Raw genomic sequence first — 72,089 nt, 5'->3', positions numbered from 1 at the left:
TTGCACTAGAGGATTGTGACACGGGCTGACTTTGTGATGCCAGAGTCTTCTGTGCCATCACAGCGCAACTGTATGACATCCCAGAGTGCTAGAGCAGCACTGGCTCTGTGACATCACAAGGGGGATTTGTGAGATCTCAGGGTGGGCTGTGACATCCCAGGAGGCAGTGTGACATCTCAGGGGCTCTGTGACCTTACTGGGGAGGTCACTTCAAGCCAGCTCCCACTCACAGTTCCTCCCAGAGAAGTCCAAAGCTGCTCGTGCCCGGTGGCATCCCGTGTCCCTCTGGGTCCCCCTGCCCCTGGCGCTGCAGCCTCCCCCTGAGGATGTTCGAGGAGATCAAGCCCAGAGCCTGACACGGGGACAGGGGCTCAGGGCCGTCACAGTTGGAACAGGGAGACAGGGACCCCCTAGCAGCATCCCTGTGCCCCCAGGGCCAGAGCTTGGCCAGGGCTCCTTCACCCTCTTATGAAGGAGGGCTTGAGAGCACTTTAAAAATCCCCAGCAGGGGAGTAGCATAAAACAGCTTTAATATTAAGTGACAGCACCACAGAGTTCCTTGGCAAGAGTCACTCTGCTCCTGACTGGACACTTCAGGCACACCAAGGAAACAAAGCAACAACAAAACCAAACAAAATCCAGGCAATCTAACCAAAAAGGAGTCAAGAACTGTCCCGGTGTCTGTGTGTCTCTGAGTGTTTGTGTGTGTGTGTGTGTGTGTGTGTGTGTTTGTGTGTGTGTGTGTGTGTGACGAAAGGACAGTGAGGGCAAGGATAAAAGGAATACAGCCTAAAAGCTAAACAGAGCTGTGGAATAACACTTAACAATATTCAACTTCGCTTATAACTTCTATTAAGCTTCACAAATTAGCAAAAGAACAACTCTTAGCAGCATTTAACTTTGCTTACATCTTGTGACTTTGTCGCTATAAGACACGTGAAAGCACGACGCGAGCCACCTGCTATTTGCAAGGTAAAGATAAAAGTTTATTCTCTGACTCCAACTATTATACTTTCCCAACGGTGACATTGGATTGGAGAGTGAATGGGCCACCTGTCCAAAGACATTGGACAAACCACTAGTACATCAAGTTTGTCCACCCCCATAAAAGATTGTAAACAATATGTTGTTGACAGAGATTGTGTGGGAAGGTTCTCCAACAGAATGGAAACTCAGAAGGCTTTAGAAAATCTTAAGAATCAGGGTGACATGACTTAACCTTACTTCCAGGCCTGACTGGCTCAGCTATCCAAGGCAATCAAAGCCCTCAGAGAGCAGCATTTCTGCCACATTTCCCTGAGCACAGGCACTCCTGTGTGCACACAGACACAAAGAGTCACTACAAGGCACCTGTGAGAAATTCCCCTGAGCAAAGGGAAATGCTCCCTGTGGAGGCTTTGGCATCTCCCCAGGGGATGAAGGGTTGAGCCTGGAGCAGACAGTGTCTGTGATGAGCTCCAGAGGAGCTGAGCCCAGGGGCTGCTGGCCAAGGCCCTGGCCCAGTGAGCATTTCTCAGCTGGCAGGGCGGCCTGAGAAGGGGAAAGGGGAATGCACCAGACCAGGAACCATGGAACCAAGGGACCATTGTTACACTGTGGGGCCATGTGAGAAGAAGTGACCATTGGGACACTGTGGGGCCTTGTGAGACCAAGGGACCATTGGGACACTGTGGGACCATGTGAGATCAAGGGACCATTGGGATACTGTGCGTCCTCATGGATTCATGGACACCACTGTGACATTGCTGGGCCTCATGGAAGCAAGGGGACCCTAGTGACGCCGTGTGCCTCAGTGGAATGTAGGCATCATTGTGACACTGTGAGGCCCCATCCAGCCAAGGCTCCATTGAGACACTGCGAGACCCCACGGAAACAAAGCTCCAGGGTAACACAGAGAGGCTGCCTGTAATCAGTGCTCCATTGTGACACTGTGGAGCCAAAGGAGAGCGTTGTGACACTGCAAAGCCCCATGGTCCATTGGTCCAAAGGTCCATTGTGACATTGCAGGACTCATGGAACAGAGGAGTCACATGACACTGCGGGGCCTGTGGAACCATGGAGAACATTGTGACACTGCAAGGCCTCATGGAATCATTAGGACTGTTATATGTCTATAGGATAATTCGTGCAAATAAAACTGTCATCTATTTTATAGTTATGTGCTGTTAAATTATACTCTTATAAGAAGGTTTTAAATCGCACAAGCCAGCAACAGCGATTGCAACACCATGTCAAAGCCACCTGGACGAGAGAGGGAGGACTTTATTTACAAGCAAATGAAAGTGGCCAGCCCGGAGAGGGACCATGCATCAAGGTTGTCCGAGAAACATCCGGACGATAAATACACGATAAATATCCGAGACCGAGATAGTCAGAGCCATCAGGGAGGTACATCTCAAATCCGAATTCCGGGACTGCAAACACAGGTGTTCATCACTCTCCGGACACGTATTGTTCAACTTGCCACAGAGAAAAGAACTCCACATGAATACATGCACTTTGAAAAGGAAGAAAGGGGACTCTGGCTCAGGCATGGAAAATGGTATAAAAATGGGTCAGACAGGACGGTCGGTGTGAAGCATAGAGGACCCTCTGCTGCAGCTGTCAAACCTGTGTCTCACCCGGTGGCAATCCCGGGCTCCACACTGACTTTTTTTAATAGTGGCTTTTTCTCATTTTTCTCAAAATTTATATTTGGTACACTTAATAACTTTTATTAAAATAATAGCTAATAACTTGGAGCCTTTCATTTATAACATGTTTATCACATTCGGTTTCTCATGATAAGCCTATCTACTTCTGCTAATTCTGAGATGGGGAAAATGAACTGTCATGATTCCCGCTTGCACTAGAGGATTGTGACACGGGCTGACTTTGTGATGCCAGAGTCTTCTGTGCCATCACAGCGCAACTGTATGACATCCCAGAGTGCTAGAGCAGCACTGGCTCTGTGACATCACAAGGGGGATTTGTGAGATCTCAGGGTGGGCTGTGACATCCCAGGAGGCAGTGTGACATCTCAGGGGCTCTGTGACCTTACTGGGGAGGTCACTTCAAGCCAGCTCCCACTCACAGTTCCTCCCAGAGAAGTCCAAAGCTTCTCGTGCCCGGTGGCATCCCGTGTCCCTCTGGGTCCCCCTGCCCCTGGCGCTGCAGCCTCCCGCTGAGGATGTTCGAGGAGATCAAGCCCAGAGCCTGACACGGGGACAGGGGCTCAGGGCCGTCACAGTTGGAACAGGGAGACAGGGACCCCCTAGCAGCATCCCTGTGCCCCCAGGGCCAGAGCTTGGCCAGGGCTCCTTCACCCTCTTATGAAGGAGGGCTTGAGAGCACTTTAAAAATCCCCAGCAGGGGAGTAGCATAAAACAGCTTTAAGATTAAGTGACAGCACCACAGAGTTCCTTGGCAAGAGTCACTCTGCTCCTGACTGGACACTTCAGGCACACCAAGGAAACAAAGCAACAACAAAACCAAACAAAATCCAGGCAATGAAACCAAAAAGGAGTCAAGAACTGTCCCGGTGTCTGTGTGTCTCTGTGTGTTTGTCTGTGTGTGTGTGTGTGTGTGTGTGTGTGTGTGTGTGTGACGAAAGGACAGTGAGGGCAAGGATAAAAGGAATACAGCCTAAAAGCTAAACAGAGCTGTGGAATAACACTTAACAATATTCAACTTTGCTTATAACTTCTATTAAGCTTCACAAATTAGCAAAAGAACAACTCTTAGCAGCATTTAACTTTGCTTACAGCTTGTGACTTTGTCGCTATAAGACACGTGAAAGCACGACGCGAGCCACCTGCTATTTTCAAGGTAAAGAGAAAAGTTTATTCTCTGACTCCAACTTTTATACTTTCTCAAAGGTGACATTGGATTGGAGAGTGAATGGGCCACCTGTCCAAAGACATTGGACAAAGCACTAGTACATCAAGTTTGTCCAGCCCCATAAAAGATTGTAAACAATATGTTGTTGACAGAAATTGTGTGGGAAGGTTCTCCAACAGAATGGAAACTCAGAAGGCTTTAGAAAATCTTAAGAATCAGGGTGACATGACTTAACCTTACTTCCAGGCCTGACTGGCTCAGCTATCCAAGGCAATCAAAGCCCTCAGAGAGCAGCATTTCTGCCACATTTCCCTGAGCACAGGCACTCCTGTGTGCACACAGACACAAAGAGTCACTACAAGGCACCTGTGAGAAATTCCCCTGAGCAAAGGGAAATGTTCCCTGTGGAGGCTTTGGCATCTCCCCAGGGGATGAAGGGTTGAGCCTGGAGCAGACAGTGTCTGTGATGAGCTCCAGAGGAGCTGAGCCCAGGGGCTGCTGGCCAAGGCCCTGGCCCAGTGAGCATTTCTCAGCTGGCAGGGCGGCCTGAGAAGGGGAGAGGGGAATGCACCAGACCAGGAACCATGGAACCAAGGGACCATTGTTACACTGTGGGGCCATGTGAGAAGAAGTGACCATTGGGACACTGTGGGGCCTTGTGAGACCAAGGGACCATTGGGACACTGTGGGACCATGTGAGATCAAGGGACCATTGGGATACTGTGAGTCCTCATGGATTCATGGACACCACTGTGACATTGCTGGGCCTCATGGAAGCAAGGGGACCCTAGTGACGCCGTGTGCCTCAGTGGAATGTAGGCATCATTGTGACACTGTGAGGCCCCATCCAGCCAAGGCTCCATTGGGACACTGCGAGACCCCACGGAAACAAAGCTCCAGGGTAACACAGAGAGGCTGCCTGTAATCAGTGCTCCATTGTGACCCTGTGGAGCCAAAGGAGACCATTGTGACACTGCAAAGCCCCATGGTCCATTGGTCCAAAGGTCCATTGTGACATTGCAGGACTCATGGAACAGAGGAGTCACATGACACTATGGGGCCTGTGGAACCATGGAGAACATTGTGACACTGCAAGGCCTCAAGGAATCATTAGGACTGTTATATGTCTATAGGATAATTCGTGCAAATAAAATTGTCGTCTATTTTATAGTTATGTGCTGTTAAATTATACTCTTATAAGAAGTTTTTAAATCGCACAAGCCAGCAACAGCGACTGCAACACCATGTCAAAGCCACCTGGACGAGAGAGGGAGGACTTTATTTACAAGCGAACGAAAGTGGCCAGCCCAGAGAGGGATCATGCATCAAGGTTGTCCGAGAAACACCCGGACGATAAATACACGATAAATATCCGAGACCGAGATAGTCAGAGCCATCAGGGAGGTACATCTCAAATCCGAATTCCGGGACTGCAAACACAGGTGTTCATCACTCTCCGGACACGTATTGTTCAACTTGCCACAGAGAAAAGAACTCCACATGAATACATGCACTTTGAAAAGGAAGAAAGGGGACTCTGGCTCAGGCAAGGAAAATCGTATAAAAATGGGTCAGACAGGACGGTCGGTGTGAAGCATAGAGGACCCTCTGCTGCAGCTGTCCAACCTGTGTCTCACCCGGTGGCAATCCCGGGCTCCACATTGACCTTTTTTTATAGAGGCTTTTTTTCATTTTTCTCAAAGTTTATATTTGGTACACTTAATAACTTTTATTAAATTAAAAATTAATAACTTGGAGCCTTGCATTTCTAAGATGTTTATCACATTCGGTTTCTCATGATAAGCCTATCTACTTCTGCTAATTCTGAGATGGGGAAAATGAACTGTCATGATTCCCGCTTGCACTAAAGGATTGTGACACGGGCTGACTTTGTGATGCCAGAGTCTTCTGTGCCATCACAGCGCAACTGTATGACATCCCAGAGTGCTAGAGCAGCACTGGCTCTGTGACATCACAAGGGGGATTTGTGAGATCTCAGGGTGGGCTGTGACATCCCAGGAGGCAGTGTGACATCTCAGGGGCTCTGTGACCTTACTGGGGAGGTCACTTCAAGCCAGCTCCCACTCACAGTTCCTCCCAGAGAAGTCCAAAGCTGCTCGTGCCCGGTGGCATCCCGTGTCCCTCTGGGTCCCCCTGCCCCTGGCGCTGCAGCCTCCCCCTGAGGATGTTTGAGGAGATCAAGCCCAGAGCCTGACACGGGGACAGGGGCTCAGGGCCGTCACAGTTGGAACAGGGAGACAGGGACCCCCTAGCAGCATCCCTGTGCCCCCAGGGCCAGAGCTTGGCCAGGGCTCCTTCACCCTCTTATGAAGGAGGGCTTGAGAGCACTTTAAAAATCCCCAGCAGGGGAGTAGCATAAAACAGCTTTAAGATTAAGTGACAGCACCACAGAGTTCCTTGGCAAGAGTCACTCTGCTCCTGACTGGACACTTCAGGCACACCAAGGAAACAAAGCAACAACAAAACCAAACAAAATCCAGGCAATCAAACCAAAAAGGAGTCAAGAACTGTCCCGGTGTCTGTGTGTCTCTGTGTGTTTGTCTGTGTGTGTGTGTGTGTGTGTGTGTGTGTGTGTGTGTGTGTGTGTGACGAAAGGACAGTGAGGGCAAGGATAAAAGGAATACAGCCTAAAAGCTAAACAGAGCTGTGGAATAACACTTAACAATATTCAACTTTGCTTATAACTTCTATTAAGCTTCACAAATTAGCAAAAGAGCAACTCTTAGCAGCATTTAACTTTGCTTACATCTTGTGACTTTGTCGCTATAAGACACGTGAAAGCACGACGCGAGCCACCTGCTATTTTCAAGGTAAAGAGAAAAGTTTATTCTCTGACTCCAACTTTTATACTTTCTCAAAGGTGACATTGGATTGGAGAGTGAATGGGCCACCTGTCCAAAGACATTGGACAAAGCACTAGTACATCAAGTTTGTCCAGCCCCATAAAAGATTGTAAACAATATGTTGTTGACAGAAATTGTGTGGGAAGGTTCTCCAACAGAATGGAAACTCAGAAGGCTTTAGAAAATCTTAAGAATCAGGGTGACATGACTTAACCTTACTTCCAGGCCTGACTGGCTCAGCTATCCAAGGCAATCAAAGCCCTCAGAGAGCAGCATTTCTGCCACATTTCCCTGAGCACAGGCACTCCTGTGTGCACACAGACACAAAGAGTCACTACAAGGCACCTGTGAGAAATTCCCCTGAGCAAAGGGAAATGTTCCCTGTGGAGGCTTTGGCATCTCCCCAGGGGATGAAGGGTTGAGCCTGGAGCAGACAGTGTCTGTGATGAGCTCCAGAGGAGCTGAGCCCAGGGGCTGCTGGCCAAGGCCCTGGCCCAGTGAGCATTTCTCAGCTGGCAGGGCGGCCTGAGAAGGGGAAAGGGGAATGCACCAGACCAGGAACCATGGAACCAAGGGACCATTGTTACACTGTGGGGCCATGTGAGAAGAAGTGACCATTGGGACACTGTGGGGCCTTGTGAGACCAAGGGACCATTGGGACACTGTGGGACCATGTGAGATCAAGAGACCATTGGGACACTGTGCGTCCTCATGGATTCATGGACACCACTGTGACATTGCTGGGCCTCATGGAAGCAAGGGGACCCTAGTGACGCCGTGTGCCTCAGTGGAATGTAGGCATCATTGTGACACTGTGAGGCCCCATCCAGCCAAGGCTCCATTGAGACACTGCGAGACCCCACGGAAACAAAGCTCCAGGGTAACACAGAGAGGCTGCCTGTAATCAGTGCTCCATTGTGACCCTGTGGAGCCAAAGGAGAGTGTTGTGACACTGCAAAGCCCCATGGTCCATTGTTCCAAAGGTCCATTGTGACATTGCAGGACTCATGGAACAGAGGAGTCACATGACACTGTGGGGCCTGTGGAACCATGGAGAACATTGTGACACTGCAAGGCCTCAAGGAATCATTAGGACTGTTATATGTCTATAGGATAATTCGTGCAAATAAAATTGTCGTCTCTTTTATAGTTATGTGCTGTTAAATTATACTCTTATAAGAAGTTTTTAAATCGCACAAGCCAGCAACAGCGACTGCAACACCATGTCAAAGCCACCTGGACGAGAGAGGGAGGACTATATTTACAAGCGAACGAAAGTGGCCAGCCCAGAGAGGGATCATGCATCAAGGTTGTCCGAGAAACACCCGGACGATAAATACACGATAAATATCCGAGACCGAGATAGTCAGAGCCATCAGGGAGGTACATCTCAAATCCGAATTCCGGGACTGCAAACACAGGTGTTCATCACTCTCCGGACACGTATTGTTCAACTTGCCACAGGGAAAAGAACTCCACATGAATACATGCACTTTGAAAAGGAAGAAAGGGGACTCTGGCTCAGGCAAGGAAAATCGTATAAAAATGGGTCAGACAGGACGTTCGGTGTGAAGCATAGAGGACCCTCTGCTGCAGCTGTCCAACCTGTGTCTCACCCGGTGGCAATCCCGGGCTCCACATTGACCTTTTTTTATAGAGGCTTTTTTTCATTTTTCTCAAAGTTTATATTTGGTACACTTAATAACTTTTATTAAATTAAAAATTGATAACTTGGAGCCTTGCATTTCTAAGATGTTTATCACATTCGGTTTCTCATGATAAGCCTATCTACTTCTGCTAATTCTGAGATGGGGAAAATGAACTGTCATGATTCCCGCTTGCACTAAAGGATTGTGACACGGGCTGACTTTGTGATGCCAGAGTCTTCTGTGCCATCACAGCGCAACTGTATGACATCCCAGAGTGCTAGAGCAGCACTGGCTCTGTGACATCACAAGGGGGATTTGTGAGATCTCAGGGTGGGCTGTGACATCCCAGGAGGCAGTGTGACATCTCAGGGGCTCTGTGACCTTACTGGGGAGGTCACTTCAAGCCAGCTCCCACTCACAGTTCCTCCCAGAGAAGTCCAAAGCTGCTCGTGCCCGGTGGCATCCCGTGTCCCTCTGGGTCCCCCTGCCCCTGGCGCTGCAGCCTCCCCCTGAGGATGTTCGAGGAGATCAAGCCCAGAGCCTGACACGGGGACAGGGGCTCAGGGCCGTCACAGTTGGAACAGGGAGACAGGGACCCCCTAGCAGCATCCCTGTGCCCCCAGGGCCAGAGCTTGGCCAGGGCTCCTTCACCCTCTTATGAAGGAGGGCTTGAGAGCACTTTAAAAATCCCCAGCAGGGGAGTAGCATAAAACAGCTTTAAGATTAAGTGACAGCACCACAGAGTTCCTTGGCAAGAGTCACTCTGCTCCTGACTGGACACTTCAGGCACACCAAGGAAACAAAGCAACAACAAAACCAAACAAAATCCAGGCAATCAAACCAAAAAGGAGTCAAGAACTGTCCCGGTGTCTGTGTGTCTCTGTGTGTTTGTGTGTGTGTGTGTGTCTTGGTGTGTGTGTGTGTGTGTGTGTGTGTGTGTGACGAAAGGACAGTGAGGGCAAGGATAAAAGGAATACAGCCTAAAAGCTAAACAGAGCTGTGGAATAACACTTAACAATATTCAACTTCGCTTATAACTTCTATTAAGCTTCACAAATTAGCAAAAGAACAACTCTTAGCAGCATTTAACTTTGCTTACAGCTTGTGACTTTGTCGCTATAAGACACGTGAAAGCACGACGCGAGCCACCTGCTATTTTCAAGGTAAAGAGAAAAGTTTATTCTCTGACTCCAACTTTTATACTTTCCCAAAGGTGACATTGGATTGGAGAGTGAATGGACCACCTGTCCAAAGACATTGGACAAAGCACTAGTACATCAAGTTTGTCCACCCCCATAAAAGATTGTAAACAATATGTTGTTGACAGAGATTGTGTGGGAAGCTTCTCCAACAGAATGGAAACTCAGAAGGCTTTAGAAAATCTTAAGAATCAGGGTGACATGACTTAACCTTACTTCCAGGCCTGACTGGCTCAGCTATCCAAGGCAATCAAAGCCCTCAGAGAGCAGCATTTCTGCCACATTTCCCTGAGCACAGGCACTCCTGTGTGCACACAGACACAAAGAGTCACTACAAGGCACCTGTGAGAAATTCCCCTGAGCAAAGGGAAATGCTCCCTGTGGAGGCTTTGGCATCTCCCCAGGGGATGAAGGGTTGAGCCTGGAGCAGACAGTGTCTGTGATGAGCTCCAGAGGAGCTGAGCCCAGGGGCTGCTGGCCAAGGCCCTGGCCCAGTGAGCATTTCTCAGCTGGCAGGGCGGCCTGAGAAGGGGAAAGGGGAATGCACCAGACCAGGAACCATGGAACCAAGGGACCATTGTTACACTGTGGGGCCATGTGAGAAGAAGTGACCATTGGGACACTGTGGGGCCTTGTGAGACCAAGGGACCATTGGGACACTGTGGGACCATGTGAGATCAAGAGACCATTGGGATACTGTGAGTCCTCATGGATTCATGGACACCACTGTGACATTGCTGGGCCTCATGGAAGCAAGGGGACCCTAGTGACGCCGTGTGCCTCAGTGGAATGTAGGCATCATTGTGACACTGTGAGGCCCCATCCAACCAAGGCTCCATTGGGACACTGCGAGACCCCACGGAAACAAAGCTCCAGGGTAACACAGAGAGGCTGCCTGTAATCAGTGCTCCATTGTGACCCTGTGGAGCCAAAGGAGAGCGTTGTGACACTGCAAAGCCCCATGGTCCATTGGTCCAAAGGTCCATTGTGACATTGCAGGACTCATGGAACAGAGGAGTCACATGACACTGTGGGGCCTGTGGAACCATGGAGAACATTGTGACACTGCAAGGCCTCAAGGAATCATTAGGACTGTTATATGTCTATAGGATAATTCGTGCAAATAAAATTGTCGTCTCTTTTATAGTTATGTGCTGTTAAATTATACTCTTATAGGAAGTTTTTAAATCGCACAAGCCAGCAACAGCGATTGCAACACCATGTCAAAGCCACCTGGACGAGAGAGGGAGGACTTTATTTACAAGCGAACGAAAGTGGCCAGCCCAGAGAGGGATCATGCATCAAGGTTGTCCGAGAAACACCCGGACGATAAATACACGATAAATATCCGAGACCGAGATAGTCAGAGCCATCAGGGAGGTACATCTCAAATACGAATTCCGGGACTGCAAACACAGGTGTTCATCACTCTCCGGACACGTATTGTTCAACTTGCCACAGAGAAAAGAACTCCACATGAATACATGCACTTTGAAAAGGAAGAAAGGGGACTCTGGCTCAGGCAAGGAAAATCGTATAAAAATGGGTCAGACAGGACGGTCGGTGTGAAGCATAGAGGACCCTCTGCTGCAGCTGTCCAACCTGTGTCTCACCCGGTGGCAATCCCGGGCTCCACATTGACTTTTTTTTATAGTGGCTTTTTTTCATTTTTCTCAAAGTTTATATTTGGTACACTTAATAACTTTTATTAAATTAAAAATTAATAACTTGGAGCCTTGCATTTCTAACATGTTCATCACATTCAGTTTCTCATGATAAGCCTATCTACTTCTGCTAATTCTGAGATGGGGAAAATGAACTGTCATGATTCCCACTTGCACTAGAGGATTGTGACACGGGCTGACTTTGTGATGCCAGAGTCTTCTGTGCCATCACAGCGCAACTGTATGACATCCCAGAGTGCTAGAGCAGCACTGGCTCTGTGACATCACAAGGGGGATTTGTGAGATCTCAGGGTGGGCTGTGACATCCCAGGAGGCAGTGTGACATCTCAGGGGCTCTGTGACCTTACTGGGGAGGTCACTTCAAGCCAGCTCCCACTCACAGTTCCTCCCAGAGAAGTCCAAAGCTGCTCGTGCCCGGTGGCATCCCGTGTCCCTCTGGGTCCCCCTGCCCCTGGCGCTGCAGCCTCCCCCTGAGGATGTTCGAGGAGATCAAGCCCAGAGCCTGACACGGGGACAGGGGCTCAGGGCCGTCACAGTTGGAACAGGGAGACAGGGACCCCCTAGCAGCATCCCTGTGCCCCCAGGGCCAGAGCTTGGCCAGGGCTCCTTCACCCTCTTATGAAGGAGGGCTTGAGAGCACTTTAAAAATCCCCAGCAGGGGAGTAGCATAAAACAGCTTTAAGATTAAGTGACAGCACCACAGAGTTCCTTGGCAAGAGTCACTCTGCTCCTGACTGGACACTTCAGGCACACCAAGGAAACAAAGCAACAACAAAACCAAACAAAATCCAGGCAATCAAACCAAAAAGGAGTCAAGAACTGTCCCGGTGTCTGTGTGTCTCTGAGTGTTTGTGTGTGTGTGTGTGTGTGTGTGTGTCTGTGTGTGTGTGTGTGTGTGACGAAAGGACAGTGAGGGCAAGGATAAAAGGAATACAGCCTAAAAGCTAAACAGAGCTGTGGAATAACACTTAACAATATTCAACTTCGCTTATAACTTCTATTAAGCTTCACAAATTAGCAAAAGAACAACTCTTAGCAGCATTTAACTTTGCTTACATCTTGTGACTTTGTCGCTATAAGACACGTGAAAGCACGACGCGAGCCACCTGCTATTTTCAAGGTAAAGAGAAAAGTTTATTCTCTGACTCCAACTATTATACTTTCCCAACGGTGACATTGGATTGGAGAGTGAATGGGCCACCTGTCCAAAGACATTGGACAAACCACTAGTACATCAAGTTTGTCCACCCCCATAAAAGATTGTAAACAATATGTTGTTGACAGAGATTGTGTGGGAAGCTTCTCCAACAGAATGGAAACTCAGAAGGCTTTAGAAAATCTTAAGAATCAGGGTGACATGACTTAACCTTACTTCCAGGCCTGACTGGCTCAGCTATCCAAGGCAATCAAAGCCCTCAGAGAGCAGCATTTCTGCCACATTTCCCTGAGCACAGGCACTCCTGTGTGCACACAGACACAAAGAGTCACTACAAGGCACCTGTGAGAAATTCCCCTGAGCAAAGGGAAATGCTCCCTGTGGAGGCTTTGGCATCTCCCCAGGGGATGAAGGGTTGAGCCTGGAGCAGACAGTGTCTGTGATGAGCTCCAGAGGACCTGAGCCCAGGGGCTGCTGGCCAAGGCCCTGGCCCAGTGAGCATTTCTCAGCTGGCAGGGCGGCCTGAGAAGGGGAGAGGGGAATGCACCAGACCAGGAACCATGGAACCAAGGGACCATTGTTACACTGTGGGGCCATGTGAGAAGAAGTGACCATTGGGACACTGTGGGGCCTTGTGAGACCAAGGGACCATTGGGACACTGTGGGACCATGTGAGATCAAGGGACCATTGGGACACTGTGCGTCCTCATGGATTCATGGACACCACTGTGACATTGCTGGGCCTCATGGAAGCAAGGGGACCCTAGTGACGCCGTGTGCCTCAGTGGAATGTAGGCATCATTGTGACACTGTGAGGCCCCATCCAGCCAAGGCTCCATTGAGACACTGCGAGACCCCACGGAAACAAAGCTCCAGGGTAACACAGAGAGGCTGCCTGTAATCAGTGCTCCATTGTGACACTGTGGAGCCAAAGGAGAGCGTTGTGACACTGCAAAGCCCCATGGTCCATTGGTCCAAAGGTCCATTGTGACATTGCAGGACTCATGGAACAGAGGAGTCACATGACACTGCGGGGCCTGTGGAACCATGGAGAACATTGTGACACTGCAAGGCCTCATGGAATCATTAGGACTGTTATATGTCTATAGGATAATTCGTGCAAATAAAACTGTCATCTATTTTATAGTTATGTGCTGTTAAATTATACTCTTATAAGAAGGTTTTAAATCGCACAAGCCAGCAACAGCGACTGCAACACCATGTCAAAGCCACCTGGACGAGAGAGGGAGGACTTTATTTACAAGCAAATGAAAGTGGCCAGCCCGGAGAGGGACCATGCATCAAGGTTGTCCGAGAAACATCCGGACGATAAATACACGATAAATATCCGAGACCGAGATAGTCAGAGCCATCAGGGAGGTACATCTCAAATCCGAATTCCGGGACTGCAAACACAGGTGTTCATCACTCTCCGGACACGTATTGTTCAACTTGCCACAGAGAAAAGAACTCCACATGAATACATGCACTCCAAAAAGGAAGAAAAGCGACTCTGGCTCAGGCATGGAAAATGGTATAAAAATGGGTCAGACAGGACGGTTGGTGTGAAGCATAGAGGACCCTCTGCTGCAGCTGTCAAACCTGTGTCTCACCCGGTGGCAATCCCGGGCTCCACACTGACTTTTTTTAATAGTGGCTTTTTCTCATTTTTCTCAAAATTTATATTTGGTACACTTATATAACTTTTATTAAAATAATAGCTAATAACTTGGAGCCTTTCATTTATAACATGTTTATCACATTCGGTTTCTCATGATAAGCCTATCTACTTCTGCTAATTCTGAGATGGGGAAAATGAACTGTCATGATTCCCACTTGCACTAGAGGATTGTGACACGGGCTGACTTTGTGATGCCAGAGTCTTCTGTGCCATCACAGCGCAACTGTATGACATCCCAGAGTGCTAGAGCAGCACTGGCTCTGTGACATCACAAGGGGGATTTGTGAGATCTCAGGGTGGGCTGTGACATCCCAGGAGGCAGTGTGACATCTCAGGGGCTCTGTGACCTTACTGGGGAGGTCACTTCAAGCCAGCTCCCACTCACAGTTCCTCCCAGAGAAGTCCAAAGCTTCTCGTGCCCGGTGGCATCCCGTGTCCCTCTGGGTTCCCCTGCCCCTGGCGCTGCAGCCTCCCGCTGAGGATGTTCGAGGAGATCAAGCCCAGAGCCTGACACGGGGACAGGGGCTCAGGGCCGTCACAGTTGGAACAGGGAGACAGGGACCCCCTAGCAGCATCCCTGTGCCCCCAGGGCCAGAGCTTGGCCAGGGCTCCTTCACCCTCTTATGAAGGAGGGCTTGAGAGCACTTTAAAAATCCCCAGCAGGGGAGTAGCATAAAACAGCTTTAAGATTAAGTGACAGCACCACAGAGTTCCTTGGCAAGAGTCACTCTGCTCCTGACTGGACACTTCAGGCACACCAAGGAAACAAAGCAACAACAAAACCAAACAAAATCCAGGCAATCAAACCAAAAAGGAGTCAAGAACTGTCCCGGTGTCTGTGTGTCTCTGTGTGTTTGTCTGTGTGTGTGTGTGTGTGTGTGTGTGTGTGTGTGTGTGTGTGTGACGAAAGGACAGTGAGGGCAAGGATAAAAGGAATACAGCCTAAAAGCTAAACAGAGCTGTGGAATAACACTTAACAATATTCAACTTTGCTTATAACTTCTATTAAGCTTCACAAATTAGCAAAAGAACAACTCTTAGCAGCATTTAACTTTGCTTACAGCTTGTGACTTTGTCGCTATAAGACACGTGAAAGCACGACGCGAGCCACCTGCTATTTTCAAGGTAAAGCTAAAAGTTTATTCTCCAACTTTTATACTTTCCCAAAGGTGACATTGGATTGGAGAGTGAATGGGCCACCTGTCCAAAGACATTGGACAAAGCACTAGTACATCAAGTTTGTCCAGCCCCATAAAAGATTGTAAACAATATGTTGTTGACAGAAATTGTGTGGGAAGGTTCTCCAACAGAATGGAAACTCAGAAGGCTTTAGAAAATCTTAAGAATCAGGGTGACATGACTTAACCTTACTTCCAGGCCTGACTGGCTCAGCTATCCAAGGCAATCAAAGCCCTCAGAGAGCAGCATTTCTGCCACATTTCCCTGAGCACAGGCACTCCTGTGTGCACACAGACACAAAGAGTCACTACAAGGCACCTGTGAGAAATTCCCCTGAGCAAAGGGAAATGTTCCCTGTGGAGGCTTTGGCATCTCCCCAGGGGATGAAGGGTTGAGCCTGGAGCAGACAGTGTCTGTGATGAGCTCCAGAGGAGCTGAGCCCAGGGGCTGCTGGCCAAGGCCCTGGCCCAGTGAGCATTTCTCAGCTGGCAGGGCGGCCTGAGAAGGGGAGAGGGGAATGCACCAGACCAGGAACCATGGAACCAAGGGACCATTGTTACACTGTGGGGCCATGTGAGAAGAAGTGACCATTGGGACACTGTGGGGCCTTGTGAGACCAAGGGACCATTGGGACACTGTGGGACCATGTGAGATCAAGGGACCATTGGGATACTGTGAGTCCTCATGGATTCATGGACACCACTGTGACATTGCTGGGCCTCATGGAAGCAAGGGGACCCTAGTGACGCCGTGTGCCTCAGTGGAATGTAGGCATCATTGTGACACTGTGAGGCCCCATCCAGCCAAGGCTCCATTGGGACACTGCGAGACCCCACGGAAACAAAGCTCCAGGGTAACACAGAGAGGCTGCCTGTAATCAGTGCTCCATTGTGACCCTGTGGAGCCAAAGGAGAGCGTTGTGACACTGCAAAGCCCCATGGTCCATTGGTCCAAAGGTCCACTCTGACATTGCAGGACTCATGGAACAGAGGAGTCACATGACACTGTGGGGCCTGTGGAACCATGGAGAACATTGTGACACTGCAAGGCCTCAAGGAATCATTAGGACTGTTATATGTCTATAGGATAATTCGTGCAAATAAAATTGTCGTCTATTTTATAGTTATGTGCTGTTAAATTATACTCTTATAAGAAGTTTTTAAATCGCACAAGCCAGCAACAGCGACTGCAACACCATGTCAAAGCCACCTGGACGAGAGAGGGAGGACTTTATTTACAAGCGAACGAAAGTGGCCAGCCCAGAGAGGGATCATGCATCAAGGTTGTCCGAGAAACACCCGGACGATAAATACACGATAAATATCCGAGACCGAGATAGTCAGAGCCATCAGGGAGGTACATCTCAAATCCGAATTCCGGGACTGCAAACACAGGTGTTCATCACTCTCCGGACACGTATTGTTCAACTTGCCACAGAGAAAAGAACTCCACATGAATACATGCACTTTGAAAAGGAAGAAAGGGGACTCTGGCTCAGGCAAGGAAAATCGTATAAAAATGGGTCAGACAGGACGTTCGGTGTGAAGCATAGAGGACCCTCTGCTGCAGCTGTCCAACCTGTGTCTCACCCGGTGGCAATCCCGGGCTCCACATTGACCTTTTTTTATAGAGGCTTTTTTTCATTTTTCTCAAAGTTTATATTTGGTACACTTAATAACTTTTATTAAATTAAAAATTAATAACTTGGAGCCTTGCATTTCTAAGATGTTTATCACATTCGGTTTCTCATGATAAGCCTATCTACTTCTGCTAATTCTGAGATGGGGAAAATGAACTGTCATGATTCCCGCTTGCACTAAAGGATTGTGACACGGGCTGACTTTGTGATGCCAGAGTCTTCTGTGCCATCACAGCGCAACTGTATGACATCCCAGAGTGCTAGAGCAGCACTGGCTCTGTGACATCATAAGGGGGATTTGTGAGATCTCAGGGTGGGCTGTGACATCCCAGGAGGCAGTGTGACATCTCAGGGGCTCTGTGACCTTACTGGGGAGGTCACTTCAAGCCAGCTCCCACTCACAGTTCCTCCCAGAGAAGTCCAAAGCTGCTCGTGCCCGGTGGCATCCCGTGTCCCTCTGGGTCCCCCTGCCCCTGGCGCTGCAGCCTCCCCCTGAGGATGTTCGAGGAGATCAAGCCCAGAGCCTGACACGGGGACAGGGGCTCAGGGCCGTCACAGTTGGAACAGGGAGACAGGGACCCCCTAGCAGCATCCCTGTGCCCCCAGGGCCAGAGCTTGGCCAGGGCTCCTTCACCCTCTTATGAAGGAGGGCTTGAGAGCACTTTAAAAATCCCCAGCAGGGGAGTAGCATAAAACAGCATTAAGATTAAGTGACAGCACCACAGAGTTCCTTGGCAAGAGTCACTCTGCTCCTGACTGGACACTTCAGGCACACCAAGGAAACAAAGCAACAACAAAACCAAACAAAATCCAGGCAATCAAACCAAAAAGGAGTCAAGAACTGTCCCGGTGTCTGTGTGTCTCTGTGTGTTTGTGTGTGTGTGTGTGTCTGGGGGTGTGTGTGTGTGTGTGTGTGTGTGTGTGTGACGAAAGGACAGTGAGGGCAAGGATAAAAGGAATACAGCCTAAAAGCTAAACAGAGCTGTGGAATAACACTTAACAATATTCAACTTTGCTTATAACTTCTATTAAGCTTCACAAATTAGCAAAAGAACAACTCTTAGCAGCATTTAACTTTGCTTACAGCTTGTGACTTTGTCGCTATAAGACACGTGAAAGCACGACGCGAGCCACCTGCTATTTTCAAGGTAAAGAGAAAAGTTTATTCTCTGACTCCAACTTTTATACTTTCCCAAAGGTGACATTGGATTGGAGAGTGAATGGACCACCTGTCCAAAGACATTGGACAAAGCACTAGTACATCAAGTTTGTCCAGCCCCATAAAAGATTGTAAACAATATGTTGTTGACAGAAATTGTGTGGGAAGGTTCTCCAACAGAATGGAAACTCAGAAGGCTTTAGAAAATCTTAAGAATCAGGGTGACATGACTTAACCTTACTTCCAGGCCTGACTGGCTCAGCTATCCAAGGCAATCAAAGCCCTCAGAGAGCAGCATTTCTGCCACATTTCCCTGAGCACAGGCACTCCTGTGTGCACACAGACACAAAGAGTCACTACAAGGCACCTGTGAGAAATTCCCCTGAGCAAAGGGAAATGCTCCCTGTGGAGGCTTTGGCATCTCCCCAGGGGATGAAGGGTTGAGCCTGGAGCAGACAGTGTCTGTGATGAGCTCCAGAGGAGCTGAGCCCAGGGGCTGCTGGCCAAGGCCCTGGCCCAGTGAGCATTTCTCAGCTGGCAGGGCGGCCTGAGAAGGGGAAAGGGGAATGCACCAGACCAGGAACCATGGAACCAAGGGACCATTGTTACACTGTGGGGCCATGTGAGAAGAAGTGACCATTGGGACACTGTGGGGCCTTGTGAGACCAAGGGACCATTGGGACACTGTGGGACCATGTGAGATCAAGAGACCATTGGGATACTGTGAGTCCTCATGGATTCATGGACACCACTGTGACATTGCTGGGCCTCATGGAAGCAAGGGGACCCTAGTGACGCCGTGTGCCTCAGTGGAATGTAGGCATCATTGTGACACTGTGAGGCCCCATCCAACCAAGGCTCCATTGGGACACTGCGAGACCCCACGGAAACAAAGCTCCAGGGTAACACAGAGAGGCTGCCTGTAATCAGTGCTCCATTGTGACCCTGTGGAGCCAAAGGAGAGCGTTGTGACACTGCAAAGCCCCAAGGTCCATTGGTCCAAAGGTCCATTGTGACATTGCAGGACTCATGGAACAGAGGAGTCACATGACACTGTGGGGCCTGTGGAACCATGGAGAACATTGTGACACTGCAAGGCCTCAAGGAATCATTAGGACTGTTATATGTCTATAGGATAATTCGTGCAAATAAAATTGTCGTCTCTTTTATAGTTATGTGCTGTTAAATTATACTCTTATAGGAAGTTTTTAAATCGCACAAGCCAGCAACAGCGATTGCAACACCATGTCAAAGCCACCTGGACGAGAGAGGGAGGACTTTATTTACAAGCGAACGAAAGTGGCCAGCCCAGAGAGGGATCATGCATCAAGGTTGTCCGAGAAACACCCGGACGATAAATACACGATAAATATCCGAGACCGAGATAGTCAGAGCCATCAGGGAGGTACATCTCAAATCCGAATTCCGGGACTGCAAACACAGGTGTTCATCACTCTCCGGACACGTATTGTTCAACTTGCCACAGAGAAAAGAACTCCACATGAATACATGCACTTTGAAAAGGAAGAAAGGGGACTCTGGCTCAGGCAAGGAAAATCGTATAAAAATGGGTCAGACAGGACGGTCGGTGTGAAGCATAGAGGACCCTCTGCTGCAGCTGTCCAACCTGTGTCTCACCCGGTGGCAATCCCGGGCTCCACATTGACCTTTTTTTTATAGTGGCTTTTTTTCATTTTTCTCAAAGTTTATATTTGGTACACTTAATAACTTTTATTAAATTAAAAATTAATAACTTGGAGCCTTGCATTTCTAAGATGTTTATCACATTCGGTTTCTCATGATAAGCCTATCTACTTCTGCTAATTCTGAGATGGGGAAAATGAACTGTCATGATTCCCGCTTGCACTAAAGGATTGTGACACGGGCTGACTTTGTGATGCCAGAGTCTTCTGTGCCATCACAGCGCAACTGTATGACATCCCAGAGTGCTAGAGCAGCACTGGCTCTGTGACATCACAAGGGGGATTTGTGAGATCTCAGGGTGGGCTGTGACATCCCAGGAGGCAGTGTGACATCTCAGGGGCTCTGTGACCTTACTGGGGAGGTCACTTCAAGCCAGCTCCCACTCACAGTTCCTCCCAGAGAAGTCCAAAGCTGCTCGTGCCCGGTGGCATCCCGTGTCCCTCTGGGTCCCCCTGCCCCTGGCGCTGCAGCCTCCTCCTGAGGATGTTCGAGGAGATCAAGCCCAGAGCCTGACACGGGGACAGGTGCTCAGGGCCGTCACAGTTGGAACAGGGAGACAGGGACCCCCTAGCAGCATCCCTGTGCCCCCAGGGCCAGAGCTTGGCCAGGGCTCCTTCACCCTCTTATGAAGGAGGGCTTGAGAGCACTTTAAAAATCCCCAGCAGGGGAGTAGCATAAAACAGCTTTAATATTAAGTGACAGCACCACAGTGTTCCTTGGCAAGAGTCACTCTGCTCCTGACTGGACACTTCAGGCACACCAAGGAAACAAAGCAACAACAAAACCAAACAAAATCCAGGCAATCAAACCAAAAAGGAGTCAAGAACTGTCCCGGTGTCTGTGTGTCTCTGTGTGTTTGTGTGTGTGTGTGTGTCTTGGTGTGTGTGTGTGTGTGTGTGTGTGTGTGTGTGTGTGACGAAAGGACAGTGAGGGCAAGGATAAAAGGAATACAGCCTAAAAGCTAAACAGAGCTGTGGAATAACACTTAACAATATTCAACTTTGCTTATAACTTCTATTAAGCTTCACAAATTAGCAAAAGAACAACTCTTAGCAGCATTTAACTTTGCTTACAGCTTGTGACTTTGTCGCTATAAGACACGTGAAAGCACGACGCGAGCCACCTGCTATTTTCAAGGTAAAGAGAAAAGTTTATTCTCTGACTCCAACTTTTATACTTTCCCAAAGGTGACATTGGATTGGAGAGTGAATGGACCACCTGTCCAAAGACATTGGACAAAGCACTAGTACATCAAGTTTGTCCAGCCCCATAAAAGATTGTAAACAATATGTTGTTGACAGAAATTGTGTGGGAAGGTTCTCCAACAGAATGGAAACTCAGAAGGCTTTAGAAAATCTTAAGAATCAGGGTGACATGACTTAACCTTACTTCCAGGCCTGACTGGCTCAGCTATCCAAGGCAATCAAAGCCCTCAGAGAGCAGCATTTCTGCCACATTTCCCTGAGCACAGGCACTCCTGTGTGCACACAGACACAAAGAGTCACTACAAGGCACCTGTGAGAAATTCCCCTGAGCAAAGGGAAATGTTCCCTGTGGAGGCTTTGGCATCTCCCCAGGGGATGAAGGGTTGAGCCTGGAGCAGACAGTGTCTGTGATGAGCTCCAGAGGAGCTGAGCCCAGGGGCTGCTGGCCAAGGCCCTGGCCCAGTGAGCATTTCTCAGCTGGCAGGGCGGCCTGAGAAGGGGAAAGGGGAATGCACCAGACCAGGAACCATGGAACCAAGGGACCATTGTTACACTGTGGGGCCATGTGAGAAGAAGTGACCATTGGGACACTGTGGGGCCTTGTGAGACCAAGGGACCATTGGGACACTGTGGGACCATGTGAGATCAAGGGACCATTGGGATACTGTGAGTCCTCATGGATTCATGGACACCACTGTGACATTGCTGGGCCTCATGGAAGCAAGGGGACCCTAGTGACGCCGTGTGCCTCAGTGGAATGTAGGCATCATTGTGACACTGTGAGGCCCCATCCAGCCAAGGCTCCATTGGGACACTGCGAGACCCCACGGAAACAAAGCTCCAGGGTAACACAGAGAGGCTGCCTGTAATCAGTGCTCCATTGTGACCCTGTGGAGCCAAAGGAGACCATTGTGACACTGCAAAGCCCCATGGTCCATTGGTCCAAAGGTCCATTGTGACATTGCAGGACTCATGGAACAGAGGAGTCACATGACACTGTGGGGCCTGTGGAACCATGGAGAACATTGTGACACTGCAAGGCCTCAAGGAATCATTAGGACTGTTATATGTCTATAGGATAATTCGTGCAAATAAAATTGTCGTCTCTTTTATAGTTATGTGCTGTTAAATTATACTCTTATAGGAAGTTTTTAAATCGCACAAGCCAGCAACAGCGATTGCAACACCATGTCAAAGCCACCTGGACGAGAGAGGGAGGACTTTATTTACAAGCGAACGAAAGTGGCCAGCCCAGAGAGGGATCATGCATCAAGGTTGTCCGAGAAACACCCGGACGATAAATACACGATAAATATCCGAGACCGAGATAGTCAGAGCCATCAGGGAGGTACATCTCAAATACGAATTCCGGGACTGCAAACACAGGTGTTCATCACTCTCCGGACACGTATTGTTCAACTTGCCACAGAGAAAAGAACTCCACATGAATACATGCACTTTGAAAAGGAAGAAAGGGGACTCTGGCTCAGGCAAGGAAAATCGTATAAAAATGGGTCAGACAGGACGGTCGGTGTGAAGCATAGAGGACCCTCTGCTGCAGCTGTCCAACCTGTGTCTCACCCGGTGGCAATCCCGGGCTCCACATTGACTTTTTTTTATAGTGGCTTTTTTTCATTTTTCTCAAAGTTTATATTTGGTACACTTAATAACTTTTATTAAATTAAAAATTAATAACTTGGAGCCTTGCATTTCTAACATGTTCATCACATTCAGTTTCTCATGATAAGCCTATCTACTTCTGCTAATTCTGAGATGGGGAAAATGAACTGTCATGATTCCCACTTGCACTAGAGGATTGTGACACGGGCTGACTTTGTGATGCCAGAGTCTTCTGTGCCATCACAGCGCAACTGTATGACATCCCAGAGTGCTAGAGCAGCACTGGCTCTGTGACATCACAAGGGGGATTTGTGAGATCTCAGGGTGGGCTGTGACATCCCAGGAGGCAGTGTGACATCTCAGGGGCTCTGTGACCTTACTGGGGAGGTCACTTCAAGCCAGCTCCCACTCACAGTTCCTCCCAGAGAAGTCCAAAGCTGCTCGTGCCCGGTGGCATCCCGTGTCCCTCTGGGTCCCCCTGCCCCTGGCGCTGCAGCCTCCCCCTGAGGATGTTCGAGGAGATCAAGCCCAGAGCCTGACACGGGGACAGGGGCTCAGGGCCGTCACAGTTGGAACAGGGAGACAGGGACCCCCTAGCAGCATCCCTGTGCCCCCAGGGCCAGAGCTTGGCCAGGGCTCCTTCACCCTCTTATGAAGGAGGGCTTGAGAGCACTTTAAAAATCCCCAGCAGGGGAGTAGCATAAAACAGCTTTAAGATTAAGTGACAGCACCACAGAGTTCCTTGGCAAGAGTCACTCTGCTCCTGACTGGACACTTCAGGCACACCAAGGAAACAAAGCAACAACAAAACCAAACAAAATCCAGGCAATCAAACCAAAAAGGAGTCAAGAACTGTCCCGGTGTCTGTGTGTCTCTGAGTGTTTGTGTGTGTGTGTGTGTGTGTGTGTGTCTGTGTGTGTGTGTGTGTGTGACGAAAGGACAGTGAGGGCAAGGATAAAAGGAATACAGCCTAAAAGCTAAACAGAGCTGTGGAATAACACTTAACAATATTCAACTTCGCTTATAACTTCTATTAAGCTTCACAAATTAGCAAAAGAACAACTCTTAGCAGCATTTAACTTTGCTTACATCTTGTGACTTTGTCGCTATAAGACACGTGAAAGCACGACGCGAGCCACCTGCTATTTTCAAGGTAAAGAGAAAAGTTTATTCTCTGACTCCAACTATTATACTTTCCCAACGGTGACATTGGATTGGAGAGTGAATGGGCCACCTGTCCAAAGACATTGGACAAACCACTAGTACATCAAGTTTGTCCACCCCCATAAAAGATTGTAAACAATATGTTGTTGACAGAGATTGTGTGGGAAGCTTCTCCAACAGAATGGAAACTCAGAAGGCTTTAGAAAATCTTAAGAATCAGGGTGACATGACTTAACCTTACTTCCAGGCCTGACTGGCTCAGCTATCCAAGGCAATCAAAGCCCTCAGAGAGCAGCATTTCTGCCACATTTCCCTGAGCACAGGCACTCCTGTGTGCACACAGACACAAAGAGTCACTACAAGGCACCTGTGAGAAATTCCCCTGAGCAAAGGGAAATGCTCCCTGTGGAGGCTTTGGCATCTCCCCAGGGGATGAAGGGTTGAGCCTGGAGCAGACAGTGTCTGTGATGAGCTCCAGAGGACCTGAGCCCAGGGGCTGCTGGCCAAGGCCCTGGCCCAGTGAGCATTTCTCAGCTGGCAGGGCGGCCTGAGAAGGGGAGAGGGGAATGCACCAGACCAGGAACCATGGAACCAAGGGACCATTGTTACACTGTGGGGCCATGTGAGAAGAAGTGACCATTGGGACACTGTGGGGCCTTGTGAGACCAAGGGACCATTGGGACACTGTGGGACCATGTGAGATCAAGGGACCATTGGGACACTGTGCGTCCTCATGGATTCATGGACACCACTGTGACATTGCTGGGCCTCATGGAAGCAAGGGGACCCTAGTGACGCCGTGTGCCTCAGTGGAATGTAGGCATCATTGTGACACTGTGAGGCCCCATCCAGCCAAGGCTCCATTGAGACACTGCGAGACCCCACGGAAACAAAGCTCCAGGGTAACACAGAGAGGCTGCCTGTAATCAGTGCTCCATTGTGACACTGTGGAGCCAAAGGAGAGCGTTGTGACACTGCAAAGCCCCATGGTCCATTGGTCCAAAGGTCCATTGTGACATTGCAGGACTCATGGAACAGAGGAGTCACATGACACTGCGGGGCCTGTGGAACCATGGAGAACATTGTGACACTGCAAGGCCTCATGGAATCATTAGGACTGTTATATGTCTATAGGATAATTCGTGCAAATAAAACTGTCATCTATTTTATAGTTATGTGCTGTTAAATTATACTCTTATAAGAAGGTTTTAAATCGCACAAGCCAGCAACAGCGACTGCAACACCATGTCAAAGCCACCTGGACGAGAGAGGGAGGACTTTATTTACAAGCAAATGAAAGTGGCCAGCCCGGAGAGGGACCATGCATCAAGGTTGTCCGAGAAACATCCGGACGATAAATACACGATAAATATCCGAGACCGAGATAGTCAGAGCCATCAGGGAGGTACATCTCAAATCCGAATTCCGGGACTGCAAACACAGGTGTTCATCACTCTCCGGACACGTATTGTTCAACTTGCCACAGAGAAAAGAACTCCACATGAATACATGCACTCCAAAAAGGAAGAAAAGCGACTCTGGCTCAGGCATGGAAAATGGTATAAAAATGGGTCAGACAGGACGGTTGGTGTGAAGCATAGAGGACCCTCTGCTGCAGCTGTCAAACCTGTGTCTCACCCGGTGGCAATCCCGGGCTCCACACTGACTTTTTTTAATAGTGGCTTTTTCTCATTTTTCTCAAAATTTATATTTGGTACACTTATATAACTTTTATTAAAATAATAGCTAATAACTTGGAGCCTTTCATTTATAACATGTTTATCACATTCGGTTTCTCATGATAAGCCTATCTACTTCTGCTAATTCTGAGATGGGGAAAATGAACTGTCATGATTCCCACTTGCACTAGAGGATTGTGACACGGGCTGACTTTGTGATGCCAGAGTCTTCTGTGCCATCACAGCGCAACTGTATGACATCCCAGAGTGCTAGAGCAGCACTGGCTCTGTGACATCACAAGGGGGATTTGTGAGATCTCAGGGTGGGCTGTGACATCCCAGGAGGCAGTGTGACATCTCAGGGGCTCTGTGACCTTACTGGGGAGGTCACTTCAAGCCAGCTCCCACTCACAGTTCCTCCCAGAGAAGTCCAAAGCTTCTCGTGCCCGGTGGCATCCCGTGTCCCTCTGGGTTCCCCTGCCCCTGGCGCTGCAGCCTCCCGCTGAGGATGTTCGAGGAGATCAAGCCCAGAGCCTGACACGGGGACAGGGGCTCAGGGCCGTCACAGTTGGAACAGGGAGACAGGGACCCCCTAGCAGCATCCCTGTGCCCCCAGGGCCAGAGCTTGGCCAGGGCTCCTTCACCCTCTTATGAAGGAGGGCTTGAGAGCACTTTAAAAATCCCCAGCAGGGGAGTAGCATAAAACAGCTTTAAGATTAAGTGACAGCACCACAGAGTTCCTTGGCAAGAGTCACTCTGCTCCTGACTGGACACTTCAGGCACACCAAGGAAACAAAGCAACAACAAAACCAAACAAAATCCAGGCAATCAAACCAAAAAGGAGTCAAGAACTGTCCCGGTGTCTGTGTGTCTCTGTGTGTTTGTCTGTGTGTGTGTGTGTGTGTGTGTGTGTGTGTGTGTGTGTGTGTGACGAAAGGACAGTGAGGGCAAGGATAAAAGGAATACAGCCTAAAAGCTAAACAGAGCTGTGGAATAACACTTAACAATATTCAACTTTGCTTATAACTTCTATTAAGCTTCACAAATTAGCAAAAGAACAACTCTTAGCAGCATTTAACTTTGCTTACAGCTTGTGACTTTGTCGCTATAAGACACGTGAAAGCACGACGCGAGCCACCTGCTATTTTCAAGGTAAAGCTAAAAGTTTATTCTCCAACTTTTATACTTTCCCAAAGGTGACATTGGATTGGAGAGTGAATGGGCCACCTGTCCAAAGACATTGGACAAAGCACTAGTACATCAAGTTTGTCCAGCCCCATAAAAGATTGTAAACAATATGTTGTTGACAGAAATTGTGTGGGAAGGTTCTCCAACAGAATGGAAACTCAGAAGGCTTTAGAAAATCTTAAGAATCAGGGTGACATGACTTAACCTTACTTCCAGGCCTGACTGGCTCAGCTATCCAAGGCAATCAAAGCCCTCAGAGAGCAGCATTTCTGCCACATTTCCCTGAGCACAGGCACTCCTGTGTGCACACAGACACAAAGAGTCACTACAAGGCACCTGTGAGAAATTCCCCTGAGCAAAGGGAAATGTTCCCTGTGGAGGCTTTGGCATCTCCCCAGGGGATGAAGGGTTGAGCCTGGAGCAGACAGTGTCTGTGATGAGCTCCAGAGGAGCTGAGCCCAGGGGCTGCTGGCCAAGGCCCTGGCCCAGTGAGCATTTCTCAGCTGGCAGGGCGGCCTGAGAAGGGGAGAGGGGAATGCACCAGACCAGGAACCATGGAACCAAGGGACCATTGTTACACTGTGGGGCCATGTGAGAAGAAGTGACCATTGGGACACTGTGGGGCCTTGTGAGACCAAGGGACCATTGGGACACTGTGGGACCATGTGAGATCAAGGGACCATTGGGATACTGTGAGTCCTCATGGATTCATGGACACCACTGTGACATTGCTGGGCCTCATGGAAGCAAGGGGACCCTAGTGACGCCGTGTGCCTCAGTGGAATGTAGGCATCATTGTGACACTGTGAGGCCCCATCCAGCCAAGGCTCCATTGGGACACTGCGAGACCCCACGGAAACAAAGCTCCAGGGTAACACAGAGAGGCTGCCTGTAATCAGTGCTCCATTGTGACCCTGTGGAGCCAAAGGAGAGCGTTGTGACACTGCAAAGCCCCATGGTCCATTGGTCCAAAGGTCCACTCTGACATTGCAGGACTCATGGAACAGAGGAGTCACATGACACTGTGGGGCCTGTGGAACCATGGAGAACATTGTGACACTGCAAGGCCTCAAGGAATCATTAGGACTGTTATATGTCTATAGGATAATTCGTGCAAATAAAATTGTCGTCTATTTTATAGTTATGTGCTGTTAAATTATACTCTTATAAGAAGTTTTTAAATCGCACAAGCCAGCAACAGCGACTGCAACACCATGTCAAAGCCACCTGGACGAGAGAGGGAGGACTTTATTTACAAGCGAACGAAAGTGGCCAGCCCAGAGAGGGATCATGCATCAAGGTTGTCCGAGAAACACCCGGACGATAAATACACGATAAATATCCGAGACCGAGATAGTCAGAGCCATCAGGGAGGTACATCTCAAATCCGAATTCCGGGACTGCAAACACAGGTGTTCATCACTCTCCGGACACGTATTGTTCAACTTGCCACAGAGAAAAGAACTCCACATGAATACATGCACTTTGAAAAGGAAGAAAGGGGACTCTGGCTCAGGCAAGGAAAATCGTATAAAAATGGGTCAGACAGGACGTTCGGTGTGAAGCATAGAGGACCCTCTGCTGCAGCTGTCCAACCTGTGTCTCACCCGGTGGCAATCCCGGGCTCCACATTGACCTTTTTTTATAGAGGCTTTTTTTCATTTTTCTCAAAGTTTATATTTGGTACACTTAATAACTTTTATTAAATTAAAAATTAATAACTTGGAGCCTTGCATTTCTAAGATGTTTATCACATTCGGTTTCTCATGATAAGCCTATCTACTTCTGCTAATTCTGAGATGGGGAAAATGAACTGTCATGATTCCCGCTTGCACTAAAGGATTGTGACACGGGCTGACTTTGTGATGCCAGAGTCTTCTGTGCCATCACAGCGCAACTGTATGACATCCCAGAGTGCTAGAGCAGCACTGGCTCTGTGACATCATAAGGGGGATTTGTGAGATCTCAGGGTGGGCTGTGACATCCCAGGAGGCAGTGTGACATCTCAGGGGCTCTGTGACCTTACTGGGGAGGTCACTTCAAGCCAGCTCCCACTCACAGTTCCTCCCAGAGAAGTCCAAAGCTGCTCGTGCCCGGTGGCATCCCGTGTCCCTCTGGGTCCCCCTGCCCCTGGCGCTGCAGCCTCCCCCTGAGGATGTTCGAGGAGATCAAGCCCAGAGCCTGACACGGGGACAGGGGCTCAGGGCCGTCACAGTTGGAACAGGGAGACAGGGACCCCCTAGCAGCATCCCTGTGCCCCCAGGGCCAGAGCTTGGCCAGGGCTCCTTCACCCTCTTATGAAGGAGGGCTTGAGAGCACTTTAAAAATCCCCAGCAGGGGAGTAGCATAAAACAGCATTAAGATTAAGTGACAGCACCACAGAGTTCCTTGGCAAGAGTCACTCTGCTCCTGACTGGACACTTCAGGCACACCAAGGAAACAAAGCAACAACAAAACCAAACAAAATCCAGGCAATCAAACCAAAAAGGAGTCAAGAACTGTCCCGGTGTCTGTGTGTCTCTGTGTGTTTGTGTGTGTGTGTGTGTCTGGGGGTGTGTGTGTGTGTGTGTGTGTGTGTGTGTGACGAAAGGACAGTGAGGGCAAGGATAAAAGGAATACAGCCTAAAAGCTAAACAGAGCTGTGGAATAACACTTAACAATATTCAACTTTGCTTATAACTTCTATTAAGCTTCACAAATTAGCAAAAGAACAACTCTTAGCAGCATTTAACTTTGCTTACAGCTTGTGACTTTGTCGCTATAAGACACGTGAAAGCACGACGCGAGCCACCTGCTATTTTCAAGGTAAAGAGAAAAGTTTATTCTCTGACTCCAACTTTTATACTTTCCCAAAGGTGACATTGGATTGGAGAGTGAATGGACCACCTGTCCAAAGACATTGGACAAAGCACTAGTACATCAAGTTTGTCCAGCCCCATAAAAGATTGTAAACAATATGTTGTTGACAGAAATTGTGTGGGAAGGTTCTCCAACAGAATGGAAACTCAGAAGGCTTTAGAAAATCTTAAGAATCAGGGTGACATGACTTAACCTTACTTCCAGGCCTGACTGGCTCAGCTATCCAAGGCAATCAAAGCCCTCAGAGAGCAGCATTTCTGCCACATTTCCCTGAGCACAGGCACTCCTGTGTGCACACAGACACAAAGAGTCACTACAAGGCACCTGTGAGAAATTCCCCTGAGCAAAGGGAAATGCTCCCTGTGGAGGCTTTGGCATCTCCCCAGGGGATGAAGGGTTGAGCCTGGAGCAGACAGTGTCTGTGATGAGCTCCAGAGGAGCTGAGCCCAGGGGCTGCTGGCCAAGGCCCTGGCCCAGTGAGCATTTCTCAGCTGGCAGGGCGGCCTGAGAAGGGGAAAGGGGAATGCACCAGACCAGGAACCATGGAACCAAGGGACCATTGTTACACTGTGGGGCCATGTGAGAAGAAGTGACCATTGGGACACTGTGGGGCCTTGTGAGACCAAGGGACCATTGGGACACTGTGGGACCATGTGAGATCAAGAGACCATTGGGATACTGTGAGTCCTCATGGATTCATGGACACCACTGTGACATTGCTGGGCCTCATGGAAGCAAGGGGACCCTAGTGACGCCGTGTGCCTCAGTGGAATGTAGGCATCATTGTGACACTGTGAGGCCCCATCCAACCAAGGCTCCATTGGGACACTGCGAGACCCCACGGAAACAAAGCTCCAGGGTAACACAGAGAGGCTGCCTGTAATCAGTGCTCCATTGTGACCCTGTGGAGCCAAAGGAGAGCGTTGTGACACTGCAAAGCCCCAAGGTCCATTGGTCCAAAGGTCCATTGTGACATTGCAGGACTCATGGAACAGAGGAGTCACATGACACTGTGGGGCCTGTGGAACCATGGAGAACATTGTGACACTGCAAGGCCTCAAGGAATCATTAGGACTGTTATATGTCTATAGGATAATTCGTGCAAATAAAATTGTCGTCTCTTTTATAGTTATGTGCTGTTAAATTATACTCTTATAGGAAGTTTTTAAATCGCACAAGCCAGCAACAGCGATTGCAACACCATGTCAAAGCCACCTGGACGAGAGAGGGAGGACTTTATTTACAAGCGAACGAAAGTGGCCAGCCCAGAGAGGGATCATGCATCAAGGTTGTCCGAGAAACACCCGGACGATAAATACACGATAAATATCCGAGACCGAGATAGTCAGAGCCATCAGGGAGGTACATCTCAAATCCGAATTCCGGGACTGCAAACACAGGTGTTCATCACTCTCCGGACACGTATTGTTCAACTTGCCACAGAGAAAAGAACTCCACATGAATACATGCACTTTGAAAAGGAAGAAAGGGGACTCTGGCTCAGGCAAGGAAAATCGTATAAAAATGGGTCAGACAGGACGGTCGGTGTGAAGCATAGAGGACCCTCTGCTGCAGCTGTCCAACCTGTGTCTCACCCGGTGGCAATCCCGGGCTCCACATTGACCTTTTTTTTATAGTGGCTTTTTTTCATTTTTCTCAAAGTTTATATTTGGTACACTTAATAACTTTTATTAAATTAAAAATTAATAACTTGGAGCCTTGCATTTCTAAGATGTTTATCACATTCGGTTTCTCATGATAAGCCTATCTACTTCTGCTAATTCTGAGATGGGGAAAATGAACTGTCATGATTCCCGCTTGCACTAAAGGATTGTGACACGGGCTGACTTTGTGATGCCAGAGTCTTCTGTGCCATCACAGCGCAACTGTATGACATCCCAGAGTGCTAGAGCAGCACTGGCTCTGTGACATCACAAGGGGGATTTGTGAGATCTCAGGGTGGGCTGTGACATCCCAGGAGGCAGTGTGACATCTCAGGGGCTCTGTGACCTTACTGGGGAGGTCACTTCAAGCCAGCTCCCACTCACAGTTCCTCCCAGAGAAGTCCAAAGCTGCTCGTGCCCGGTGGCATCCCGTGTCCCTCTGGGTCCCCCTGCCCCTGGCGCTGCAGCCTCCTCCTGAGGATGTTCGAGGAGATCAAGCCCAGAGCCTGACACGGGGACAGGTGCTCAGGGCCGTCACAGTTGGAACAGGGAGACAGGGACCCCCTAGCAGCATCCCTGTGCCCCCAGGGCCAGAGCTTGGCCAGGGCTCCTTCACCCTCTTATGAAGGAGGGCTTGAGAGCACTTTAAAAATCCCCAGCAGGGGAGTAGCATAAAACAGCTTTAATATTAAGTGACAGCACCACAGTGTTCCTTGGCAAGAGTCACTCTGCTCCTGACTGGACACTTCAGGCACACCAAGGAAACAAAGCAACAACAAAACCAAACAAAATCCAGGCAATCAAACCAAAAAGGAGTCAAGAACTGTCCCGGTGTCTGTGTGTCTCTGTGTGTTTGTGTGTGTGTGTGTGTCTTGGTGTGTGTGTGTGTGTGTGTGTGTGTGTGTGTGTGTGACGAAAGGACAGTGAGGGCAAGGATAAAAGGAATACAGCCTAAAAGCTAAACAGAGCTGTGGAATAACACTTAACAATATTCAACTTTGCTTATAACTTCTATTAAGCTTCACAAATTAGCAAAAGAACAACTCTTAGCAGCATTTAACTTTGCTTACAGCTTGTGACTTTGTCGCTATAAGACACGTGAAAGCACGACGCGAGCCACCTGCTATTTTCAAGGTAAAGAGAAAAGTTTATTCTCTGACTCCAACTTTTATACTTTCCCAAAGGTGACATTGGATTGGAGAGTGAATGGACCACCTGTCCAAAGACATTGGACAAAGCACTAGTACATCAAGTTTGTCCAGCCCCATAAAAGATTGTAAACAATATGTTGTTGACAGAAATTGTGTGGGAAGGTTCTCCAACAGAATGGAAACTCAGAAGGCTTTAGAAAATCTTAAGAATCAGGGTGACATGACTTAACCTTACTTCCAGGCCTGACTGGCTCAGCTATCCAAGGCAATCAAAGCCCTCAGAGAGCAGCATTTCTGCCACATTTCCCTGAGCACAGGCACTCCTGTGTGCACACAGACACAAAGAGTCACTACAAGGCACCTGTGAGAAATTCCCCTGAGCAAAGGGAAATGTTCCCTGTGGAGGCTTTGGCATCTCCCCAGGGGATGAAGGGTTGAGCCTGGAGCAGACAGTGTCTGTGATGAGCTCCAGAGGAGCTGAGCCCAGGGGCTGCTGGCCAAGGCCCTGGCCCAGTGAGCATTTCTCAGCTGGCAGGGCGGCCTGAGAAGGGGAAAGGGGAATGCACCAGACCAGGAACCATGGAACCAAGGGACCATTGTTACACTGTGGGGCCATGTGAGAAGAAGTGACCATTGGGACACTGTGGGGCCTTGTGAGACCAAGGGACCATTGGGACACTGTGGGACCATGTGAGATCAAGGGACCATTGGGATACTGTGAGTCCTCATGGATTCATGGACACCACTGTGACATTGCTGGGCCTCATGGAAGCAAGGGGACCCTAGTGACGCCGTGTGCCTCAGTGGAATGTAGGCATCATTGTGACACTGTGAGGCCCCATCCAGCCAAGGCTCCATTGGGACACTGCGAGACCCCACGGAAACAAAGCTCCAGGGTAACACAGAGAGGCTGCCTGTAATCAGTGCTCCATTGTGACCCTGTGGAGCCAAAGGAGACCATTGTGACACTGCAAAGCCCCATGGTCCATTGGTCCAAAGGTCCATTGTGACATTGCAGGACTCATGGAACAGAGGAGTCACATGACACTGTGGGGCCTGTGGAACCATGGAGAACATTGTGACACTGCAAGGCCTCAAGGAATCATTAGGACTGTTATATGTCTATAGGATAATTCGTGCAAATAAAATTGTCGTCTATTTTATAGTTATGTGCTGTTAAATTATACTCTTATAAGAAGTTTTTAAATCGCACAAGCCAGCAACAGCGACTGCAACACCATGTCAAAGCCACCTGGACGAGAGAGGGAGGACTTTATTTACAAGCGAACGAAAGTGGCCAGCCCAGAGAGGGATCATGCATCAAGGTTGTCCGAGAAACACCCGGACGATAAATACACGATAAATATCCGAGACCGAGATAGTCAGAGCCATCAGGGAGGTACATCTCAAATCCGAATTCCGGGACTGCAAACACAGGTGTTCATCACTCTCCGGACACGTATTGTTCAACTTGCCACAGAGAAAAGAACTCCACATGAATACATGCACTTTGAAAAGGAAGAAAGGGGACTCTGGCTCAGGCAAGGAAAATCGTATAAAAATGGGTCAGACAGGACGGTCGGTGTGAAGCATAGAGGACCCTCTGCTGCAGCTGTCCAACCTGTGTCTCACCCGGTGGCAATCCCGGGCTCCACATTGACCTTTTTTTATAGTGGCTTTTTTTCATTTTTCTCAAAGTTTATATTTGGTACACTTAATAACTTTTATTAAATTAAAAATTAATAACTTGGAGCCTTGCATTTCTAACATGTTTATCACGTTCGGTTTCTCATGATAAGCCTATCTACTTCTGCTAATTCTGAGATGGGGAAAATGAACTGTCATGATTCCCGCTTGCACTAGAGGATTGTGACACGGGCTGACTTTGTGATGCCAGAGTCTTCTGTGCCATCACAGCGCAACTGTATGACATCCCAGAGTGCTAGAGCAGCACTGGCTCTGTGACATCACAAGGGGGATTTGTGAGATCTCAGGGTGGGCTGTGACATCCCAGGAGGCAGTGTGACATCTCAGGGGCTCTGTGACCTTACTGGGGAGGTCACTTCAAGCCAGCTCCCACTCACAGTTCCTCCCAGAGAAGTCCAAAGCTGCTCGTGCCCGGTGGCATCCCGTGTCCCTCTGGGTCCCCCTGCCCCTGGCGCTGCAGCCTCCCGCTGAGGATGTTCGAGGAGATCAAGCCCAGAGCCTGACACGGGGACAGGGGCTCAGGGCCGTCACAGTTGGAACAGGGAGACAGGGACCCCCTAGCAGCATCCCTGTGCCCCCAGGGCCAGAGCTTGGCCAGGGCTCCTTCACCCTCTTATGAAGGAGGGCTTGAGAGCACTTTAAAAATCCCCAGCAGGGGAGTAGCATAAAACAGCTTTAAGATTAAGTGACAGCACCACAGAGTTCCTTGGCAAGAGTCACTCTGCTCCTGACTGGACACTTCAGGCACACCAAGGAAACAAAGCAACAACAAAACCAAACAAAATCCAGGCAATCAAACCAAAAAGGAGTCAAGAACTGTCCCGGTGTCTGTGTGTCTCTGTGTGTTTGTCTGTGTGTGTGTGTGTGTGTGTGTGTGTGTGACGAAAGGACAGTGAGGGCAAGGATAAAAGGAATACAGCCTAAAAGCTAAACAGAGCTGTGGAATAACACTTAACAATATTCAACTTTGCTTATAACTTCTATTAAGCTTCACAAATTAGCAAAAGAACAACTCTTAGCAGCATTTAACTTTGCTTACAGCTTGTGACTTTGTCGCTATAAGACACGTGAAAGCACGACGCGAGCCACCTGCTATTTTCAAGGTAAAGAGAAAAGTTTATTCTCTGACTCCAACTTTTATACTTTCCCAAAGGTGACATTGGATTGGAGAGTGAATGGACCACCTGTCCAAAGACATTGGACAAAGCACTAGTACATCAAGTTTGTCCAGCCCCATAAAAGATTGTAAACAATATGTTGTTGACAGAAATTGTGTGGGAAGGTTCTCCAACAGAATGGAAACTCAGAAGGCTTTAGAAAATCTTAAGAATCAGGGTGACATGACTTAACCTTACTTCCAGGCCTGACTGGCTCAGCTATCCAAGGCAATCAAAGCCCTCAGAGAGCAGCATTTCTGCCACATTTCCCTGAGCACAGGCACTCCTGTGTGCACACAGACACAAAGAGTCACTACAAGGCACCTGTGAGAAATTCCCCTGAGCAAAGGGAAATGTTCCCTGTGGAGGCTTTGGCATCTCCCCAGGGGATGAAGGGTTGAGCCTGGAGCAGACAGTGTCTGTGATGAGCTCCAGAGGAGCTGAGCCCAGGGGCTGCTGGCCAAGGCCCTGGCCCAGTGAGCATTTCTCAGCTGGCAGGGCGGCCTGAGAAGGGGAAAGGGGAATGCACCAGACCAGGAACCATGGAACCAAGGGACCATTGTTACACTGTGGGGCCATGTGAGAAGAAGTGACCATTGGGACACTGTGGGGCCTTGTGAGACCAAGGGACCATTGGGACACTGTGGGACCATGTGAGATCAAGGGACCATTGGGATACTGTGAGTCCTCATGGATTCATGGACACCACTGTGACATTGCTGGGCCTCATGGAAGCAAGGGGACCCTAGTGACGCCGTGTGCCTCAGTGGAATGTAGGCATCATTGTGACACTGTGAGGCCCCATCCAGCCAAGGCTCCATTGGGACACTGCGAGACCCCACGGAAACAAAGCTCCAGGGTAACACAGAGAGGCTGCCTGTAATCAGTGCTCCATTGTGACCCTGTGGAGCCAAAGGAGAGCGTTGTGACACTGCAAAGCCCCATGGTCCATTGGTCCAAAGGTCCATTGTGACATTGCAGGACTCATGGAACAGAGGAGTCACATGACACTGTGGGGCCTGTGGAACCATGGAGAACATTGTGACACTGCAAGGCCTCAAGGAATCATTAGGACTGTTATATGTCTATAGGATAATTCGTGCAAATAAAATTGTCGTCTATTTTATAGTTATGTGCTGTTAAATTATACTCTTATAGGAAGTTTTTAAATCGCACAAGCCAGCAACAGCGACTGCAACACCATGTCAAAGCCACCTGGACGAGAGAGGGAGGACTTTATTTACAAGCGAACGAAAGTGGCCAGCCCAGAGAGGGATCATGCATCAAGGTTGTCCGAGAAACACCCGGACGATAAATACACGATAAATATCCGAGACCGAGATAGTCAGAGCCATCAGGGAGGTACATCTCAAATCCGAATTCCGGGACTGCAAACACAGGTGTTCATCACTCTCCGGACACGTATTGTTCAACTTGCCACAGAGAAAAGAACTCCACATGAATACATGCACTTTGAAAAGGAAGAAAGGGGACTCTGGCTCAGGCAAGGAAAATCGTATAAAAATGGGTCAGACAGGACGGTCGGTGTGAAGCATAGAGGACCCTCTGCTGCAGCTGTCCAACCTGTGTCTCACCCGGTGGCAATCCCGGGCTCCACATTGACTTTTTTTATAGTGGCTTTTTTTCATTTTTCTCAAAGTTTATATTTGGTACACTTAATAACTTTTATTAAATTAAAAATTAATAACTTGGAGCCTTGCATTTCTAACATGTTTATCACGTTCGGTTTCTCATGATAAGCCTATCTACTTCTGCTAATTCTGAGATGGGGAAAATGAACTGTCATGATTCCCGCTTGCACTAAAGGATTGTGACACGGGCTGACTTTGTGATGCCAGAGTCTTCTGTGCCATCACAGCGCAACTGTATGACATCCCAGAGTGCTAGAGCAGCACTGGCTCTGTGACATCACAAGGGGGATTTGTGAGATCTCAGGGTGGGCTGTGACATCCCAGGAGGCAGTGTGACATCTCAGGGGCTCTGTGACCTTACTGGGGAGGTCACTTCAAGCCAGCTCCCACTCACAGTTCCTCCCAGAGAAGTCCAAAGCTGCTCGTGCCCGGTGGCATCCCGTGTCCCTCTGGGTCCCCCTGCCCCTGGCGCCGCAGCCTCCCGCTGAGGATGTTCGAGGAGATCAAGCCCAGAGCCTGACACGGGGACAGGGGCTCAGGGCCGTCACAGTTGGAACAGGGAGACAGGGACCCCCTAGCAGCATCCCTGTGCCCCCAGGGCCAGAGCTTGGCCAGGGCTCCTTCACCCTCTTATGAAGGAGGGCTTGAGAGCACTTTAAAAATCCCCAGCAGGGGAGTAGCATAAAACAGCTTTAATATTAAGTGACAGCACCACAGAGTTCCTTGGCAAGAGTCACTCTGCTCCTGACTGGACACTTCAGGCACACCAAGGAAACAAAGCAACAACAAAACCAAACAAAATCCAGGCAATCAAACCAAAAAGGAGTCAAGAACTGTCCCGGTGTCTGTGTGTCTCTGTGTGTTTGTGTGTGTGTGTGGGTGTATGTGTGTGTGTCTGTGTGTGTGTGTGTGTGTGTGTGTGACGAAAGGACAGTGAGGGCAAGGATAAAAGGAATACAGCCTAAAAGCTAAACAGAGCTGTGGAATAACACTTAACAATATTCAACTTTGCTTATAACTTCTATTAAGCTTCACAAATTAGCAAAAGAACAACTCTTAGCAGCATTTAACTTTGCTTACAGCTTGTGACTTTGTCGCTATAAGACACGTGAAAGCACGACGCGAGCCACCTGCTATTTTCAAGGTAAAGAGAAAAGTTTATTCTCTGACTCCAACTTTTATACTTTCCCAAAGGTGACATTGGATTGGAGAGTGAATGGACCACCTGTCCAAAGACATTGGACAAAGCACTAGTACATCAAGTTTGTCCAGCCCCATAAAAGATTGTAAACAATATGTTGTTGACAGAAATTGTGTGGGAAGGTTCTCCAACAGAATGGAAACTCAGAAGGCTTTAGAAAATCTTAAGAATCAGGGTGACATGACTTAACCTTACTTCCAGGCCTGACTGGCTCAGCTATCCAAGGCAATCAAAGCCCTCAGAGAGCAGCATTTCTGCCACATTTCCCTGAGCACAGGCACTCCTGTGTGCACACAGACACAAAGAGTCACTACAAGGCACCTGTGAGAAATTCCCCTGAGCAAAGGGAAATGTTCCCTGTGGAGGCTTTGGCATCTCCCCAGGGGATGAAGGGTTGAGCCTGGAGCAGACAGTGTCTGTGATGAGCTCCAGAGGAGCTGAGCCCAGGGGCTGCTGGCCAAGGCCCTGGCCCAGTGAGCATTTCTCAGCTGGCAGGGTGGCCTGAGAAGGGGAAAGGGGAATGCACCAGACCAGGAACCATGGAACCAAGGGACCATTGTTACACTGTGGGGCCATGTGAGAAGAAGTGACCATTGGGACACTGTGGGGCCTTGTGAGACCAAGGGACCATTGGGACACTGTGGGACCATGTGAGATCAAGGGACCATTGGGATACTGTGAGTCCTCATGGATTCATGGACACCACTGTGACATTGCTGGGCCTCATGGAAGCAAGGGGACCCTAGTGACGCCGTGTGCCTCAGTGGAATGTAGGCATCATTGTGACACTGTGAGGCCCCATCCAGCCAAGGCTCCATTGGGACACTGCGAGACCCCACGGAAACAAAGCTCCAGGGTAACACAGAGAGGCTGCCTGTAATCAGTGCTCCATTGTGACCCTGTGGAGCCAAAGGAGAGCGTTGTGACACTGCAAAGCCCCATGGTCCATTGGTCCAAAGGTCCATTGTGACATTGCAGGACTCATGGAACAGAGGAGTCACATGACACTGTGGGGCCTGTGGAACCATGGAGAACATTGTGACACTGCAAGGCCTCAAGGAATCATTAGGACTGTTATATGTCTATAGGATAATTCGTGCAAATAAAATTGTCGTCTATTTTATAGTTATGTGCTGTTAAATTATACTCTTATAAGAAGTTTTTAAATCGCACAAGCCAGCAACAGCGACTGCAACACCATGTCAAAGCCACCTGGACGAGAGAGGGAGGACTTTATTTACAAGCGAACGAAAGTGGCCAGCCCAGAGAGGGATCATGCATCAAGGTTGTCCGAGAAACACCCGGACGATAAATACACGATAAATATCCGAGACCGAGATAGTCAGAGCCATCAGGGAGGTACATCTCAAATCCGAATTCCGGGACTGCAAACACAGGTGTTCATCACTCTCCGGACACGTATTGTTCAACTTGCCACAGAGAAAAGAACTCCACATGAATACATGCACTTTGAAAAGGAAGAAAGGGGACTCTGGCTCAGGCAAGGAAAATCGTATAAAAATGGGTCAGACAGGACGGTCGGTGTGAAGCATAGAGGACCCTCTGCTGCAGCTGTCAAACCTGTGTCTCACCCGGTGGCAATCCCGGGCTCCACATTGACCTTTTTTTATAGTGGCTTTTTTTCATTTTTCTCAAAGTTTATATTTGGTACACTTAATAACTTTTATTAAATTAAAAATTAATAACTTGGAGCCTTGCATTTCTAAGATGTTTATCACATTCGGTTTCTCATGATAAGCCTATCTACTTCTGCTAATTCTGAGATGGGGAAAATGAACTGTCATGATTCCCGCTTGCACTAAAGGATTGTGACACGGGCTGACTTTGTGATGCCAGAGTCTTCTGTGCCATCACAGCGCAACTGTATGACATCCCAGAGTGATAGAGCAGCACTGGCTCTGTGACATCACAAGGGGGATTTGTGAGATCTCAGGGTGGGCTGTGACATCCCAGGAGGCAGTGTGACATCTCAGGGGCTCTGTGACCTTACTGGGGAGGTCACTTCAAGCCAGCTCCCACTCACAGTTCCTCCCAGAGAAGTCCAAAGCTGCTCGTGCCCGGTGGCATCCCGTGTCCCTCTGGGTCCCCCTGCCCCTGGCGCTGCAGCCTCCCGCTGAGGATGTTCGAGGAGATCAAGCCCAGAGCCTGACACGGGGACAGGGGCTCAGGGCCGTCACAGTTGGAACAGGGAGACAGGGACCCCCTAGCAGCATCCCTGTGCCCCCAGGGCCAGAGCTTGGCCAGGGCTCCTTCACCCTCTTATGAAGGAGGGCTTGAGAGCACTTTAAAAATCCCCAGCAGGGGAGTAGCATAAAACAGCATTAAGATTAAGTGACAGCACCAAAGAGTTCCTTGGCAAGAGTCACTCTGCTCCTGACTGGACACTTCAGGCACACCAAGGAAACAAAGCAACAACAAAACCAAACAAAATCCAGGCAATCAAACCAAAAAGGAGTCAAGAACTGTCCCGGTGTCTGTGTGTCTCTGTGTGTTTGTCTGTGTGTGTGTGTGTGTGTGTGTGTGTGTGTGTGTGTGTGACGAAAGGACAGTGAGGGCAAGGATAAAAGGAATACAGCCTAAAAGCTAAACAGAGCTGTGGAATAACACTTAACAATATTCAACTTTGCTTATAACTTCTATTAAGCTTCACAAATTAGCAAAAGAACAACTCTTAGCAGCATTTAACTTTGCTTACAGCTTGTGACTTTGTCGCTATAAGACACGTGAAAGCACGACGCGAGCCACCTGCTATTTTCAAGGTAAAGAGAAAAGTTTATTCTCTGACTCCAACTTTTATACTTTCCCAAAGGTGACATTGGATTGGAGAGTGAATGGACCACCTGTCCAAAGACATTGGACAAAGCACTAGTACATCAAGTTTGTCCAGCCCCATAAAAGATTGTAAACAATATGTTGTTGACAGAAATTGTGTGGGAAGGTTCTCCAACAGAATGGAAACTCAGAAGGCTTTAGAAAATCTTAAGAATCAGGGTGACATGACTTAACCTTACTTCCAGGCCTGACTGGCTCAGCTATCCAAGGCAATCAAAGCCCTCAGAGAGCAGCATTTCTGCCACATTTCCCTGAGCACAGGCACTCCTGTGTGCACACAGACACAAAGAGTCACTACAAGGCACCTGTGAGAAATTCCCCTGAGCAAAGGGAAATGTTCCCTGTGGAGGCTTTGGCATCTCCCCAGGGGATGAAGGGTTGAGCCTGGAGCAGACAGTGTCTGTGATGAGCTCCAGAGGAGCTGAGCCCAGGGGCTGCTGGCCAAGGCCCTGGCCCAGTGAGCATTTCTCAGCTGGCAGGGCGGCCTGAGAAGGGGAAAGGGGAATGCACCAGACCAGGAACCATGGAACCAAGGGACCATTGTTACACTGTGGGGCCATGTGAGAAGAAGTGACCATTGGGACACTGTGGGGCCTTGTGAGACCAAGGGACCATTGGGACACTGTGGGACCATGTGAGATCAAGGGACCATTGGGATACTGTGAGTCCTCATGGATTCATGGACACCACTGTGACATTGCTGGGCCTCATGGAAGCAAGGGGACCCTAGTGACGCCGTGTGCCTCAGTGGAATGTAGGCATCATTGTGACACTGTGAGGCCCCATCCAGCCAAGGCTCCATTGGGACACTGCGAGACCCCACGGAAACAAAGCTCCAGGGTAACACAGAGAGGCTGCCTGTAATCAGTGCTCCATTGTGACCCTGTGGAGCCAAAGGAGAGCGTTGTGACACTGCAAAGCCCCATGGTCCATTGGTCCAAAGGTCCATTGTGACATTGCAGGACTCATGGAACAGAGGAGTCACATGACACTGTGGGGCCTGTGGAACCATGGAGAACATTGTGACACTGCAAGGCCTCAAGGAATCATTAGGACTGTTATATGTCTATAGGATAATTCGTGCAAATAAAATTGTCGTCTATTTTATAGTTATGTGCTGTTAAATTATACTCTTATAAGAAGTTTTTAAATCGCACAAGCCAGCAACAGCGACTGCAACACCATGTCAAAGCCACCTGGACGAGAGAGGGAGGACTTTATTTACAAGCGAACGAAAGTGGCCAGCCCAGAGAGGGATCATGCATCAAGGTTGTCCGAGAAACACCCGGACGATAAATACACGATAAATATCCGAGACCGAGATAGTCAGAGCCATCAGGGAGGTACATCTCAAATCCGAATTCCGGGACTGCAAACACAGGTGTTCATCACTCTCCGGACACGTATTGTTCAACTTGCCACAGAGAAAAGAACTCCACATGAATACATGCACTTTGAAAAGGAAGAAAGGGGACTCTGGCTCAGGCAAGGAAAATCGTATAAAAATGGGTCAGACAGGACGGTCGGTGTGAAGCATAGAGGACCCTCTGCTGCAGCTGTCCAACCTGTGTCTCACCCGGTGGCAATCCCGGGCTCCACATTGACCTTTTTTTATAGTGGCTTTTTTTCATTTTTCTCAAAGTTTATATTTGGTACACTTAATAACTTTTATTAAATTAAAAATTAATAACTTGGAGCCTTGCATTTCTAACATGTTTATCACGTTCGGTTTCTCATGATAAGCCTATCTACTTCTGCTAATTCTGAGATGGGGAAAATGAACTGTCATGATTCCCGCTTGCACTAAAGGATTGTGACACGGGCTGACTTTGTGATGCCAGAGTCTTCTGTGCCATCACAGCGCAACTGTATGACATCCCAGAGTGATAGAGCAGCACTGGCTCTGTGACATCACAAGGGGGATTTGTGAGATCTCAGGGTGGGCTGTGACATCCCAGGAGGCAGTGTGACATCTCAGGGGCTCTGTGACCTTACTGGGGAGGTCACTTCAAGCCAGCTCCCACTCACAGTTCCTCCCAGAGAAGTCCAAAGCTGCTCGTGCCCGGTGGCATCCCGTGTCCCTCTGGGTCCCCCTGCCCCTGGCGCTGCAGCCTCCCGCTGAGGATGTTCGAGGAGATCAAGCCCAGAGCCTGACACGGGGACAGGGGCTCAGGGCCGTCACAGTTGGAACAGGGAGACAGGGACCCCCTAGCAGCATCCCTGTGCCCCCAGGGCCAGAGCTTGGCCAGGGCTCCTTCACCCTATAATGAAGGAGGGCTTGAGAGCACTTTAAAAATCCCCAGCAGGGGAGTAGCATAAAACAGCTTTAAGATTAAGTGACAGCACCACAGAGTTCCTTGGCAAGAGTCACTCTGCTCCTGACTGGACACTTCAGGCACACCAAGGAAACAAAGCAACAACAAAACCAAACAAAATCCAGGCAATCAAACCAAAAAGGAGTCAAGAACTGTCCCGGTGTCTGTGTGTCTCTGTGTGTTTGTCTGTGTGTGTGTGTGTGTGTGTGTGTGTGTGTGTGACGAAAGGACAGTGAGGGCAAGGATAAAAGGAATACAGCCTAAAAGCTAAACAGAGCTGTGGAATAACACTTAACAATATTCAACTTTGCTTATAACTTCTATTAAGCTTCACAAATTAGCAAAAGAACAACTCTTAGCAGCATTTAACTTTGCTTACAGCTTGTGACTTTGTCGCTATAAGACACGTGAAAGCACGACGCAAGCCACCTGCTATTTTCAAGGTAAAGAGAAAAGTTTATTCTCCAACTTTTATACTTTCCCAAAGGTGACATTGGATTGGAGAGTGAATGGGCCACCTGTCCAAAGACATTGGACAAAGCACTAGTACATCAAGTTTGTCCAGCCCCATAAAAGATTGTAAACAATATGTTGTTGACAGAAATTGTGTGGGAAGGTTCTCCAACAGAATGGAAACTCAGAAGGCTTTAGAAAATCTTAAGAATCAGGGTGACATGACTTAACCTTACTTGCAGGCCTGACTGGCTCAGCTATCCAAGGCAATCAAAGCCCTCAGAGAGCAGCATTTCTGCCACATTTCCCTGAGCACAGGCACTCCTGTGTGCACACAGACACAAAGAGTCACTACAAGGCACCTGTGAGAAATTCCCCTGAGCAAAGGGAAATGTTCCCTGTGGAGGCTTTGGCATCTCCCCAGGGGATGAAGGGTTGAGCCTGGAGCAGACAGTGTCTGTGATGAGCTCCAGAGGAGCTGAGCCCAGGGGCTGCTGGCCAAGGCCCTGGCCCAGTGAGCATTTCTCAGCTGGCAGGGCGGCCTGAGAAGGGGAAAGGGGAATGCACCAGACCAGGAACCATGGAACCAAGGGACCATTGTTACACTGTGGGGCCATGTGAGAAGAAGTGACCATTGGGACACTGTGGGGCCTTGTGAGACCAAGGGACCATTGGGACACTGTGGGACCATGTGAGATCAAGGGACCATTGGGATACTGTGAGTCCTCATGGATTCATGGACACCACTGTGACATTGCTGGGCCTCATGGAAGCAAGGGGACCCTAGTGACGCCGTGTGCCTCAGTGGAATGTAGGCATCATTGTGACACTGTGAGGCCCCATCCAGCCAAGGCTCCATTGGGACACTGCGAGACCCCACGGAAACAAAGCTCCAGGGTAACACAGAGAGGCTGCCTGTAATCAGTGCTCCATTGTGACCCTGTGGAGCCAAAGGAGACCATTGTGACACTACAAAGCCCCATGGTCCATTGGTCCAAAGGTCCATTGTGACATTGCAGGACTCATGGAACAGAGGAGTCACATGACACTGTGGGGCCTGTGGAACCATGGAGAACATTGTGACACTGCAAGGCCTCAAGGAATCATTAGGACTGTTATATGTCTATAGGATAATTCGTGCAAATAAAATTGTCGTCTATTTTATAGTTATGTGCTGTTAAATTATACTCTTATAAGAAGTTTTTAAATCGCACAAGCCAGCAACAGCGACTGCAACACCATGTCAAAGCCACCTGGACGAGAGAGGGAGGACTTTATTTACAAGCGAACGAAAGTGGCCAGCCCAGAGAGGGATCATGCATCAAGGTTGTCCGAGAAACACCCGGACGATAAATACACGATAAATATCCGAGACCGAGATAGTCAGAGCCATCAGGGAGGTACATCTCAAATCCGAATTCCGGGACTGCAAACACAGGTGTTCATCACTCTCCGGACACGTATTGTTCAACTTGCCACAGAGAAAAGAACTCCACATGAATACATGCACTTTGAAAAGGAAGAAAGGGGACTCTGGCTCAGGCAAGGAAAATCGTATAAAAATGGGTCAGACAGGACGGTCGGTGTGAAGCATAGAGGACCCTCTGCTGCAGCTGTCCAACCTGTGTCTCACCCGGTGGCAATCCCGGGCTCCACATTGACCTTTTTTTATAGTGGCTTTTTTTCATTTTTCTCAAAGTTTATATTTGGTACACTTAATAACTTTTATTAAATTAAAAATTAATAACTTGGAGCCTTGCATTTCTAACATGTTTATCACGTTCGGTTTCTCATGATAAGCCTATCTACTTCTGCTAATTCTGAGATGGGGAAAATGAACTGTCATGATTCCCGCTTGCACTAAAGGATTGTGACACGGGCTGACTTTGTGATGCCAGAGTCTTCTGTGCCATCACAGCGCAACTGTATGACATCCCAGAGTGATAGAGCAGCACTGGCTCTGTGACATCACAAGGGGGATTTGTGAGATCTCAGGGTGGGCTGTGACATCCCAGGAGGCAGTGTGACATCTCAGGGGCTCTGTGACCTTACTGGGGAGGTCACTTCAAGCCAGCTCCCACTCACAGTTCCTCCCAGAGAAGTCCAAAGCTGCTCGTGCCCGGTGGCATCCCGTGTCCCTCTGGGTCCCCCTGCCCCTGGCGCCGCAGCCTCCCGCTGAGGATGTTCGAGGAGATCAAGCCCAGAGCCTGACACGGGGACAGGGGCTCAGGGCCGTCACAGTTGGAACAGGGAGACAGGGACCCCCTAGCAGCATCCCTGTGCCCCCAGGGCCAGAGCTTGGCCAGGGCTCCTTCACCCTCTTATGAAGGAGGGCTTGAGAGCACTTTAAAAATCCCCAGCAGGGGAGTAGCATAAAACAGCATTAAGATTAAGTGACAGCACCACAGAGTTCCTTGGCAAGAGTCACTCTGCTCCTGACTGGACACTTCAGGCACACCAAGGAAACAAAGCAACAACAAAACCAAACAAAATCCAGGCAATCAAACCAAAAAGGAGTCAAGAACTGTCCCGGTGTCTGTGTGTCTCTGTGTGTTTGTCTGTGTGTGTGTGTGTGTGTGTGTGTGTGTGACGAAAGGACAGTGAGGGCAAGGATAAAAGGAATACAGCCTAAAAGCTAAACAGAGCTGTGGAATAACACTTAACAATATTCAACTTTGCTTATAACTTCTATTAAGCTTCACAAATTAGCAAAAGAACAACTCTTAGCAGCATTTAACTTTGCTTACAGCTTGTGACTTTGTCGCTATAAGACACGTGAAAGCACGACGCGAGCCACCTGCTATTTTCAAGGTAAAGAGAAAAGTTTATTCTCTGAGTCCAACTTTTATACTTTCCCAAAGGTGACATTGGATTGGAGAGTGAATGGACCACCTGTCCAAAGACATTGGACAAAGCACTAGTACATCAAGTTTGTCCAGCCCCATAAAAGATTGTAAACAATATGTTGTTGACAGAAATTGTGTGGGAAGGTTCTCCAACAGAATGGAAACTCAGAAGGCTTTAGAAAATCTTAAGAATCAGGGTGACATGACTTAACCTTACTTGCAGGCCTGACTGGCTCAGCTATCCAAGGCAATCAAAGCCCTCAGAGAGCAGCATTTCTGCCACATTTCCCTGAGCACAGGCACTCCTGTGTGCACACAGACACAAAGAGTCACTACAAGGCACCTGTGAGAAATTCCCCTGAGCAAAGGGAAATGTTCCCTGTGGAGGCTTTGGCATCTCCCCAGGGGATGAAGGGTTGAGCCTGGAGCAGACAGTGTCTGTGATGAGCTCCAGAGGAGCTGAGCCCAGGGGCTGCTGGCCAAGGCCCTGGCCCAGTGAGCATTTCTCAGCTGGCAGGGCGGCCTGAGAAGGGGAAAGGGGAATGCACCAGACCAGGAACCATGGAACCAAGGGACCATTGTTACACTGTGGGGCCATGTGAGAAGAAGTGACCATTGGGACACTGTGGGGCCTTGTGAGACCAAGGGACCATTGGGACACTGTGGGACCATGTGAGATCAAGGGACCATTGGGATACTGTGAGTCCTCATGGATTCATGGACACCACTGTGACATTGCTGGGCCTCATGGAAGCAAGGGGACCCTAGTGACGCCGTGTGCCTCAGTGGAATGTAGGCATCATTGTGACACTGTGAGGCCCCATCCAGCCAAGGCTCCATTGGGACACTGCGAGACCCCACGGAAACAAAGCTCCAGGGTAACACAGAGAGGCTGCCTGTAATCAGTGCTCCATTGTGACCCTGTGGAGCCAAAGGAGAGCGTTGTGACACTGCAAAGCCCCATGGTCCATTGGTCCAAAGGTCCATTGTGACATTGCAGGACTCATGGAACAGAGGAGTCACATGACACTGTGGGGCCTGTGGAACCATGGAGAACATTGTGACACTGCAAGGCCTCAAGGAATCATTAGGACTGTTATATGTCTATAGGATAATTCGTGCAAATAAAATTGTCGTCTATTTTATAGTTATGTGCTGTTAAATTATACTCTTATAAGAAGTTTTTAAATCGCACAAGCCAGCAACAGCGACTGCAACACCATGTCAAAGCCACCTGGACGAGAGAGGGAGGACTTTATTTACAAGCGAACGAAAGTGGCCAGCCCAGAGAGGGATCATGCATCAAGGTTGTCCGAGAAACACCCGGACGATAAATACACGATAAATATCCGAGACTGAGATAGTCAGAGCCATCAGGGAGGTACATCTCAAATCCGAATTCCGGGACTGCAAACACAGGTGTTCATCACTCTCCGGACACGTATTGTTCAACTTGCCACAGAGAAAAGAACTCCACATGAATACATGCACTTTGAAAAGGAAGAAAGGGGACTCTGGCTCAGGCAAGGAAAATCGCATAAAAATGGGTCAGACAGGACGGTCGGTGTGAAGCATAGAGGACCCTCTGCTGCAGCTGTCCAACCTGTGTCTCACCCGGTGGCAATCCCGGGCTCCACATTGACCTTTTTTTATAGTGGCTTTTTTTCATTTTTCTCAAAGTTTATATTTGGTACAACTAATAACTTTTATTAAATTAAAAATTAATAACTTGGAGCCTTGCATTTCTAAGATGTTTATCACGTTCGGTTTCTCATGATAAGCCTATCTACTTCTGCTAATTCTGAGATGGGGAAAATGAACTGTCATGATTCCCGCTTGCACTAAAGGATTGTGACACGGGCTGACTTTGTGATGCCAGAGTCTTCTGTGCCATCACAGCGCAACTGTATGACATCCCAGAGTGCTAGAGCAGCACTGGCTCTGTGACATCACAAGGGGGATTTGTGAGATCTCAGGGTGGGCTGTGACATCCCAGGAGGCAGTGTGACATCTCAGGGGCTCTGTGACCTTACTGGGGAGGTCACTTCAAGCCAGCTCCCACTCACAGTTCCTCCCAGAGAAGTCCAAAGCTGCTCGTGCCCGGTGGCATCCCGTGTCCCTCTGGGTCCCCCTGCCCCTGGCGCCGCAGCCTCCCGCTGAGGATGTTCGAGGAGATCAAGCCCAGAGCCTGACACGGGGACAGGGGCTCAGGGCCGTCACAGTTGGAACAGGGAGACAGGGACCCCCTAGCAGCATCCCTGTGCCCCCAGGGCCAGAGCTTGGCCAGGGCTCCTTCACCCTCTTATGAAGGAGGGCTTGAGAGCACTTTAAAAATCCCCAGCAGGGGAGTAGCATAAAACAGCTTTAAGATTAAGTGACAGCACCACAGAGTTCCTTGGCAAGAGTCACTCTGCTCCTGACTGGACACTTCAGGCACACCAAGGAAACAAAGCAACAACAAAACCAAACAAAATCCAGGCAATCAAACCAAAAAGGAGTCAAGAACTGTCCCGGTGTCTGTGTGTCTCTGTGTGTTTGTCTGTGTGTGTGTGTGTGTGTGTGTGTGTGTGTGACGAAAGGACAGTGAGGGCAAGGATAAAAGGAATACAGCCTAAAAGCTAAACAGAGCTGTGGAATAACACTTAATATTCAACTTTGCTTATAACTTCTATTAAGCTTCACAAATTAGCAAAAGAACAACTCTTAGCAGCATTTAACTTTGCTTACAGCTTGTGACTTTGTCGCTATAAGACACGTGAAAGCACGACGCGAGCCACCTGCTATTTTCAAGGTAAAGAGAAAAGTTTATTCTCCAACTTTTATACTTTCCCAAAGGTGACATTGGATTGGAGAGTGAATGGACCACCTGTCCAAAGACATTGGACAAAGCACTAGTACATCAAGTTTGTCCAGCCCCATAAAAGATTGTAAACAATATGTTGTTGACAGAAATTGTGTGGGAAGGTTCTCCAACAGAATGGAAACTCAGAAGGCTTTAGAAAATCTTAAGAATCAGGGTGACATGACTTAACCTTACTTGCAGGCCTGACTGGCTCAGCTATCCAAGGCAATCAAAGCCCTCAGAGAGCAGCATTTCTGCCACATTTCCCTGAGCACAGGCACTCCTGTGTGCACACAGACACAAAGAGTCACTACAAGGCACCTGTGAGAAATTCCCCTGAGCAAAGGGAAATGTTCCCTGTGGAGGCTTTGGCATCTCCCCAGGGGATGAAGGGTTGAGCCTGGAGCAGACAGTGTCTGTGATGAGCTCCAGAGGAGCTGAGCCCAGGGGCTGCTGGCCAAGGCCCTGGCCCAGTGAGCATTTCTCAGCTGGCAGGGCGGCCTGAGAAGGGGAAAGGGGAATGCACCAGACCAGGAACCATGGAACCAAGGGACCATTGTTACACTGTGGGGCCATGTGAGAAGAAGTGACCATTGGGACACTGTGGGGCCTTGTGAGACCAAGGGACCATTGGGACACTGTGGGACCATGTGAGATCAAGGGACCATTGGGATACTGTGAGTCCTCATGGATTCATGGACACCACTGTGACATTGCTGGGCCTCATGGAAGCAAGGGGACCCTAGTGACGCCGTGTGCCTCAGTGGAATGTAGGCATCATTGTGACACTGTGAGGCCCCATCCAGCCAAGGCTCCATTGGGACACTGCGAGACCCCACGGAAACAAAGCTCCAGGGTAACACAGAGAGGCTGCCTGTAATCAGTGCTCCATTGTGACCCTGTGGAGCCAAAGGAGACCATTGTGACACTGCAAAGCCCCATGGTCCATTGGTCCAAAGGTCCATTGTGACATTGCAGGACTCATGGAACAGAGGAGTCACATGACACTGTGGGGCCTGTGGAACCATGGAGAACATTGTGACACTGCAAGGCCTCAAGGAATCATTAGGACTGTTATATGTCTATAGGATAATTCGTGCAAATAAAATTGTCGTCTATTTTATAGTTATGTGCTGTTAAATTATACTCTTATAAGAAGTTTTTAAATCGCACAAGCCAGCAACAGCGACTGCAACACCATGTCAAAGCCACCTGGACGAGAGAGGGAGGACTTTATTTACAAGCGAACGAAAGTGGCCAGCCCAGAGAGGGATCATGCATCAAGGTTGTCCGAGAAACACCCGGACGATAAATACACGATAAATATCCGAGACCGAGATAGTCAGAGCCATCAGGGAGGTACATCTCAAATCCGAATTCCGGGACTGCAAACACAGGTGTTCATCACTCTCCGGACACGTATTGTTCAACTTGCCACAGAGAAAAGAACTCCACATGAATACATGCACTTTGAAAAGGAAGAAAGGGGACTCTGGCTCAGGCAAGGAAAATCGTATAAAAATGGGTCAGACAGGACGGTCGGTGTGAAGCATAGAGGACCCTCTGCTGCAGCTGTCCAACCTGTGTCTCACCCGGTGGCAATCCCGGGCTCCACATTGACCTTTTTTTATAGTGGCTTTTTTTCATTTTTCTCAAAGTTTATATTTGGTACACTTAATAACTTTTATTAAATTAAAAATTAATAACTTGGAGCCTTGCATTTCTAACATGTTTATCACGTTCGGTTTCTCATGATAAGCCTATCTACTTCTGCTAATTCTGAGATGGGGAAAATGAACTGTCATGATTCCCGCTTGCACTAAAGGATTGTGACACGGGCTGACTTTGTGATGCCAGAGTCTTCTGTGCCATCACAGCGCAACTGTATGACATCCCAGAGTGATAGAGCAGCACTGGCTCTGTGACATCACAAGGGGGATTTGTGAGATCTCAGGGTGGGCTGTGACATCCCAGGAGGCAGTGTGACATCTCAGGGGCTCTGTGACCTTACTGGGGAGGTCACTTCAAGCCAGCTCCCACTCACAGTTCCTCCCAGAGAAGTCCAAAGCTGCTCGTGCCCAGTGGCATCCCGTGTCCCTCTGGGTCCCCCTGCCCCTGGCGCTGCAGCCTCCCGCTGAGGATGTTCGAGGAGATCAAGCCCAGAGCCTGACACGGGGACAGGGGCTCAGGGCCGTCACAGTTGGAACAGGGAGACAGGGACCCCCTAGCAGCATCCCTGTGCCCCCAGGGCCAGAGCTTGGCCAGGGCTCCTTCACCCTCTTATGAAGGAGGGCTTGAGAGCACTTTAAAAATCCCCAGCAGGGGAGTAGCATAAAACAGCATTAAGATTAAGTGACAGCACCACAGAGTTCCTTGGCAAGAGTCACTCTGCTCCTGACTGGACACTTCAGGCACACCAACGAAACAAAGCAACAACAAAACCAAACAAAATCCAGGCAATCAAACCAAAAAGGAGTCAAGAACTGTCCCGGTGTCTGTGTGTCTCTGTGTGTTTGTCTGTGTGTGTGTGTGTGTGTGTGTGTGTGTGACGAAAGGACAGTGAGGGCAAGGATAAAAGGAATACAGCCTAAAAGCTAAACAGAGCTGTGGAATAACACTTAACAATATTCAACTTTGCTTATAACTTCTATTAAGCTTCACAAATTAGCAAAAGAGCAACTCTTAGCAGCATTTAACTTTGCTTACAGCTTGTGACTTTGTCGCTATAAGACACGTGAAAGCACGACGCGAGCCACCTGCTATTTTCAAGGTAAAGAGAAAAGTTTATTCTCCAACTTTTATACTTTCCCAAAGGTGACATTGGATTGGAGAGTGAATGGACCACCTGTCCAAAGACATTGGACAAAGCACTAGTACATCAAGTTTGTCCAGCCCCATAAAAGATTGTAAACAATATGTTGTTGACAGAAATTGTGTGGGAAGGTTCTCCAACAGAATGGAAACTCAGAAGGCTTTAGAAAATCTTAAGAATCAGGGTGACATGACTTAACCTTACTTCCAGGCCTGACTGGCTCAGCTATCCAAGGCAATCAAAGCCCTCAGAGAGCAGCATTTCTGCCACATTTCCCTGAGCACAGGCACTCCTGTGTGCACACAGACACAAAGAGTCACTACAAGGCACCTGTGAGAAATTCCCCTGAGCAAAGGGAAATGTTCCCTGTGGAGGCTTTGGCATCTCCCCAGGGGATGAAGGGTTGAGCCTGGAGCAGACAGTGTCTGTGATGAGCTCCAGAGGAGCTGAGCCCAGGGGCTGCTGGCCAAGGCCCTGGCCCAGTGAGCATTTCTCAGCTGGCAGGGCGGCCTGAGAAGGGGAAAGGGGAATGCACCAGACCAGGAACCATGGAACCAAGGGACCATTGTTACACTGTGGGGCCATGTGAGAAGAAGTGACCATTGGGACACTGTGGGGCCTTGTGAGACCAAGGGACCATTGGGACACTGTGGGACCATGTGAGATCAAGGGACCATTGGGATACTGTGAGTCCTCATGGATTCATGGACACCACTGTGACATTGCTGGGCCTCATGGAAGCAAGGGGACCCTAGTGACGCCGTGTGCCTCAGTGGAATGTAGGCATCATTGTGACACTGTGAGGCCCCATCCAGCCAAGGCTCCATTGGGACACTGCGAGACCCCACGGAAACAAAGCTCCAGGGTAACACAGAGAGGCTGCCTGTAATCAGTGCTCCATTGTGACCCTGTGGAGCCAAAGGAGAGCGTTGTGACACTGCAAAGCCCCATGGTCCATTGGTCCAAAGGTCCATTGTGACATTGCAGGACTCATGGAACAGAGGAGTCACATGACACTGTGGGGCCTGTGGAACCATGGAGAACATTGTGACACTGCAAGGCCTCAAGGAATCATTAGGACTGTTATATGTCTATAGGATAATTCGTGCAAATAAAATTGTCGTCTATTTTATAGTTATGTGCTGTTAAATTATACTCTTATAAGAAGTTTTTAAATCGCACAAGCCAGCAACAGCGACTGCAACACCATGTCAAAGCCACCTGGACGAGAGAGGGAGGACTTTATTTACAAGCGAACGAAAGTGGCCAGCCCAGAGAGGGATCATGCATCAAGGTTGTCCGAGAAACACCCGGACGATAAATACACGATAAATATCCGAGACCGAGATAGTCAGAGCCATCAGGGAGGTACATCTCAAATCCGAATTCCGGGACTGCAAACACAGGTGTTCATCACTCTCCGGACACGTATTGTTCAACTTGCCACAGAGAAAAGAACTCCACATGAATACATGCACTTTGAAAAGGAAGAAAGGGGACTCTGGCTCAGGCAAGGAAAATCGTATAAAAATGGGTCAGACAGGACGGTCGGTGTGAAGCATAGAGGACCCTCTGCTGCAGCTGTCAAACCTGTGCCTCACCCGGTGGCAATCCCGGGCTCCACATTGACCTTTTTTTATAGAGGCTTTTTTTCATTTTTCTCAAAGTTTATATTTGGTACACTTAATAACTTTTATTAAATTAAAAATTAATAACTTGGAGCCTTGCATTTCTAAGATGTTTATCACATTCGGTTTCTCATGATAAGCCTATCTACTTCTGCTAATTCTGAGATGGGGAAAATGAACTGTCATGATTCCCGCTTGCACTAAAGGATTGTGACACGGGCTGACTTTGTGATGCCAGAGTCTTCTGTGCCATCACAGCGCAACTGTATGACATCCCAGAGTGCTAGAGCAGCACTGGCTCTGTGACATCACAAGGGGGATTTGTGAGATCTCAGGGTGGGCTGAGACATCCCAGGAGGCAGTGTGACATCTCAGGGGCTCTGTGACCTTACTGGGGAGGTCACTTCAAGCCAGCTCCCACTCACAGTTCCTCCCAGAGAAGTCCAAAGCTGCTCATGCCCAGTGGCATCCCGTGTCCCTCTGGGTCCCCCTGCCCCTGGCGCTGCAGCCTCCCGCTGAGGATGTTCGAGGAGATCAAGCCCAGAGCCTGACACGGGGACAGGGGCTCAGGGCCGTCACAGTTGGAACAGGGAGACAGGGACCCCCTAGCAGCATCCCTGTGCCCCCAGGGCCAGAGCTTGGCCAGGGCTCCTTCACCCTCTTATGAAGGAGGGCTTGAGAGCACTTTAAAAATCCCCAGCAGGGGAGTAGCATAAAACAGCATTAAGATTAAGTGACAGCACCACAGAGTTCCTTGGCAAGAGTCACTCTGCTCCTGACTGGACACTTCAGGCACACCAAGGAAACAAAGCAACAACAAAACCAAACAAAATCCAGGCAATCAAACCAAAAAGGAGTCAAGAACTGTCCCGGTGTCTGTGTGTCTCTGTGTGTTTGTCTGTGTGTGTGTGTGTGTGTGTGTGTGTGTGTGTGACGAAAGGACAGTGAGGGCAAGGATAAAAGGAATACAGCCTAAAAGCTAAACAGAGCTGTGGAATAACACTTAACAATATTCAACTTTGCTTATAACTTCTATTAAGCTTCACAAATTAGCAAAAGAACAACTCTTAGCAGCATTTAACTTTGCTTACAGCTTGTGACTTTGTCGCTATAAGACACGTGAAAGCACGACGTGAGCCACCTGCTATTTTCAAGGTAAAGAGAAAAGTTTATTCTCTGACTCCAACTTTTATACTTTCCCAAAGGTGACATTGGATTGGAGAGTGAATGGACCACCTGTCCAAAGACATTGGACAAAGCACTAGTACATCAAGTTTGTCCAGCCCCATAAAAGATTGTAAACAATATGTTGTTGACAGAAATTGTGTGGGAAGGTTCTCCAACAGAATGGAAACTCAGAAGGCTTTAGAAAATCTTAAGAATCAGGGTGACATGACTTAACCTTACTTCCAGGCCTGACTGGCTCAGCTATCCAAGGCAATCAAAGCCCTCAGAGAGCAGCATTTCTGCCACATTTCCCTGAGCACAGGCACTCCTGTGTGCACACAGACACAAAGAGTCACTACAAGGCACCTGTGAGAAATTCCCCTGAGCAAAGGGAAATGTTCCCTGTGGAGGCTTTGGCATCTCCCCAGGGGATGAAGGGTTGAGCCTGGAGCAGACAGTGTCTGTGATGAGCTCCAGAGGAGCTGAGCCCAGGGGCTGCTGGCCAAGGCCCTGGCCCAGTGAGCATTTCTCAGCTGGCAGGGCGGCCTGAGAAGGGGAGAGGGGAATGCACCAGACCAGGAACCATGGAACCAAGGGACCATTGTTACACTGTGGGGCCATGTGAGAAGAAGTGACCATTGGGACACTGTGGGGCCTTGTGAGACCAAGGGACCATTGGGACACTGTGGGACCATGTGAGATCAAGAGACCATTGGGATACTGTGAGTCCTCATGGATTCATGGACACCACTGTGACATTGCTGGGCCTCATGGAAGCAAGGGGACCCTAGTGACGCCGTGTGCCTCAGTGGAATGTAGGCATCATTGTGACACTGTGAGGCCCCCTCCAGCCAAGGCTCCATTGGGACACTGCGAGACCCCACGGAAACAAAGCTCCAGGGTAACACAGAGAGGCTGCCTGTAATCAGTGCTCCATTGTGACCCTGTGGAGCCAAAGGAGAGTGTTGTGACACTGCAAAGCCCCATGGTCCATTGGTCCAAAGGTCCATTGTGACATTGCAGGACTCATGGAACAGAGGAGTCACATGACACTGTGGGGCCTGTGGAACCATGGAGAACATTGTGACACTGCAAGGCCTCAAGGAATCATTAGGACTGTTATATGTCTATAGGATAATTCGTGCAAATAAAATTGTCGTCTATTTTATAGTTATGTGCTGTTAAATTATACTCTTATAAGAAGTTTTTAAATCGCACAAGCCAGCAACAGCGACTGCAACACCATGTCAAAGCCACCTGGACGAGAGAGGGAGGACTTTATTTACAAGCGAACGAAAGTGGCCAGCCCAGAGAGGGATCATGCATCAAGGTTGTCCGAGAAACACCCGGACGATAAATACACGATAAATATCTGAGACCGAGATAGTCAGAGCCATCAGGGAGGTACATCTCAAATCCGAATTCCGGGACTGCAAACACAGGTGTTCATCACTCTCCGGACACGTATTGTTCAACTTGCCACAGAGAAAAGAACTCCACATGAATACATGCACTTTGAAAAGGAAGAAAGGGGACTCTGGCTCAGGCAAGGAAAATCGTATAAAAATGGGTCAGACAGGACGGTCGGTGTGAAGCATAGAGGACCCTCTGCTGCAGCTGTCAAACCTGTGTCTCACCCGGTGGCAATCCCGGGCTCCACATTGACCTTTTTTTATAGTGGCTTTTTTTCATTTTTCTCAAAGTTTATATTTGGTACATTTAATAACTTTTATTAAATTAAAAATTAATAACTTGGAGCCTTGCATTTCTAAGATGTTTATCACATTCGGTTTCTCATGATAAGCCTATCTACTTCTGCTAATTCTGAGATGGGGAAAATGAACTGTCATGATTCCCGCTTGCACTAAAGGATTGTGACACGGGCTGACTTTGTGATGCCAGAGTCTTCTGTGCCATCACAGCGCAACTGTATGACATCCCAGAGTGATAGAGCAGCACTGGCTCTGTGACATCACAAGGGGGATTTGTGAGATCTCAGGGTGGGCTGTGACATCCCAGGAGGCAGTGTGACATCTCAGGGGCTCTGTGACCTTACTGGGGAGGTCACTTCAAGCCAGCTCCCACTCACAGTTCCTCCCAGAGAAGTCCAAAGCTGCTCGTGCCCGGTGGCATCCCGTGTCCCTCTGGGTCCCCCTGCCCCTGGCGCTGCAGCCTCCCGCTGAGGATGTTCGAGGAGATCAAGCCCAGAGCCTGACACGGGGACAGGGGCTCAGGGCCGTCACAGTTGGAACAGGGAGACAGGGACCCCCTAGCAGCATCCCTGTGCCCCCAGGGCCAGAGCTTGGCCAGGGCTCCTTCACCCTCTTATGAAGGAGGGCTTGAGAGCACTTTAAAAATCCCCAGCAGGGGAGTAGCATAAAACAGCATTAAGATTAAGTGACAGCACCACAGAGTTCCTTGGCAAGAGTCACTCTGCTCCTGACTGGACACTTCAGGCACACCAAGGAAACAAAGCAACAACAAAACCAAACAAAATCCAGGCAATCAAACCAAAAAGGAGTCAAGAACTGTCCCGGTGTCTCTGTGTCTCTGTGTGTTTGTCTGTGTGTGTGTGTGTGTGTGTGTGTGTGTGAGACGAAAGGACAGTGAGGGCAAGGATAAAAGGAATACAGCCTAAAAGCTAAACAGAGCTGTGGAATAACACTTAACAATATTCAACTTTGCTTATAACTTCTATTAAGCTTCACAAATTAGCAAAAGAACAACTCTTAGCAGCATTTAACTTTGCTTACAGCTTGTGACTTTGTCGCTATAAGACACGTGAAAGCACGACGCGAGCCACCTGCTATTTTCAAGGTAAAGAGAAAAGTTTATTCTCCAACTTTTATACTTTCCCAAAGGTGACATTGGATTGGAGAGTGAATGGACCACCTGTCCAAAGACATTGGACAAAGCACTAGTACATCAAGTTTGTCCAGCCCCATAAAAGATTGTAAACAATATGTTGTTGACAGAAATTGTGTGGGAAGGTTCTCCAACAGAATGGAAACTCAGAAGGCTTTAGAAAATCTTAAGAATCAGGGTGACATGACTTAACCTTACTTCCAGGCCTGACTGGCTCAGCTATCCAAGGCAATCAAAGCCCTCAGAGATCAGCATTTCTGCCACATTTCCCTGAGCACAGGCACTCCTGTGTGCACACAGACACAAAGAGTCACTACAAGGCACCTGTGAGAAATTCCCCTGAGCAAAGGGAAATGTTCCCTGTGGAGGCTTTGGCATCTCCCCAGGGGATGAAGGGTTGAGCCTGGAGCAGACAGTGTCTGTGATGAGCTCCAGAGGAGCTGAGCCCAGGGGCTGCTGGCCAAGGCCCTGGCCCAGTGAGCATTTCTCAGCTGGCAGGGCGGCCTGAGAAGGGGAGAGGGGAATGCACCAGACCAGGAACCATGGAACCAAGGGACCATTGTTACACTGTGGGGCCATGTGAGAAGAAGTGACCATTGGGACACTGTGGGGCCTTGTGAGACCAAGGGACCATTGGGACACTGTGGGACCATGTGAGATCAACGGACCATTGGGATACTGTGAGTCCTCATGGATTCATGGACACCACTGTGACATTGCTGGGCCTCATGGAAGCAAGGGGACCCTAGTGACGCCGTGTGCCTCAGTGGAATGTAGGCATCATTGTGACACTGTGAGGCCCCATCCAGCCAAGGCTCCATTGGGACACTGCGAGACCCCACAGAAACAAAGCTCCAGGGTAACACAGAGAGGCTGCCTGTAATCAGTGCTCCATTGTGACCCTGTGGAGCCAAAGGAGAGTGTTGTGACACTGCAAAGCCCCATGGTCCATTGGTCCAAAGGTCCATTGTGACATTGCAGGACTCATGGAACAGAGGAGTCACATGACACTGTGGGGCCTGTGGAACCATGGAGAACATTGTGACACTGCAAGGCCTCAAGGAATCATTAGGACTGTTATATGTCTATAGGATAATTCGTGCAAATAAAATTGTCGTCTATTTTATAGTTATGTGCTGTTAAATTATACTCTTATAAGAAGTTTTTAAATCGCACAAGCCAGCAACAGCGACTGCAACACCATGTCAAAGCCACCTGGACGAGAGAGGGAGGACTTTATTTACAAGCGAACGAAAGTGGCCAGCCCAGAGAGGGATCATGCATCAAGGTTGTCCGAGAAACACCCGGACGATAAATACATGATAAATATCTGAGACCGAGATAGTCAGAGCCATCAGGGAGGTACATCTCAAATCCGAATTCCGGGACTGCAAACACAGGTGTTCATCACTCTCCGGACACGTATTGTTCAACTTGCCACAGAGAAAAGAACTCCACATGAATACATGCACTTTGAAAAGGAAGAAAAGGGACTCTGGCTCAGGCAAGGAAAATCGTATAAAAATGGGTCAGACAGGACGGTCGGTGTGAAGCATAGAGGACCCTCTGCTGCAGCTGTCCAACCTGTGTCTCACCCGGTGGCAATCCCGGGCTCCACATTGACCTTTTTTTATAGTGGCTTTTTTTCATTTTTCTCAAAGTTTATATTTGGTACACTTAATAACTTTTATTAAATTAAAAATTAATAACTTGGAGCCTTGCATTTCTAAGATGTTTATCACGTTCGGTTTCTCATGATAAGCCTATCTACTTCTGCTAATTCTGAGATGGGGAAAATGAACTGTCATGATTCCCGCTTGCACTAAAGGATTGTGACACGGGCTGACTTTGTGATGCCAGAGTCTTCTGTGCCATCACAGCGCAACTGTATGACATCCCAGAGTGCTAGAGCAGCACTGGCTCTGTGACATCACAAGGGGGATTTGTGAGATCTCAGGGTGGGCTGTGACATCCCAGGAGGCAGTGTGACATCTCAGGGGCTCTGTGACCTTACTGGGGAGGTCACTTCAAGCCAGCTCCCACTCACAGTTCCTCCCAGAGAAGTCCAAAGCTGCTCGTGCCCGGTGGCATCCCGTGTCCCTCTGGGTCCCCCTGCCCCTGGCGCTGCAGCCTCCCGCTGAGGATGTTCGAGGAGATCAAGCCCAGAGCCTGACACGGGGACAGGGGCTCAGGGCCGTCACAGTTGGAACAGGGAGACAGGGACCCCCTAGCAGCATCCCTGTGCCCCCAGGGCCAGAGCTTGGCCAGGGCTCCTTCACCCTCTTATGAAGGAGGGCTTGAGAGCACTTTAAAAATCCCCAGCAGGGGAGTAGCATAAAACAGCATTAAGATTAAGTGACAGCACCACAGAGTTCCTTGGCAAGAGTCACTCTGCTCCTGACTGGACACTTCAGGCACACCAAGGAAACAAAGCAACAACAAAACCAAACAAAATCCAGGCAATCAAACCAAAAAGGAGTCAAGAACTGTCCCGGTGTCTGTGTGTCTCTGTGTGTTTGTCTGTGTGTGTGTGTGTGTGTGTGTGTGTGTGTGTGTGTGACGAAAGGACAGTGAGGGCAAGGATAAAAGGAATACAGCCTAAAAGCTAAACAGAGCTGTGGAATAACACTTAACAATATTCAACTTTGCTTATAACTTCTATTAAGCTTCACAAATTAGCAAAAGAACAACTCTTAGCAGCATTTAACTTTGCTTACAGCTTGTGACTTTGTCGCTATAAGACACGTGAAAGCACGACGCGAGCCACCTGCTATTTTCAAGGTAAAGAGAAAAGTTTATTCTCCAACTTTTATACTTTCCCAAAGGTGACATTGGATTGGAGAGTGAATGGACCACCTGTCCAAAGACATTGGACAAAGCACTAGTACATCAAGTTTGTCCAGCCCCATAAAAGATTGTAAACAATATGTTGTTGACAGAAATTGTGTGGGAAGGTTCTCCAACAGAATGGAAACTCAGAAGGCTTTAGAAAATCTTAAGAATCAGGGTGACATGACTTAACCTTACTTCCAGGCCTGACTGGCTCAGCTATCCAAGGCAATCAAAGCCCTCAGAGAGCAGCATTTCTGCCACATTTCCCTGAGCACAGGCACTCCTGTGTGCACACAGACACAAAGAGTCACTACAAGGCACCTGTGAGAAATTCCCCTGAGCAAAGGGAAATGTTCCCTGTGGAGGCTTTGGCATCTCCCCAGGGGATGAAGGGTTGAGCCTGGAGCAGACAGTGTCTGTGATGAGCTCCAGAGGAGCTGAGCCCAGGGGCTGCTGGCCAAGGCCCTGGCCCAGTGAGCATTTCTCAGCTGGCAGGGCGGCCTGAGAAGGGGAGAGGGGAATGCACCAGACCAGGAACCATGGAACCAAGGGACCATTGTTACACTGTGGGGCCATGTGAGAAGAAGTGACCATTGGGACACTGTGGGGCCTTGTGAGACCAAGGGACCATTGGGACACTGTGGGACCATGTGAGATCAAGGGACCATTGGGATACTGTGAGTCCTCATGGATTCATGGACACCACTGTGACATTGCTGGGCCTCATGGAAGCAAGGGGACCCTAGTGACGCCGTGTGCCTCAGTGGAATGTAGGCATCATTGTGACACTGTGAGGCCCCATCCAGCCAAGGCTCCATTGGGACACTGCGAGACCCCACGGAAACAAAGCTCCAGGGTAACACAGAGAGGCTGCCTGTAATCAGTGCTCCATTGTGACCCTGTGGAGCCAAAGGAGAGCGTTGTGACACTGCAAAGCCCCATGGTCCATTGGTCCAAAGGTCCATTGTGACATTGCAGGACTCATGGAACAGAGGAGTCACATGACACTGTGGGGCCTGTGGAACCATGGAGAACATTGTGACACTGCAAGGCCTCAAGGAATCATTAGGACTGTTATATGTCTATAGGATAATTCGTGCAAATAAAATTGTCGTCTATTTTATAGTTATGTGCTGTTAAATTATACTCTTATAAGAAGTTTTTAAATCGCACAAGCCAGCAACAGCGACTGCAACACCATGTCAAAGCCACCTGGACGAGAGAGGGAGGACTTTATTTACAAGCGAACGAAAGTGGCCAGCCCAGAGAGGGATCATGCATCAAGGTTGTCCGAGAAACACCCGGACGATAAATACACGATAAATATCTGAGACCGAGATAGTCAGAGCCATCAGGGAGGTACATCTCAAATCCGAATTCCGGGACTGCAAACACAGGTGTTCATCACTCTCCGGACACGTATTGTTCAACTTGCCACAGAGAAAAGAACTCCACATGAATACATGCACTTTGAAAAGGAAGAAAGGGGACTCTGGCTCAGGCAAGGAAAATCGTATAAAAATGGGTCAGACAGGACGGTCGGTGTGAAGCATAGAGGACCCTCTGCTGCAGCTGTCCAACCTGTGTCTCACCCGGTGGCAATCCCGGGCTCCACATTGACCTTTTTTTATAGTGGCTTTTTTTCATTTTTCTCAAAGTTTATATTTGGTACACTTAATAACTTTTATTAAATTAAAAATTAATAAATTGGAGCCTTGCATTTCTAAGATGTTTATCACGTTCGGTTTCTCATGATAAGCCTATCTACTTCTGCTAATTCTGAGATGGGGAAAATGAACTGTCATGATTCCCGCTTGCACTAAAGGATTGTGACACGGGCTGACTTTGTGATGCCAGAGTCTTCTGTGCCATCACAGCGCAACTGTATGACATCCCAGAGTGCTAGAGCAGCACTGGCTCTGTGACATCACAAGGGGGATTTGTGAGATCTCAGGGTGGGCTGTGACATCCCAGGAGGCAGTGTGACATCTCAGGGGCTCTGTGACCTTACTGGGGAGGTCACTTCAAGCCAGCTCCCACTCACAGTTCCTCCCAGAGAAGTCCAAAGCTGCTCGTGCCCGGTGGCATCCCGTGTCCCTCTGGGTCCCCCTGCCCCTGGCGCTGCAGCCTCCCGCTGAGGATGTTCGAGGAGATCAAGCCCAGAGCCTGACACGGGGACAGGGGCTCAGGGCCGTCACAGTTGGAACAGGGAGACAGGGACCCCCTAGCAGCATCCCTGTGCCCCCAGGGCCAGAGCTTGGCCAGGGCTCCTTCACCCTCTTATGAAGGAGGGCTTGAGAGCACTTTAAAAATCCCCAGCAGGGGAGTAGCATAAAACAGCATTAAGATTAAGTGACAGCACCACAGAGTTCCTTGGCAAGAGTCACTCTGCTCCTGACTGGACACTTCAGGCACACCAAGGAAACAAAGCAACAACAAAACCAAACAAAATCCAGGCAATCAAACCAAAAAGGAGTCAAGAACTGTCCCGGTGTCTGTGTGTCTCTGTGTGTTTGTGTGTGTGTGTGTGCGTGTGGGTGTGTGTGTGTGTGTGTGTGTGTGTGTGACGAAAGGACAGTGAGGGCAAGGATAAAAGGAATACAGCCTAAAAGCTAAACAGAGCTGTGGAATAACACTTAACAATATTCAACTTTGCTTATAACTTCTATTAAGCTTCACAAATTAGCAAAAGAACAACTCTTAGCAGCATTTAACTTTGCTTACAGCTTGTGACTTTGTCGCTATAAGACACGTGAAAGCACGACGCGAGCCACCTGCTATTTTCAAGGTAAAGAGAAAAGTTTATTCTCCAACTTTTATACTTTCCCAAAGGTGACATTGGATTGGAGAGTGAATGGACCACCTGTCCAAAGACATTGGACAAAGCACTAGTACATCAAGTTTGTCCAGCCCCATAAAAGATTGTAAACAATATGTTGTTGACAGAAATTGTGTGGGAAGGTTCTCCAACAGAATGGAAACTCAGAAGGCTTTAGAAAATCTTAAGAATCAGGGTGACATGACTTAACCTTACTTCCAGGCCTGACTGGCTCAGCTATCCAAGGCAATCAAAGCCCTCAGAGAGCAGCATTTCTGCCACATTTCCCTGAGCACAGGCACTCCTGTGTGCACACAGACACAAAGAGTCACTACAAGGCACCTGTGAGAAATTCCCCTGAGCAAAGGGAAATGTTCCCTGTGGAGGCTTTGGCATCTCCCCAGGGGATGAAGGGTTGAGCCTGGAGCAGACAGTGTCTGTGATGAGCTCCAGAGGAGCTGAGCCCAGGGGCTGCTGGCCAAGGCCCTGGCCCAGTGAGCATTTCTCAGCTGGCAGGGCGGCCTGAGAAGGGGAGAGGGGAATGCACCAGACCAGGAACCATGGAACCAAGGGACCATTGTTACACTGTGGGGCCATGTGAGAAGAAGTGACCATTGGGACACTGTGGGGCCTTGTGAGACCAAGGGACCATTGGGACACTGTGGGACCATGTGAGATCAACGGACCATTGGGATACTGTGAGTCCTCATGGATTCATGGACACCACTGTGACATTGCTGGGCCTCATGGAAGCAAGGGGACCCTAGTGACGCCGTGTGCCTCAGTGGAATGTAGGCATCATTGTGACACTGTGAGGCCCCATCCAGCCAAGGCTCCATTGGGACACTGCGAGACCCCACGGAAACAAAGCTCCAGGGTAACACAGAGAGGCTGCCTGTAATCAGTGCTCCATTGTGACCCTGTGGAGCCAAAGGAGAGCGTTGTGACACTGCAAAGCCCCATGGTCCATTGGTCCAAAGGTCCATTGTGACATTGCAGGACTCATGGAACAGAGGAGTCACATGACACTGTGGGGCCTGTGGAACCATGGAGAACATTGTGACACTGCAAGGCCTCAAGGAATCATTAGGACTGTTATATGTCTATAGGATAATTCGTGCAAATAAAATTGTCGTCTATTTTATAGTTATGTGCTGTTAAATTATACTCTTATAAGAAGTTTTTAAATCGCACAAGCCAGCAACAGCGACTGCAACACCATGTCAAAGCCACCTGGACGAGAGAGGGAGGACTTTATTTACAAGCGAACGAAAGTGGCCAGCCCAGAGAGGGATCATGCATCAAGGTTGTCCGAGAAACACCCGGACGATAAATACACGATAAATATCTGAGACCGAGATAGTCAGAGCCATCAGGGAGGTACATCTCAAATCCGAATTCCGGGACTGCAAACACAGGTGTTCATCACTCTCCGGACACGTATTGTTCAACTTGCCACAGAGAAAAGAACTCCACATGAATACATGCACTTTGAAAAGGAAGAAAGGGGACTCTGGCTCAGGCAAGGAAAATCGTATAAAAATGGGTCAGACAGGACGGTCGGTGTGAAGCATAGAGGACCCTCTGCTGCAGCTGTCCAACCTGTGTCTCACCCGGTGGCAATCCCGGGCTCCACATTGACCTTTTTTTATAGTGGCTTTTTTTCATTTTTCTCAAAGTTTATATTTGGTACACTTAATAACTTTTATTAAATTAAAAATTAATAAATTGGAGCCTTGCATTTCTAAGATGTTTATCACGTTCGGTTTCTCATGATAAGCCTATCTACTTCTGCTAATTCTGAGATGGGGAAAATGAACTGTCATGATTCCCGCTTGCACTAAAGGATTGTGACACGGGCTGACTTTGTGATGCCAGAGTCTTCTGTGCCATCACAGCGCAACTGTATGACATCCCAGAGTGCTAGAGCAGCACTGGCTCTGTGACATCACAAGGGGGATTTGTGAGATCTCAGGGTGGGCTGTGACATCCCAGGAGGCAGTGTGACATCTCAGGGGCTCTGTGACCTTACTGGGGAGGTCACTTCAAGCCAGCTCCCACTCACAGTTCCTCCCAGAGAAGTCCAAAGCTGCTCGTGCCCGGTGGCATCCCGTGTCCCTCTGGGTCCCCCTGCCCCTGGCGCTGCAGCCTCCCGCTGAGGATGTTCGAGGAGATCAAGCCCAGAGCCTGACACGGGGACAGGGGCTCAGGGCCGTCACAGTTGGAACAGGGAGACAGGGACCCCCTAGCAGCATCCCTGTGCCCCCAGGGCCAGATCTTGGCCAGGGCTCCTTCACCCTCTTATGAAGGAGGGCTTGAGAGCACTTTAAAAATCCCCAGCAGGGGAGTAGCATAAAACAGCATTAAGATTAAGTGACAGCACCACAGAGTTCCTTGGCAAGAGTCACTCTGCTCCTGACTGGACACTTCAGGCACACCAAGGAAACAAAGCAACAACAAAACCAAACAAAATCCAGGCAATCAAACCAAAAAGGAGTCAAGAACTGTCCCGGTGTCTGTGTGTCTCTGTGTGTTTGTGTGTGTGTGTGTGCGTGTGGGTGTGTGTGTGTGTGTGTGTGTGTGTGTGACGAAAGGACAGTGAGGGCAAGGATAAAAGGAATACAGCCTAAAAGCTAAACAGAGCTGTGGAATAACACTTAACAATATTCAACTTTGCTTATAACTTCTATTAAGCTTCACAAATTAGCAAAAGAACAACTCTTAGCAGCATTTAACTTTGCTTACAGCTTGTGACTTTGTCGCTATAAGACACGTGAAAGCACGACGCGAGCCACCTGCTATTTTCAAGGTAAAGAGAAAAGTTTATTCTCCAACTTTTATACTTTCCCAAAGGTGACATTGGATTGGAGAGTGAATGGACCACCTGTCCAAAGACATTGGACAAAGCACTAGTACATCAAGTTTGTCCAGCCCCATAAAAGATTGTAAACAATATGTTGTTGACAGAAATTGTGTGGGAAGGTTCTCCAACAGAATGGAAACTCAGAAGGCTTTAGAAAATCTTAAGAATCAGGGTGACATGACTTAACCTTACTTCCAGGCCTGACTGGCTCAGCTATCCAAGGCAATCAAAGCCCTCAGAGAGCAGCATTTCTGCCACATTTCCCTGAGCACAGGCACTCCTGTGTGCACACAGACACAAAGAGTCACTACAAGGCACCTGTGAGAAATTCCCCTGAGCAAAGGGAAATGTTCCCTGTGGAGGCTTTGGCATCTCCCCAGGGGATGAAGGGTTGAGCCTGGAGCAGACAGTGTCTGTGATGAGCTCCAGAGGAGCTGAGCCCAGGGGCTGCTGGCCAAGGCCCTGGCCCAGTGAGCATTTCTCAGCTGGCAGGGCGGCCTGAGAAGGGGAGAGGGGAATGCACCAGACCAGGAACCATGGAACCAAGGGACCATTGTTACACTGTGGGGCCATGTGAGAAGAAGTGACCATTGGGACACTGTGGGGCCTTGTGAGACCAAGGGACCATTGGGACACTGTGGGACCATATGAGATCAACGGACCATTGGGATACTGTGAGTCCTCATGGATTCATGGACACCACTGTGACATTGCTGGGCCTCATGGAAGCAAGGGGACCCTAGTGACGCCGTGTGCCTCAGTGGAATGTAGGCATCATTGTGACACTGTGAGGCCCCATCCAGCCAAGGCTCCATTGGGACACTGCGAGACCCCACGGAAACAAAGCTCCAGGGTAACACAGAGAGGCTGCCTGTAATCAGTGCTCCATTGTGACCCTGTGGAGCCAAAGGAGAGCGTTGTGACACTGCAAAGCCCCATGGTCCATTGGTCCAAAGGTCCATTGTGACATTGCAGGACTCATGGAACAGAGGAGTCACATGACACTGTGGGGCCTGTGGAACCATGGAGAACATTGTGACACTGCAAGGCCTCAAGGAATCATTAGGACTGTTATATGTCTATAGGATAATTCGTGCAAATAAAATTGTCGTCTATTTTATAGTTATGTGCTGTTAAATTATACTCTTATAAGAAGTTTTTAAATCGCACAAGCCAGCAACAGCGACTGCAACACCATGTCAAAGCCACCTGGACGAGAGAGGGAGGACTTTATTTACAAGCGAACGAAAGTGGCCAGCCCAGAGAGGGATCATGCATCAAGGTTGTCCGAGAAACACCCGGACGATAAATACACGATAAATATCTGAGACCGAGATAGTCAGAGCCATCAGGGAGGTACATCTCAAATCCGAATTCCGGGACTGCAAACACAGGTGTTCATCACTCTCCGGACACGTATTGTTCAACTTGCCACAGAGAAAAGAACTCCACATGAATACATGCACTTTGAAAAGGAAGAAAGGGGACTCTGGCTCAGGCAAGGAAAATCGTATAAAAATGGGTCAGACAGGACGGTCGGTGTGAAGCATAGAGGACCCTCTGCTGCAGCTGTCCAACCTGTGTCTCACCCGGTGGCAATCCCGGGCTCCACATTGACCTTTTTTTATAGTGGCTTTTTTTCATTTTTCTCAAAGTTTATATTTGGTACACTTAATAACTTTTATTAAATTAAAAATTAATAAATTGGAGCCTTGCATTTCTAAGATGTTTATCACGTTCGGTTTCTCATGATAAGCCTATCTACTTCTGCTAATTCTGAGATGGGGAAAATGAACTGTCATGATTCCCGCTTGCACTAAAGGATTGTGACACGGGCTGACTTTGTGATGCCAGAGTCTTCTGTGCCATCACAGCGCAACTGTATGACATCCCAGAGTGCTAGAGCAGCACTGGCTCTGTGACATCACAAGGGGGATTTGTGAGATCTCAGGGTGGGCTGTGACATCCCAGGAGGCAGTGTGACATCTCAGGGGCTCTGTGACCTTACTGGGGAGGTCACTTCAAGCCAGCTCCCACTCACAGTTCCTCCCAGAGAAGTCCAAAGCTGCTCGTGCCCGGTGGCATCCCGTGTCCCTCTGGGTCCCCCTGCCCCTGGCGCTGCAGCCTCCCGCTGAGGATGTTCGAGGAGATCAAGCCCAGAGCCTGACACGGGGACAGGGGCTCAGGGCCGTCACAGTTGGAACAGGGAGACAGGGACCCCCTAGCAGCATCCCTGTGCCCCCAGGGCCAGAGCTTGGCCAGGGCTCCTTCACCCTCTTATGAAGGAGGGCTTGAGAGCACTTTAAAAATCCCCAGCAGGGGAGTAGCATAAAACAGCATTAAGATTAAGTGACAGCACCACAGAGTTCCTTGGCAAGAGTCACTCTGCTCCTGACTGGACACTTCAGGCACACCAAGGAAACAAAGCAACAACAAAACCAAACAAAATCCAGGCAATCAAACCAAAAAGGAGTCAAGAACTGTCCCGGTGTCTGTGTGTCTCTGTGTGTTTGTCTGTGTGTGTGTGTGTGTGTGTGTGTGTGTGTGAGACGAAAGGACAGTGAGGGCAAGGATAAAAGGAATACAGCCTAAAAGCTAAACAGAGCTGTGGAATAACACTTAACAATATTCAACTTTGCTTATAACTTCTATTAAGCTTCACAAATTAGCAAAAGAACAACTCTTAGCAGCATTTAACTTTGCTTACAGCTTGTGACTTTGTCGCTATAAGACACGTGAAAGCACGACGCGAGCCACCTGCTATTTTCAAGGTAAAGAGAAAAGTTTATTCTCTGACTCCAACTTTTATACTTTCCCAAAGGTGACATTGGATTGGAGAGTGAATGGACCACCTGTCCAAAGACATTGGACAAAGCACTAGTACATCAAGTTTGTCCAGCCCCATAAAAGATTGTAAACAATATGTTGTTGACAGAAATTGTGTGGGAAGGTTCTCCAACAGAATGGAAACTCAGAAGGCTTTAGAAAATCTTAAGAATCAGGGTGACATGACTTAACCTTACTTCCAGGCCTGACTGGCTCAGCTATCCAAGGCAATCAAAGCCCTCAGAGAGCAGCATTTCTGCCACATTTCCCTGAGCACAGGCACTCCTGTGTGCACACAGACACAAAGAGTCACTACAAGGCACCTGTGAGAAATTCCCCTGAGCAAAGGGAAATGCTCCCTGTGGAGGCTTTGGCATCTCCCCAGGGGATGAAGGGTTGAGCCTGGAGCAGACAGTGTCTGTGATGAGCTCCAGAGGAGCTGAGCCCAGGGGCTGCTGGCCAAGGCCCTGGCCCAGTGAGCATTTCTCAGCTGGCAGGGCGGCCTGAGAAGGGGAAAGGGGAATGCACCAGACCAGGAACCATGGAACCAAGGGACCATTGTTACACTGTGGGGCCATGTGAGAAGAAGTGACCATTGGGACACTGTGGGGCCTTGTGAGACCAAGGGACCATTGGGACACTGTGGGACCATGTGAGATCAAGAGACCATTGGGATACTGTGAGTCCTCATGGATTCATGGACACCACTGTGACATTGCTGGGCCTCATGGAAGCAAGGGGACCCTAGTGACGCCGTGTGCCTCAGTGGAATGTAGGCATCATTGTGACAGTGTGAGGCCCCATCCAGCCAAGGCTCCATTGGGACACTGCGAGACCCCACGGAAACAAAGCTCCAGGGTAACACAGAGAGGCTGCCTGTAATCAGTGCTCCATTGTGACCCTGTGGAGCCAAAGGAGAGCGTTGTGACACTGCAAAGCCCCATGGTCCATTGGTCCAAAGGTCCATTGTGACATTGCAGGACTCATGGAACAGAGGAGTCACATGACACTGTGGGGCCTGTGGAACCATGGAGAACATTGTGACACTGCAAGGCCTCAAGGAATCATTAGGACTGTTATATGTCTATAGGATAATTCGTGCAAATAAAATTGTCGTCTATTTTATAGTTATGTGCTGTTAAATTATACTCTTATAAGAAGTTTTTAAATCGCACAAGCCAGCAACAGCGACTGCAACACCATGTCAAAGCCACCTGGACGAGAGAGGGAGGACTTTATTTACAAGCGAACGAAAGTGGCCAGCCCAGAGAGGGATCATGCATCAAGGTTGTCCGAGAAACACCCGGACGATAAATACACGATAAATATCCGAGACCGAGATAGTCAGAGCCATCAGGGAGGTACATCTCAAATCCGAATTCCGGGACTGCAAACACAGGTGTTCATCACTCTCCGGACACGTATTGTTCAACTTGCCACAGAGAAAAGAACTCCACATGAATACATGCACTTTGAAAAGGAAGAAAGGGGACTCTGGCTCAGGCAAGGAAAATCGTATAAAAATGGGTCAGACAGGACGGTCGGTGTGAAGCATAGAGGACCCTCTGCTGCAGCTGTCCAACCTGTGTCTCACCCGGTGGCAATCCCGGGCTCCACATTGACCTTTTTTTATAGTGGCTTTTTTTCATTTTTCTCAAAGTTTATATTTGGTACACTTAATAACTTTTATTAAATTAAAAATTAATAACTTGGAGCCTTGCATTTCTAAGATGTTTATCACGTTCGGTTTCTCATGATAAGCCTATCTACTTCTGCTAATTCTGAGATGGGGAAAATGAACTGTCATGATTCCCGCTTGCACTAAAGGATTGTGACACGGGCTGACTTTGTGATGCCAGAGTCTTCTGTGCCATCACAGTGCAACTGTATGACATCCCAGAGTGCTAGAGCAGCACTGGCTCTGTGACATCACAAGGGGGATTTGTGAGATCTCAGGGTGGGCTGTGACATCCCAGGAGGCAGTGTGACATCTCAGGGGCTCTGTGACCTTACTGGGGAGGTCACTTCAAGCCAGCTCCCACTCACAGTTCCTCCCAGAGAAGTCCAAAGCTGCTCGTGCCCGGTGGCATCCCGTGTCCCTCTGGGTCCCCCTGCCCCTGGCGCTGCAGCCTCCTGCTGAGGATGTTCGAGGAGATCAAGCCCAGAGCCTGACACGGGGACAGGGGCTCAGGGCCGTCACAGTTGGAACAGGGAGACAGGGACCCCCTAGCAGCATCCCTGTGCCCCCAGGGCCAGAGCTTGGCCAGGGCTCCTTCACCCTCTTATGAAGGAGGGCTTGAGAGCACTTTAAAAATCCCCAGCAGGGGAGTAGCATAAAACAGCATTAAGATTAAGTGACAGCACCACAGAGTTCCTTGGCAAGAGTCACTCTGCTCCTGACTGGACACTTCAGGCACACCAAGGAAACAAAGCAACAACAAAACCAAACAAAATCCAGGCAATCAAACCAAAAAGGAGTCAAGAACTGTCCCGGTGTCTGTGTGTCTCTGTGTGTTTGTGTGTGTGTGTGTGTGTGTGGGTGTGTGTGTGTGTGTGTGTGTGTGTGTGACGAAAGGACAGTGAGGGCAAGGATAAAAGGAATACAGCCTAAAAGCTAAACAGAGCTGTGGAATAACACTTAACAATATTCAACTTTGCTTATAACTTCTATTAAGCTTCACAAATTAGCAAAAGAACAACTCTTAGCAGCATTTAACTTTGCTTACAGCTTGTGACTTTGTCGCTATAAGACACGTGAAAGCACGACGCAAGCCACCTGCTATTTTCAAGGTAAAGAGAAAAGTTTATTCTCCAACTTTTATACTTTCCCAAAGGTGACATTGGATTGGAGAGTGAATGGACCACCTGTCCAAAGACATTGGACAAAGCACTAGTACATCAAGTTTGTCCAGCCCCATAAAAGATTGTAAACAATATGTTGTTGACAGAAATTGTGTGGGAAGGTTCTCCAACAGAATGGAAACTCAG

This window comes from Lonchura striata, unplaced genomic scaffold (genome assembly GCF_046129695.1).
Source record: "Lonchura striata isolate bLonStr1 unplaced genomic scaffold, bLonStr1.mat Scaffold_82, whole genome shotgun sequence".
NCBI lineage: Eukaryota > Metazoa > Chordata > Aves > Passeriformes > Estrildidae > Lonchura > Lonchura striata.
This window is presented reverse-complemented; position numbering follows the sequence as displayed.